The following is a 72,089-nucleotide window of genomic DNA, read 5'->3' as shown; positions in this document are numbered from 1 at the left end:
AGTGATGTGAGGATTATTGGTTGGTTGGTTTCACTTGTGTTGTTCAGTTGAGCCTGTGCATTCGTTTGAGTATATTATTATGGAACTGTTGTATTGTGGATTCATTCCTTGATATTGGATTCATTTGAAGTGTCCTTGGTTTGTGATTCATTCAGCCTATTGTTGTTGAGTCATCTGGTTTTTAAAACAAAGGACAGTTTCGTTGGCATATATTTTATATGCGTGTGTAAAATCTATTTACAAAGCTATGTTATATTACTGTATTTCTCACTAGTGTGAGTGGGGGGATTACTAAGCATTTATTTGCTAATATTTCTAACTATTTTCCAAGTATGGAGTAGATTCTGCCCGAGAGAGCGCTAGCTGTAGATCTACTCCTCCCTTTATGTTTAGCTTAGAGATTGTTGAGAATGTTTAAACATTTCAGGCCTACGTGCCTTAGACTCATGTTTTGTATTGAATTGTTTAGGTTTTGTTCCATTTGAAGATTTTTTAGACTTATGTTGGATGTTGCCTTAGCATCTAGGTCATGATTAGCCTAGATGTGGCATAGCACCCCATGTGGGATTAGTTAAATGCTTCCGCATTTATATCATTAGTGCTGAGATTTATCAGCTTTTTCCTTAAGTTCATTGCTTATCTCAGCTTGAAAGTGAGGGGTGTTACACAAGAGGTCTTTCGAGGGACCCCTCTTGCTATGCTTGTTCCGGCCGACACAAAAAAAGTAATGGAAGAAGCACACTCAGGAATTTGTGCGGCGCACCAAGGGGCTCATACCTTAGCCCGGAAGTTGGTACTACAAGGCTATTATTGGTCGACCATGGTCAGGGATTGCATTCAAAAAGTAGCCAAGTGCCCCACCTGCCAGGCCTTTGCTCGCAAGGAAACAAGGCCGACTTTCTATTGCACACCGGTCACTATCGCCATTCCCTTTGCAAGGTGGGGGTCGACTTGTTAGGACCATTGCCCATGGCATCAGGCCGACATAAGTTTTGCATCATAGCCGTCGATTACTTCACCAAATGGGTGGAAGCTGAACCATTGGTCAGCATCACCGAATATCATAGTAGAAAGTTCGTGTGGAAGAATATAATATACCGATTTAGTATTCCCGAGCATTTGATAAGTGATAATGGTCGGCAATTTGACTGTCGATCCTTCGCCGAGTTCTGCGAACGGTTCGGGATCCGGCATACTAAGGTGCCTGTTGCCTATCCTCAGGCAAATGGACAGGTAGAGAACGTCAATCGAACCATAGTAGATGGAATATGAAAAAAGTTAAGTGATCTCCAAGGAAGTTGGGTGAGCGAGTTGGAACGAGTGCTATGGGCCTATCGCACGAGTCCGAGGAAAGCAACCAGAGAAATCCCCTTCTCCTTGACATACGGCTTCGAGGCTAAGGTGACAATCGAAGTACTCGAGCCGAGTGACCGAGTCAGACGATATACGGATGAAACGAATGAAGAAAACTTGATGATAAAAAAGAACTTCTTGGAAGAGAAGAGGGAGATTGCTCGGCACCGAATGGCCAAGTATCAAAGGTCGGTCAAGAGGTACCAAGACAAGCGTGCCAAGCCGCGTTACTTCCGGGAAGGGGACCTGGTGCTTAGAAGTCGGACCGCGAGCCAACCCAATGAAGGAGGAAAGTTTGCGAAAAAGTGGGAAGGACCATACCGCATAGCCGTCGTGGTTCAACCCGGGACATATCGACTAGAAGCCATGAGTGGTCGAACCATAGAAAGGATTTGGAACTCGCACCATCTTAAGAAGTTTTACCAGTGAAGGGCTGAAAACTCTGAGCTATTGTAAGGACTTAAAAGTCCGAGCTATTGTAAAGGCTGAAAGGCGCCAAGCACCCGGGGGGGGGGGGGGGGGGGCTGAAAAGTCCACCCCTTAGGTCAAAAGACCCTTACCTAGTTAGTGGCTGAAAGGTCTATTACACTTAGCAGCTGAAAAGCTTAATGTAATAGGCGGAAAAACCTACAATTCAATTATTTTTAGAAATAAAAATATGTGTTTCGAGTTATTCCTAGGTGTTAATTGAGGTGGTCCGCCAGCATAAATTGGCGCGAATTCTGTGAGACGAAAGTCAGGTGGTCCGCCAGCCTAAAGTGGCACGAGTTCTAAAGAGATGAAAGACGAGTGGTCTGCCAGCCTAAAGTGGCGCGGGTTTTAAAAAGACAAAAGTCGGGTGGTCTGCCAGCCTAACGTGGCGCGAATTCCGTGAGACGAAAGTCGGGTGGTTCGCCAGCCTTTGAGTGGCGCGAAACCAAACCTAGGTCGGGAAGCCGACATAGTTGGAGAAAAGGTAGAAAAATGAAGTAAAGGAGACAAAATGAAGTAAAGGGGAAAAGGTCGGGAAACCGACATAGTTGAAGAAAAGGAGAAAAAATGAAGTAAAGGGGGAGAGGTCGGAAAACCGACATAGTTGAAGAGAAAGAGAAAAAATGAAGTAAAGGGGAAGAGGTTGGGAAACCGACATAATTGAAGAAGATGAGAAAAAATGAAGTAAAGGGGGAAAGGTCGGGAAGTCGACATAGTAGAAGAAGGGGAGCAAGAGTCTTTGGAAGCCCGGGACGGGAAGGGTCGGATCCGGACTCGTGTCAGTAGCCTTGCCTTTCCCTTTCTCAGCAGCGGTCGCCTTGCCCTTATGGCGAGCTGGGAGGGCAACATGACGAGATCCCATGTGGGCAATTGAAGCTTCAGAGTCCGAGGAAGAGATCTCGACCACACCTTCAAACTCTTCATCAGTATCGTCCGAAGAGTTGTCCTTGGCCTCAAGGCGAGTGATGCTGTGTATTTGGTGAGTGTGAAGGTGAAGTGGTAAAACGAAGAGTTAGACTCCCCGAGTGTCGTGTCTCTCGAGGATGGCGAATGGGAATCAAATTAGTGTTGACCTTAATGTCGTTAAAAGGTAAGAGTTACAAGTATTACAAAAGATTGGTTTGATAAGTTTGGGGGTTATAGATAGGAAATTACACTAAGGATGCAAAAGGGAAATGAAAGGGGTGTGCACCAAAGTCGAACACATTGATTGATCTTCGTAGGGGATTTGGAAAACGAGTTTCGTGATCGAGTAAGGGAGTCAAGGTATTAGTACCGAGTGGCGTCACACTCAGACTCTCAATCCTCATTCGGTTGAGGCATTTCATCGAACACTTAGTCTACCACTCCTCTCGGATCTTGTCCTTTCGGACTAAGAGCGGAGATATGGGTGAGTGGGGCTCGTGAGAGGCCGCTATCGCGCACACTCTCACTTCCCTGCAGATTACTAACTATTCTGGCCGAAATAGAAGTAAAGCTTGAACAACTTCAACCATACAAACATCAATCCTACTCCTTCTTCTTTCAAAACCATAGAATAATTCTACACAACAATCAAGAGTTCAACAAAGGCTCACACACCCAAAATACTCTACTGAATCATGGAAATCATTCAAAGCAATAAAATAGAGATTACTTTCAATCAATAAATCTAATCTAACAATTCAATGAAAAGAGTATGTTACCCAAGGAGTGTTGAGTCTGCATCTTCAATCCATCTTCAATCCTAAGATCTATATTAATCTAATGGAAATTGAGTGAGTTTTTCCTCCCCAAAGGGGAAGGAATAGTAAGAAAATTCAGATCTGAAAGTTGGGAGAGTCCTCCTCCCAAAATGAGAGAGAAGGGTTTAAATAGCTGCTCAAAAATCGAATTTCCGTTCTTGCCCTACTGGTTTGCTTCCACGCCTGTCACACGCGTGTGGCCTTGCGTGGGAGCTCTCTGGATTAACTCCACGCCTGCTCACACGCGTGTGATGGCGCGTGGCGGCCTGCTGCTTGATGAATTCATTGTTTGTTACTTCTTTCAGCCCAAAACTTGGTTGTATCCTTCGAAAATGATTCGAAGTATTTTTCTTGAGCTGAATTGGCCAAATTAGAAGTTAATTAGAGGTTTTACCCATGAAAGTGATCATAATTGGGTGCTGAGGCATTAAAATATTATCTAAACATGACTCGAATTTTGACTGTTTTTAGCACTTATCAAAGTTTCCACACTTCAGATCTTGTTTGTCCTGAAGCAAGCATACTATCAAATCCTAATCATCTAAGCGCCAAGAACAGTTAAATGAAGATAGAATAATCAAAAATTCGTGATCAGGTGTGTCGGAATGGAGCGGGTGAAATTCCCTTCACTATCTACCAAGACTATTAAGTTTAGGTCAGACAAATGCAAGGAATATACTGAGGAAGCAAATGCTTTTCAAGTGCGGGTTTCAAAAATGACAATCACACTTTTCAAGTCATGCAATTATTGGGGATTCGTCTTCTATTTTATTGGGGCCTAAAAGTCGATCCCACTAGTGGGAACGATGTGCACAACCTGGCCAAATTTTCCAACCATACGCCAAAGCCCCTGTACTGAAAATTAAGTGAGGGCAGGAACATGGACCGCTCATCACCATGGCTTGGGCGATCGCTCTATTTTCTCACCTCCTAGGATAACATCGTTGGGCTACCCAACTTCACATGGAGATCCATGCTTTTTCGAAGATAGTGCAATGGGTGCCCGAATCCTAGCGAGGCGGCTCACCTCCTCTCATTTTTCTCTTCTCCTAGGAACATTTTTAAGTGGACAACCGACTCCAGATATAGCATTCGAAGACTATGGTTGAACACTTCCTAGCGAGAAGGCTTTCCTCGGATTTTATCTCAGGGAGTGGCCTTTTTGAAAGCCTTTATTCACGTTCACCATGTCAACCCCTCATGCCTCTTTCTAGGGAGTAGGGATTATTTTCACTCAAAGCTCACTTTAAAGCTCTCCTTTTGCCCCATGTCCTGCTATATTTAGTTCATTTCCGAGCTTCGCAATTTTTATCTTTCTAAAGCCTAGGGGGTGCACACTCCCACTTCGAGCGATCCTTGACTAAGGTCCCACTAAGATAGAAGACGAAAGACATGCAATCATACAAAATTTTCAAATTTTTGAATGGTGGTGTGTGTCACAGATAGCTTCCAGAGTATATTTCAAACATTTGTTTTGGCATAAAAGTAAGAGTCTTCCTAGATAGTGCAGACAGCAACACACTCTTTTATCCTAACATCTTATCAACTCAACTAATTACTCATCTTATGCAAGACATCCTTTCCACACTTTAAAAGATGACATCGTCCTCGATGTCGCCCTGAGGAGCGGTGGAGAAGGAGTTGGGTCAAAGAATTAATTAACAAGGAGCACCTTTCCACACTTTAAAAGTGTCTACTGGGCTTGGACTAATCTTTTTAATTTTAACACCCAAAAAGATCTTTCATTAACTCAAAGAATAAGAATGTTATACCAATCATTGAACAACCATCCTTCTTTCAAATGGGAATAGAAGATATACCTTTCGTAGCAATTCTTCATTTAAGCATTGACCGCCCCTTTTCCTAGAGAAAATATTGCATAAAAGATTTGTTGATGAAAGATGGAAAGTAAGAATTGTACCTCGTTTGATCATCTAGCTCCTTGGTTCAATCTCATCCTTATTGAGTTTGGGGTACCTCCCAAGAGTGCCACGTTTAACGTCCTTGGCTGGACGAAACGTGGTAGGATCTAGACTAAAAAGCATAAAATACTAAAGCATAATAAAAACAGATAAAAACTAAAACAGTGTACTCAAACAGATTCTTAGAGTTTGATTCATTGTTACTCCATTATCCAAATTTCTCATGGAGGCAAGGTCTCTTCAGATGTTAGTTATAGCCCTGAGCTGGGTCCTCTTCTTGCCAGTTCTTCTCGCAGAAATGCAATTTGCATGCTCAAATCCTGAATAAGCTCATAGTGTCTTGCGTCCCTTTGCTCCAAGAGGTCTTCATGTTCCATGTGCAACTCATACTGAAATCTTTGCATTGTTTCCCAATTGGTGACCTTTGTGAAGCGTGCTGGAGCTGCAGGTGATGAGTGTGGCGGAATAGGAATCTGGTTTTTTGAAGGTGGGGCATCATTGGAGATTGAGATATTTAGAGATAGGGNAATATACTGAGGAAGCAAATGCTTTTCAAGTGCGGGTTTCAAAAATGACAATCACACTTTTCAAGTCATGCAATTATTGGGGATTCGTCTTCTATTTTATTGGGGCCTAAAAGTCGATCCCACTAGTGGGAACGATGTGCACAACCTGGCCAAATTTTCCAACCATACGCCAAAGCCCCTGTACTGAAAATTAAGTGAGGGCAGGAACATGGACCGCTCATCACCATGGCTTGGGCGATCGCTCTATTTTCTCACCTCCTAGGATAACATCGTTGGGCTACCCAACTTCACATGGAGATCCATGCTTTTTCGAAGATAGTGCAATGGGTGCCCGAATCCTAGCGAGGCGGCTCACCTCCTCTCATTTTTCTCTTCTCCTAGGAACATTTTTAAGTGGACAACCGACTCCAGATATAGCATTCGAAGACTATGGTTGAACACTTCCTAGCGAGAAGGCTTTCCTCGGATTTTATCTCAGGGAGTGGCCTTTTTGAAAGCCTTTATTCACGTTCACCATGTCAACCCCTCATGCCTCTTTCTAGGGAGTAGGGATTATTTTCACTCAAAGCTCACTTTAAAGCTCTCCTTTTGCCCCATGTCCTGCTATATTTAGTTCATTTCCGAGCTTCGCAATTTTTATCTTTCTAAAGCCTAGGGGGTGCACACTCCCACTTCGAGCGATCCTTGACTAAGGTCCCACTAAGATAGAAGACGAAAGACATGCAATCATACAAAATTTTCAAATTTTTGAATGGTGGTGTGTGTCACAGATAGCTTCCAGAGTATATTTCAAACATTTGTTTTGGCATAAAAGTAAGAGTCTTCCTAGATAGTGCAGACAGCAACACACTCTTTTATCCTAACATCTTATCAACTCAACTAATTACTCATCTTATGCAAGACATCCTTTCCACACTTTAAAAGATGACATCGTCCTCGATGTCGCCCTGAGGAGCGGTGGAGAAGGAGTTGGGTCAAAGAATTAATTAACAAGGAGCACCTTTCCACACTTTAAAAGTGTCTACTGGGCTTGGACTAATCTTTTTAATTTTAACACCCAAAAAGATCTTTCATTAACTCAAAGAATAAGAATGTTATACCAATCATTGAACAACCATCCTTCTTTCAAATGGGAATAGAAGATATACCTTTCGTAGCAATTCTTCATTTAAGCATTGACCGCCCCTTTTCCTAGAGAAAATATTGCATAAAAGATTTGTTGATGAAAGATGGAAAGTAAGAATTGTACCTCGTTTGATCATCTAGCTCCTTGGTTCAATCTCATCCTTATTGAGTTTGGGGTACCTCCCAAGAGTGCCACGTTTAACGTCCTTGGCTGGACGAAACGTGGTAGGATCTAGACTAAAAAGCATAAAATACTAAAGCATAATAAAAACAGATAAAAACTAAAACAGTGTACTCAAACAGATTCTTAGAGTTTGATTCATTGTTACTCCATTATCCAAATTTCTCATGGAGGCAAGGTCTCTTCAGATGTTAGTTATAGCCCTGAGCTGGGTCCTCTTCTTGCCAGTTCTTCTCGCAGAAATGCAATTTGCATGCTCAAATCCTGAATAAGCTCATAGTGTCTTGCGTCCCTTTGCTCCAAGAGGTCTTCATGTTCCATGTGCAACTCATACTGAAATCTTTGCATTGTTTCCCAATTGGTGACCTTTGTGAAGCGTGCTGGAGCTGCAGGTGATGAGTGTGGCGGAATAGGAATCTGGTTTTTTGAAGGTGGGGCATCATTGGAGATTGAGATATTTAGAGATAGGGNCGATCCCACTAGTGGGAACGATGTGCACAACCTGGCCAAATTTTCCAACCATACGCCAAAGCCCCTGTACTGAAAATTAAGTGAGGGCAGGAACATGGACCGCTCATCACCATGGCTTGGGCGATCGCTCTATTTTCTCACCTCCTAGGATAACATCGTTGGGCTACCCAACTTCACATGGAGATCCATGCTTTTTCGAAGATAGTGCAATGGGTGCCCGAATCCTAGCGAGGCGGCTCACCTCCTCTCATTTTTCTCTTCTCCTAGGAACATTTTTAAGTGGACAACCGACTCCAGATATAGCATTCGAAGACTATGGTTGAACACTTCCTAGCGAGAAGGCTTTCCTCGGATTTTATCTCAGGGAGTGGCCTTTTTGAAAGCCTTTATTCACGTTCACCATGTCAACCCCTCATGCCTCTTTCTAGGGAGTAGGGATTATTTTCACTCAAAGCTCACTTTAAAGCTCTCCTTTTGCCCCATGTCCTGCTATATTTAGTTCATTTCCGAGCTTCGCAATTTTTATCTTTCTAAAGCCTAGGGGGTGCACACTCCCACTTCGAGCGATCCTTGACTAAGGTCCCACTAAGATAGAAGACGAAAGACATGCAATCATACAAAATTTTCAAATTTTTGAATGGTGGTGTGTGTCACAGATAGCTTCCAGAGTATATTTCAAACATTTGTTTTGGCATAAAAGTAAGAGTCTTCCTAGATAGTGCAGACAGCAACACACTCTTTTATCCTAACATCTTATCAACTCAACTAATTACTCATCTTATGCAAGACATCCTTTCCACACTTTAAAAGATGACATCGTCCTCGATGTCGCCCTGAGGAGCGGTGGAGAAGGAGTTGGGTCAAAGAATTAATTAACAAGGAGCACCTTTCCACACTTTAAAAGTGTCTACTGGGCTTGGACTAATCTTTTTAATTTTAACACCCAAAAAGATCTTTCATTAACTCAAAGAATAAGAATGTTATACCAATCATTGAACAACCATCCTTCTTTCAAATGGGAATAGAAGATATACCTTTCGTAGCAATTCTTCATTTAAGCATTGACCGCCCCTTTTCCTAGAGAAAATATTGCATAAAAGATTTGTTGATGAAAGATGGAAAGTAAGAATTGTACCTCGTTTGATCATCTAGCTCCTTGGTTCAATCTCATCCTTATTGAGTTTGGGGTACCTCCCAAGAGTGCCACGTTTAACGTCCTTGGCTGGACGAAACGTGGTAGGATCTAGACTAAAAAGCATAAAATACTAAAGCATAATAAAAACAGATAAAAACTAAAACAGTGTACTCAAACAGATTCTTAGAGTTTGATTCATTGTTACTCCATTATCCAAATTTCTCATGGAGGCAAGGTCTCTTCAGATGTTAGTTATAGCCCTGAGCTGGGTCCTCTTCTTGCCAGTTCTTCTCGCAGAAATGCAATTTGCATGCTCAAATCCTGAATAAGCTCATAGTGTCTTGCGTCCCTTTGCTCCAAGAGGTCTTCATGTTCCATGTGCAACTCATACTGAAATCTTTGCATTGTTTCCCAATTGGTGACCTTTGTGAAGCGTGCTGGAGCTGCAGGTGATGAGTGTGGCGGAATAGGAATCTGGTTTTTTGAAGGTGGGGCATCATTGGAGATTGAGATATTTAGAGATAGTGAAGGTGGGGCATCATTGGAGATTGAGATATTTAGAGATAGGGTTGGCGAAGAATGATGTTGATTGTCCGAAGGGGTATGGGTTTGTTCTCTTGGTGTGTTTGGTTTGGTAGATGGGGTATGGGTTTGTTCTCTTGGTGTGTTTGGTTTGGTAGATTCTGAGAATGGAAAGGGAGGTGGTGTGTTTGGTTTGGTAGATTCTGAGAATGGAAAGGGAGGTGACGGATTTGGTTTGGTAGATTCTGAGAATGGAAAGGGAGGTGACGGATCGACTCTCTTCTTTGGTTTCTTGGGTAATCCTTTCTTAGTTGCCCTTGTTCCCGTTCTCATCCACAAATTCCGACCAATTTTTAGCTCAGATAAATCTATCATAGACAACGGAGTCATGGCTACGCTTCTCAGAACTTTATTGGTTTCTTCCATCTTTGCCTGATATCCTAAACCAAGGCACAGTTGAGTGACTAGAGGTCCTACGAACAAAGTAGCAACTTTCTTAGATTTTTGTGCCTTCAACCATCTTTTGCACACCACCCCCATGTTCACGGGTGTATTTGTGTCCATGCTCCAAAGTGCAAACAAATCAGTCCTGTAGACTTTTGCGAAGTTTCCTGTGCGTCCTTCCCAAGATTGAGCAATTATTCGTCTGATAATTCGAATGTCATCTCTTCTGAGCTGAGATTGTAGTACCCTCGATCCACTCCATTCGACTCCTAGTTTAGCGATCCTTTTTCAATAATTCCTTGGAGTCTCGGAGTCACCAAAATCAATTGGAAGTTCTTTGTACCACATGCTCTCTTGGTCCTCCTTTGTATAGAATCCAAGCAAAATTCCTAGAGTGTTGACCGAGATGTGATGAGGTTCATTGAAGAGAATGAATTTGATTGTTGGGCTTTTCATGTCGCTAGTCTTTCCTGTAACTTCCAAAGTGGCCACAAATTCAAAGACTGTAGGTATATAGGTCGAGTGGCGCCATCCAAAAATTTTACTCCAGAAGGGTTGATGGGTGAGACATGCTAGCGAGTTTCGACATTGAAAGGGATTCAATGTTGCTAAGTCAATGAATTTCCAACTGGCTATCGGAAGGTAGACCGCATATTCAAAACGTCTCTGCTGCTCCTCCGTTAAGAATATTCTATTTTCTATAGTTCTTTCATTCCTCTCTTCCTTGGGTTCTGTTAGCTCAGTTTCCACCATCGGGGCTTTTCCTTTTCTAGCCCTCATTTCTTCTTGATTAGCCGTGAATGAGTGTGAAGACATTGCCTAGATACCATCAACGAGATTTGATGAGTGTGAAGACATTGCCTAGATACCATCAACGAGATTTGAACAATATGCGGACTTATATTTTATAAGAAATAACATAGAATTCATCCATTGCATTTACTTCATTCATGCTTCTTTCAAGAAAATGAACATGTCATATATGGGTAACATCACTTCTTTCAAGAAAATGAACATGTCATATATGGGTAACATCATGTAAGATTCAAAAATGGTCAATATAAAGTCAATTTCTTCTTCTTCCCTTAGCTAAGTAGGAATTGAAAAATGAGAAAGCAATGAACATTTTGAAATTGACAAAGCAATAGGTGGGGATCATCATTCTCAAAGCCTAGAAGGCAAGAATTTTCCACATTTCATCATTCATACTCCCCATTTCATTTTGAATTCCAAAAATATACTCAAATCACCTAGGGTTTGCAATCTAAATATCAAGAAACTCTCAAATCATGCAATGTTCATCATCTAATAGCAAATATAGGTTCCAAGCAAGTCCTAGAATCTATTTCTAAACCATTTCAATCATGAGAAATCATCATGTCACAACATTCATACAAATATGCCTTCCAAAGAAAATAGATCTCAAAATTTGTAAAGGAAGATAGAGGGAAGGAATATTACCTTTTGAAGAGCTTAGGAAGGAGATTCAAGAGATTTGCACCCAAAATTACTTTGGAGAAGCTTAGTCTTACCTTGGAAGAAGTTCTTAGCTCTTGGGTGAGGTGAAATGAGAAATGGGCAAGGGTTAGAACACATTTGCACCTTATTTACGCAGGTTTTCTGGTGCCCGTCCACGCCACTCACACGCGTGTGAGTGGGCGTGGCTTGCTTCTGGAAGAATTCCACGCCGGCTCACACGCGTGTGTGATGAGCACAAATGATGAGTGTAAAAGGGTGTAATGTCGTTCCGCTGAGGATTGATGTTATGGCACGTAACTGTGTGAATTACCAGGCACTAGAGTATATGAATTTATAGAATCCAAGTAACAAAGACTGAATGATGTGGAATAAAAGTAAACAATTGATTAAGATAAAAACTATATGATAAAGGTATGGGCCAGATCATGGGGATTGTAACCTTGATGTTCTAACAAGCTCAGGATTAGGGAAAAAATAATTAACCAAGGGATATATGGGCAATGCACAAAAGAATTCTACTCAACTAGTTTCGTAATCAATAAGAGAATTAGGCTAAGATTGCCCCACTGTCGTGATGCATCAATCATAACCTTAAGCACCTAAGCATTGTAAGCCCCCAAAATTACCTCTACTTTCATAGCAGGAAAATTAGGTTGAAATTGGTAAGGCTCGAGGTCTCCATCCAACTGTCGTTGTAATGAATCCCTCTCCTAGACTAGTAATTAATTCTAGCCACAAACCAATAACTAGTGCAAAGAAATCCCCAAATCAACATAAACCCTAGGTAAAAGATTCAATCCCTTTATGCAATTAATCATAAATCGAACACCAAGATTAACAATGGACCCCTAATCCAAACCCATAAACGAATTACTCCCGCATGATGGGAGTAAACACAGCAAAGCAAGAATAAATAACCATAAACATCATAAGAAATAAAAGGGAAGAGAAACTTAACTGATAAAGAACAAATCCAACTTCAATCCAAGATTCCAAGCTTGAAATAAAATAATCTAATGTGAAACTAATCTAAACTATGTTAGGGAAAATATAAGAGAATAACTAAAACTAGCTAGGGTTCAGAACTCTGTAAGGGGAACCTCCTTCAATTGTAGAGAATAGGTCAAATATATAGGAGGTAGATGGGCCTTGGCCCATTAGGCAACTTCCAATTCTTTTCCAATTTGTATTCTTCCTTGTAATTCCCTTTTCTTCCAGAACTTGTCCAAAATGCTCCAATATTCTTCCTTTGTGTTCCTTGTAGATAATTCAACACATAGCACACACACAAGTTCAAAAACAACAATTTCACTAGGATACAGAAAATACCTTCAAAAACAACTAGAACATTTACTTCATTCATGCTTCTTTCAAGAAAATGAACATGTCATATATGGGTAACATCATGTAAGATTCAAAAATGGTCAATATAAAGTCAATTTCTTCTTCTTCCCTTAGCTAAGTAGGAATTGAAAAATGAGAAAGCAATGAACATTTTGAAATTGACAAAGCAATAGGTGGGGATCATCATTCTCAAAGCCTAGAAGGCAAGAATTTTCCACATTTCATCATTCATACTCCCCATTTCATTTTGAATTCCAAAAATATACTCAAATCACCTAGGGTTTGCAATCTAAATATCAAGAAACTCTCAAATCATGCAATGTTCATCATCTAATAGCAAATATAGGTTCCAAGCAAGTCCTAGAATCTATTTCTAAACCATTTCAATCATGAGAAATCATCATGTCACAACATTCATACAAATATGCCTTCCAAAGAAAATAGATCTCAAAATTTGTAAAGGAAGATAGAGGGAAGGAATATTACCTTTTGAAGAGCTTAGGAAGGAGATTCAAGAGATTTGCACCCAAAATTACTTTGGAGAAGCTTAGTCTTACCTTGGAAGAAGTTCTTAGCTCTTGGGTGAGGTGAAATGAGAAATGGGCAAGGGTTAGAACACATTTGCACCTTATTTACGCAGGTTTTCTGGTGCCCGTCCACGCCACTCACACGCGTGTGAGTGGGCGTGGCTTGCTTCTGGAAGAATTCCACGCCGGCTCACACGCGTGTGTGATGAGCACAAATGATGAGTGTAAAAGGGTGTAATGTCGTTCCGCTGAGGATTGATGTTATGGCACGTAACTGTGTGAATTACCAGGCACTAGAGTATATGAATTTATAGAATCCAAGTAACAAAGACTGAATGATGTGGAATAAAAGTAAACAATTGATTAAGATAAAAACTATATGATAAAGGTATGGGCCAGATCATGGGGATTGTAACCTTGATGTTCTAACAAGCTCAGGATTAGGGAAAAAATAATTAACCAAGGGATATATGGGCAATGCACAAAAGAATTCTACTCAACTAGTTTCGTAATCAATAAGAGAATTAGGCTAAGATTGCCCCACTGTCGTGATGCATCAATCATAACCTTAAGCACCTAAGCATTGTAAGCCCCCAAAATTACCTCTACTTTCATAGCAGGAAAATTAGGTTGAAATTGGTAAGGCTCGAGGTCTCCATCCAACTGTCGTTGTAATGAATCCCTCTCCTAGACTAGTAATTAATTCTAGCCACAAACCAATAACTAGTGCAAAGAAATCCCCAAATCAACATAAACCCTAGGTAAAAGATTCAATCCCTTTATGCAATTAATCATAAATCGAACACCAAGATTAACAATGGACCCCTAATCCAAACCCATAAACGAATTACTCCCGCATGATGGGAGTAAACACAGCAAAGCAAGAATAAATAACCATAAACATCATAAGAAATAAAAGGGAAGAGAAACTTAACTGATAAAGAACAAATCCAACTTCAATCCAAGATTCCAAGCTTGAAATAAAATAATTCTAATCTGAAACTAATCTAAACTATGTTAGGGAAATATAAAGAGAATAAACTAAAACTAGCTAGGGTTCAGAACTCTGTAAGGGGACCTCCTTCAATTGTAGAGAATAGGTCAAATATATAGGAGGTAGATGGGCCATGGCCCATTAGACAACTTCCAATTCTTTTCCAATTTGTATTCTTTCTTGTAATTCCCTTTTCTTCCAGAACTTGTCCAAAATGCTCCAATATTCTTCCTTTGTTGTTCCTTGTAGATAAATCAGCACTTGGACAATATAACACATAAACAATTCCCAATTTCACTAGGATACAGAAAATAACCTTCAAAAACAACTAGAATAAGGGGTGAATAACTATACAAAATAGCAGATATCAGTGTGAGCGAGCGTGGCGGCTTTCTGGAGAATTTCCACACCTACTCACACGCGTGTGAGTCACGCGTGGACCGTGTTTGCCTGCCTTCTTCAACTTTTTGCTCATCCCTTTTTGAGTCCGGTTATCATCTTTGGCGAGTAAAAACATTCGTTGAGGATCATCATGGTATCGAGAATCTGCTTAGTTAGCAAAAGAAAACTATACGAAAGACAACATTTACTAAAAGGAAAACAAACAAGAGACGGTAAAATAAAATCTAAACCCTAATGATAACGTTTGGAATGCCTCCCAAGTGCGCCTTTGTTTATAGTCTTTGGCTAGAGTTGGACTACGCTATCCAACTAAACACACAGACTTGGAGACTTTACCAAGCGTCCCATGTACTTTTGCTTCAAGAAATGTCCCAAGGTGTAGGACATTCTTGAATTCCCACGCAAATAAAGGAAGAATAAAGTTTATACTTGGAAGGTTTATGGCTTCAAACACTCCCCTTGATTTCTCAAAGGTGGCGTGATCTTCCCCTATTTTTTTATTCTCTCTTCCACCCTTGATGGTTTCATTAATTTGATCATAAGGTTGAGACCATATCCCTTCATTGGAGGTCATATCACCCCCCCCCCCCTTGATTCCCTCAAACAGATCAAACGTGAAGATTCCCTCCTTATCCATCATCTCTTTCTCGCACTCTCTATTCTCATTTCCCCACTCTAATTGCCTAAAAGAATCACCCTTTTCTTTTTCAGAATATAACGAAGTAATGTCCCCTTCACCTTTCAACTCATCTCGTCCCGAACCATAGGATTCATTTTCTAAGAATTTAAAACTATTGTATTCATCTTCAAACAGACTAGAATCCCTATGGTTCCCAACCAATAGATCACGATTTACTATAGAGTCATCCTCAAAAAAATTAAAGCAATCATAGTCCCAAGTAATAGAAATATCAATGCGTAGGGAGTCGTCTTTAAAAGGAGCATGGTATCTTTATCAAGACTTTCGCACTCATTGATAAAATTGCCAACAAAGTCTATGGAATCATCCTCCCGGAAATAAAAACATTCAGTATCACAAGAATAAAAATCATTGTTGCACTGTAAAAGGGAGTCATCCACTCGAGTGTCAAAAAGTAAATTTATTAAAAGAACATGGATCTTCGAAGGAAGTAATGCAAGAAGGTTTAGGAATGTTACCATGTGTAGGCTTTTTATCTTCCCACACTACTTCGTGTTAGGAACATATTGTAATAGGTTTTGATGATACCAAATGTAACCTATAATCCCCTAAGTCTCGAAAGATAGAAATTATATGTAAGTTCGACAAGTAAACTAAGAGCGAAAATACAACCGGGTAACTTGAGCTCAACTCGAAAAATATTTAAGCTTAAGGTAAACTTGTGTGAACATCTTAGAAAGTCTCGTGTTGTAAGCAGAGTCCGAGAGATAGGATCTCTCGATACAACAACCCAGTTCGAGACATAAGCAGAGTTCGAGAGATAGATCTCTCGATACATGGGGATCAAGACATCAAACAATCGAGACATCAATCTTGGTCTCGATAAACTGACATTTCTCCAAAAGGCTGAATGACGGTCAAGAAGCATGAATAAAGTTTGGAGAAGAAGAATATCATGGAGATAAGATATTAAGGAGGTGCCAGAAGTGGATGCCACATCAGAATTCCACAACAAACGGATAGAAGGTGCACTAATCCAAAGTCGGTCTTATTCCCTAAAACGAGGATCAATGGGAATTTTAAAAGAGTAACTTTTACCAAAAGTAGCAAGTGGAGCATGGACTCAAGAAAGTGGATTATGGAATATCCACTACCAAACAAAAGGTTCAAGTTACAAGACCACCACTCCATGAAAAATGCTGAAAAGATGCAAGTCTCATACATAGCATGGGAGACAGATTTCAAACGGAATAATTTTCCCTCCAACGGAATTATTCCTCAACTCTCATATAAAAAGGATGTGAAGACACAAGTTCACGAGAAGAAGGTTGGTTCATTCGAAAATCTTAAGAGGTGTTTGATTAAAACGTTCAAAAGTGCAAGTGCTCAACTTGGAATATCATCCTGATATTCAAAACAGCGAGAAAAACACATCTTAGTGTTTGAGAGAGTTACAAAGCTTAAACTGCTATACATCTAGAAGGTGACCGAAGCTGCTCTACATCGAAGTTGATTCAACGATAGCTTTTGGTCAGATTGGAGCTTGTTACACTCAACTGTGACAACCAAAGGTCCTTGCTTTGGATTAAGCAAGAAGAGGCGGAGTAACCTGGCAGCTGTCTAGTGAAGATCCTGAGGCTTGAGGCGGGNAGGCGGAGTAACCTGGGAGCTGTCTTGTGAAGATCCTGAGGCTTGAGGCGGGCTTGGTGATCAAAGCTCAAGTGCTCGATAGGTGGAGTAACAAGAAGCGGGGCGAAAAACCTGAGGCTTGAGGCGGGCTCCGTGATCAAAGCTCAAGCGCTCGATATTGTACTAAAAAGGGAAGTTTTAGTGCAATCCTTCCAGGGAGTTTCTGGAAGAAGAGTGGACGTAGGCGGGTTGGCCGAACCACTTAAAAATCTCTCTCGCATTTACTTTCTGCCTTTATCTCTCGCTATCTAACTCTCGAACTGCACTGCATATAACCGCACCTCTCGAACTAACTCAAACTCGTGCAAACTAAAAGGGGATAACTTTTCCGCTGCGCATAAAACTTTGTCTTCATCTTGTGAGGTATCGGACCTAAACATCCTAAGTCCAATACACACGAGAAGTCGAAAAATATTTGCAAAATCTTATACAAGTCTATTCAACCCCCCCCCTCTAGACTTGTACCCCATCCCCTTGGGACCAACAATTGGTATCAGAGCAAGTTCTCTGATCGATATAAACCTTTGCTTATATTGCCTAGAGATCCTTCTTTGAAAAATTTTTTGAAAATATTTTCAAAGCACGAGATAATTTTTAAAATGGACAGCATGTTGTCGAGACATCTCTTTTTTTATCTTAGCAGGTTCGATGACTGGAAAACACGCATGCTTGCGTATCTATCAGCCCTCCATGATGAGATACTTTGATGTTAATTGGTGAAGGTGACGAACAGGAAAGGGAGAACAAGCTCACTGTGGCTATGAAGAAGTTCGAGGACTTCAAGATGAAGCCAGGAGAGAGCATCGACAGCATGGAATCTCGGTTCATGAAGCTATCAATCGAGATCAGTGATCTCGAGAAGGAGATTCCACAAAAGGAGCTAAACCTGAAGGTCTTACGAGGTCTTACCAAGGAGTGGGAAATGAAGGTGATCACAATGCGTGATCACAGGGATTTGAAGAACACCACAACCGACCAACTGTTCAGAGATCTCAAAGCCTTCGAATTTGAGATGCTTCCGAGAGATGAGGACGTGGTGGACAGACGGAATGTGGCACTGGTTGCTGATCAACCATCCACCTCTTCAAGGTCAGATCCTAATCCCACTAATATGTTATCTGACGAACAGTTTGCTCTCTTCATGAGGAAATTCAGGAAATTCATGAGGAAGTCAACGGAGAGCAACACAAGTTCACCTTCCTCCTCAAGAAGGAACAATGAGAAACATTTATCCAGAAGGATAGAGGAGGAAAATCAGGGTCTTTGCTACAACTGCAGGNCCAGAAGGATAGAGGAGGAAAATCAGGGTCTTTGCTACAACTGCAGGAGACCAGGACACTTCAAAGCCGAGTGCCCTTACCCTATGGTAAGTAAGTATCAGGGCCAAGAAGGCAGGGACTCTAGGAGAAAGGAGGAATCCAAAGAAAAGCCAGCACAAAGTGGCTTCAAGGGAGATTCAAGGAAACATCTGCGCAGAAAGGCGCTTGTTGCTGAGGAACTCGAGAGAGCAATCGAGGAGTCCGAGACATCGAGCTCCAGTGAAGGCAGCAGCAGCTCAGAAGATGAGAGGGGACTCATCTGCTTATACACCGAGGAAGAAGAGGATCAATGTCTAATGGCCATTGACAATGAGGTAACCTCTACTTCCACATCTCGCTGCTCTACCTCTACCTCTCGTTGTTCTTCGTTCGGAAGCGATGAAGATCCCTTTGAGATGCTTGAAACACTTAAAAGGGATCTCGCTATCGCTAACAGCACTCATGCCAAAATCCGGGAAGAAAACAGCAAGCTAACTGCTGAAAGAGATATGCTTAAGAATGTCTCGAAAGAGAATTCGGAGCTAACTCTCAAAGTAAGTGAGTTAGAAGCCAAAGTAATCCTACTGGCTGAAGAGTGCAAAGCTCGAGAGACCAGAGAGCTTAATCTTAGAAAGGTCATAGCATCATACACTAATTCCTCCAAAGCTATGGAGAAAATGGTAAATGATCACAGACCTACTAGTGATAGAACCGGTCTAGGGTTCCGTCAAGACTGTCTCTCGAGAGATAAACAGACCAATGGTTTGGGAACTTCAAATAATGGAGGATCTCAACCCAAACCAAACAATGGTCATAAAAGACCAACAGAAAAGACCAGAGTAGCTATTCATAAACCGTCCCTATACACCAGCAATGGAAAGTATAGGAAAGCTACGAAGAATGGCCGGGTAAACAATATCGAGAGATCACCTTGCTATCTCTCGCAAGGCCATTCCAAGTACAAAAGAAACTACATTCCATATAATGCGCCTCAAGGCAAATATGGATGGTCTGAGATCCATAGAGTTAGGAACTCACGAATAGAGAAAAGCAGACTCTATCCATCTAGTGAGGACTGGTCATCGAATCATGATTTCTGGAAGAAATCTCACTTTCAGCAATTTCACATGACCAAACAGGCAATGAAGGGCATGGTGCGTAAGTCCGAGGTCAGGCCTCAACCAAAACTGATTTATGCACCTAAGAGGACCAGAGTCTTTGCTAGCATTCCTTATGATTATCAAACGTATANCAGCAATTTCACATGACCAAACAGCGTATGAAAGGCATGGTGCATAAGCCGATCGAAAAGTCTATACCTAAGTTGATTTATGCACCAAAGAGGCCCAAAACCTTTGCTAGCATTCCTTATGATTATCAAACGTATAATGGCTACATTGCACCTAGGCCTGGAGTAATGGGTCCAAGGTATAAATGGATGCCTAAACTTACTAACCAACCAGGACCCAAAGTTTGGGTACCTAAATCTGCTTGATCTGCTTGCAGAACACCAGGGACATATGGTTCATTGACAGTGGATGTTCGAGATATATGACGGGAAACTTAACACTGCTAGAGAACATCCATCCTATCGAAGGTCCCTCGGTGACATTTGGAGACAACGAGAAGAAAGGACGCACAAAGGCTGTTGGTGAAATTCATAAGAATGAATTGGTGATCAAGGGGGTATCCTACGTTGAGGGACTCAAATTCAACCTCCTTAGCACAAGCCAGTTCTGTGACAAGGGCTACAGAGTGATCTTCACCAAAAGCAAGTGCCAAATCATACAAGAGGAATCTCTCGAAGTCGTCCTGGAAGCAGCAAGGAAAGGAAACATGTACATAGTGGATTGGAGATCTGCCAAACCATCCCTATGTATGCTGGCAAGGAGCAAGGAAGACTTATGCTGGAATTGGCACAGTAAGCTTAGCCATCTGAACTTCAAAACTATTAACAAGCTTACTAAGAGGAACCTTNAGGAAGACTTATGCTGGGATTGGCACAGTAAGCTTAGCCATCTGAACTTCAAAACTATTAACAAGCTTACTAAGAGGAACCTTGTGGAAGGACTGCCCAAAGTTACGTTTCGAAAGGACAAGATTTGTGAGGCATGTCAACGTTGTAAACAGATCAAATCCTCTTTCAAAACCAAAGCCGAGACATCATCTACTAGACCACTAAGTCTTCTCCATATTGACTTATTTGGCCCAGTAGATCCACCCAGCATGAGAGAAAGAAAGTACACTCTTGTGGTAGTAGATGACTACACAAGATTCACCTGGACCGTGTTCTTAACCAAGAAAAGCGAGACAAAAGTTGCCTTACCAAACCTTCTGAAGCAGGTTCAAATTGAAAAGGATGTCTCGATACTAAAGATTCGGTCAGATCAAGGTGGAGAGTTCGTTAATCAAGTTATCGAGAGCTACTGCAACGAGAACGGTATTCATCATCAGTTGTCAGCTGCTCGAACGCCTCAACAGAACGGGGTTGCTGAAAGAAGGAACAGAACTCTCAAGGAAGCTGCAAGGACCATGCTCTCGCAAGCCAACATATCTCAAGGATTTTGGGCAGAAGCAATCAACACAGCGTGCTATACCCAAAATTGGTCCTTGATCGTGAAAGGAGTTGGAAAGACTCCATATGAGTTGTTGAATGGAAGGAAACCGAATGTAAGCTACTTCCACACATTCGGGTGCAAATGCTATGTCCACAACAATGGGAAGACTCAGCTAAGAACTTTTGATGAAAAGGCAGATGATGGAGTATTTCTGGGATACTCATCGACAAGTAAAGCATTCAGAGTCTTCAACAAGCGAAGATTGGTGGTTGAAGAATCCATACATGTCTCTTTTGATGATAGAGCATCAACAGATCAACCATCAAAGTCAATGGAAGCAGCTGAGGAAGCTCAGTCGGAGTCAATCGAGAGATTAGACTCACCTCTCGATGGGAAGAAACTGATAGTTCGAGACGTAGCGGAACTCCAGTCAGAATCAGATGATGAAGAGCCTACCAAAAAGAAAGCTCCTGACTCAGTTGATCCGATCCAGATCATAGATGCTCAACCCACATCTCAACCTTCAACGGAAGTATCAATTGAGGAGCCACAACCCGACCTAAGATGGCTGAGAAGTCACCCTGCTGATCAAGTGATTGGAGATGTACGTGACAGAGTTCGGACCAGATCAGCATACAGAGAAAACATGTTTGCTTGCTTTCTATCTCAAATAGAGCCTAAGGTGATCGATGAGGCTCTATGTGATCCAGATTGGGTGCAAGCCATGCAAGAGGAACTTCATCAGTTTGAACGGAACGATGTTTGGGAACTAGTTCCGAGACCTCATCATCAGAATGTCATTGGTACAAAGTGGGTTTTCAGAAACCAGATGAATGAGGATGGAGTCATTGTTAGGAACAAGGCCAGACTTGTTGCCAAAGGATATTGTCAGGAGGAAGGGATAGATTTTGATGAAACCTTCGCTCCAGTGGCACGTCTCGAAGCCATACGCATCTTTCTCGCATATGCCGCCTTCAAAGACCTCAAAGTGTATCAAATGGATGTCAAGAGCGCTTTTCTGAACAGACTTCTCGAAGAAGAGGTGTACGTTGAACAACCTCCGGGTTTCTTGAAGGACGTGGGAGCTGACAAAGTATACAAGTTGAAGAAGGCACTTTACGGCTTAAAACAAGCTCCGAGAGCTTGGTATGATACCTTATCCTCTTTTCTACTTCAGTGTGGGTTTACCAAAGGCCTAGTGGACAAAACATTGTTTAGAATTAAGGATGAGGATCACATCTTATTGGTGCAAATCTATGTGGACGATATCATTTTTGGAAGCACCAATCCAGACTTGTGCGAGAAGTTCTCCAGGTTGATGAAAGGGAAGTTCGAGATGAGCATGATGGGAGAACTCAACTACTTTCTTGGATTACAAGTGAGACAGCTTAAGGAAGGTATCTTCATCAATCAGGANATTGGCACAGTAAGCTTAGCCATCTGAACTTCAAAACTATTAACAAGCTTACTAAGAGGAACCTTGTGGAAGGACTGCCCAAAGTTACGTTTCGAAAGGACAAGATTTGTGAGGCATGTCAACGTTGTAAACAGATCAAATCCTCTTTCAAAACCAAAGCCGAGACATCATCTACTAGACCACTAAGTCTTCTCCATATTGACTTATTTGGCCCAGTAGATCCACCCAGCATGAGAGAAAGAAAGTACACTCTTGTGGTAGTAGATGACTACACAAGATTCACCTGGACCGTGTTCTTAACCAAGAAAAGCGAGACAAAAGTTGCCTTACCAAACCTTCTGAAGCAGGTTCAAATTGAAAAGGATGTCTCGATACTAAAGATTCGGTCAGATCAAGGTGGAGAGTTCGTTAATCAAGTTATCGAGAGCTACTGCAACGAGAACGGTATTCATCATCAGTTGTCAGCTGCTCGAACGCCTCAACAGAACGGGGTTGCTGAAAGAAGGAACAGAACTCTCAAGGAAGCTGCAAGGACCATGCTCTCGCAAGCCAACATATCTCAAGGATTTTGGGCAGAAGCAATCAACACAGCGTGCTATACCCAAAATTGGTCCTTGATCGTGAAAGGAGTTGGAAAGACTCCATATGAGTTGTTGAATGGAAGGAAACCGAATGTAAGCTACTTCCACACATTCGGGTGCAAATGCTATGTCCACAACAATGGGAAGACTCAGCTAAGAACTTTTGATGAAAAGGCAGATGATGGAGTATTTCTGGGATACTCATCGACAAGTAAAGCATTCAGAGTCTTCAACAAGCGAAGATTGGTGGTTGAAGAATCCATACATGTCTCTTTTGATGATAGAGCATCAACAGATCAACCATCAAAGTCAATGGAAGCAGCTGAGGAAGCTCAGTCGGAGTCAATCGAGAGATTAGACTCACCTCTCGATGGGAAGAAACTGATAGTTCGAGACGTAGCGGAACTCCAGTCAGAATCAGATGATGAAGAGCCTACCAAAAAGAAAGCTCCTGACTCAGTTGATCCGATCCAGATCATAGATGCTCAACCCACATCTCAACCTTCAACGGAAGTATCAATTGAGGAGCCACAACCCGACCTAAGATGGCTGAGAAGTCACCCTGCTGATCAAGTGATTGGAGATGTACGTGACAGAGTTCGGACCAGATCAGCATACAGAGAAAACATGTTTGCTTGCTTTCTATCTCAAATAGAGCCTAAGGTGATCGATGAGGCTCTATGTGATCCAGATTGGGTGCAAGCCATGCAAGAGGAACTTCATCAGTTTGAACGGAACGATGTTTGGGAACTAGTTCCGAGACCTCATCATCAGAATGTCATTGGTACAAAGTGGGTTTTCAGAAACCAGATGAATGAGGATGGAGTCATTGTTAGGAACAAGGCCAGACTTGTTGCCAAAGGATATTGTCAGGAGGAAGGGATAGATTTTGATGAAACCTTCGCTCCAGTGGCACGTCTCGAAGCCATACGCATCTTTCTCGCATATGCCGCCTTCAAAGACCTCAAAGTGTATCAAATGGATGTCAAGAGCGCTTTTCTGAACAGACTTCTCGAAGAAGAGGTGTACGTTGAACAACCTCCGGGTTTCTTGAAGGACGTGGGAGCTGACAAAGTATACAAGTTGAAGAAGGCACTTTACGGCTTAAAACAAGCTCCGAGAGCTTGGTATGATACCTTATCCTCTTTTCTACTTCAGTGTGGGTTTACCAAAGGCCTAGTGGACAAAACATTGTTTAGAATTAAGGATGAGGATCACATCTTATTGGTGCAAATCTATGTGGACGATATCATTTTTGGAAGCACCAATCCAGACTTGTGCGAGAAGTTCTCCAGGTTGATGAAAGGGAAGTTCGAGATGAGCATGATGGGAGAACTCAACTACTTTCTTGGATTACAAGTGAGACAGCTTAAGGAAGGTATCTTCATCAATCAGGAGAAATACACCAAGGATCTGCTCAGAAAATACAACATAGAAGGGAAATCCTCAGTCAAAGTACCCATGGGAACCTCTCTACGTATCGATGTCGACAGTGAAGGTCGAGAGGTCGATCAAACTACGTATCGAGGTATCATCGGATCTCTTCTTTATTTAACTGCTAGTAGACCAGATATATCCTTTGCAGTAGGTGTATGTGCTAGATTTCAGGCAAGTCCTAAGGAAAGTCACTTAAATGCATCTAAAAAGATCCTTAGATATCTCAAAGATACGCAAAGTGTTGGACTTTGGCATTCGAGAGGTGGATCTTTCGAACTTATGGGTTATTCAGATGCGGACTTTGCCGGTTGCAAAATAGATCGAAAGAGCACAGCAGGGACATGTCAGTTTCTAGGTGGAAGACTCGTCTCATGGTTTAGCAAGAAACAGCATTCGATAGCTACAAGCACCGCTGAGGCAGAATATGTAGCAGCTGGAAGTTGCTGTGCTCAGGTTTTATGGATGAAGCAACAATTACTGGATTATGGTGTTGAATGTAAAGAGGTTAAGATCATGTGTGACAACACAAGTGCTATAGCTATTACTCAGAATCCAGTGTTACATTCAAGGACAAAACACATTGATATCAAATATCATTTCATCCGAGACCATGTTGAGAAAAAGGATATAACTTTGGAATACGTTGCAACGGAGGAGCAACTAGCAGATATTTTCACAAAAGCATTGTGTGAAAATAGATTTTCTCAACTAAGGTTAGAATTGGGAATGATAGAATTGGGATGAATGGTCAAATCTTATCTTCTTGTATTTAGTGCCATGAACTGTTTCGCATGTGAGGAGCGGTTTCATCAACTTTATGGCAGCTTTGAATTTACACAAGCATTGAATGGTCATTCATATCGCATCCCGTGACTCAACAGTAGTAACCTTTTTGGGCTATAAATAGAAGGGTTTTCTCATCAGTTTATGTCATCGACTTCTTCATGGAGAAGAAGAAAGGAAAAGACGATGTACCGTTCTGGTATAGAGGGAGAAAATCAGCAACGAAGTCCAAAGACTTTCAAGGAGAGAACTATCCAGAATCAACGAAGGGTGAACAGATTGCGGAGCTTCCTGATAATCCAAGCCAGCATCCTATTCCTATCCAAGGTGAATGGATCCCCAAATACGAGGAGATCCACAACGATGGGATACTGGAGTCAGGAGAAGAGTCCCGTATAAGTGGGACTCCTATAGCTGCACATTCTGGAAAAGGAACTCCCTCAACCAAATGGAGAACCAAGGGAATGGGAGATGAAGCCTGTGAGGAAGGTAGCAGCAGAGAAAAGGACAAGAAGGAGTAGCCACCTCTAGTTCTGTTATTAGGATAAATAGGACTTTAGATGGCTAGTTCTTGTTCTAACGTCAGATTCCTATTAGGCTGCCCAAGGCCAAACAAAAGTTTCTATGGAATCTAATAGCATATTGATTCATATGTAATGTTTTCGAAAATCACTAAATGAACTTAAGGAAATGTTCCAAGTGATATCTTTTTTTAATGAATCAATCTTGTCTCCGTATCGCAATCTGTGTTCGAAAGGTAGTTCGAGAGGTACATGTTCAGTTTGCCTATTTGTGTTATGTCTCGAAGAAGGGTAGTTCGAGAGATCACTTCGAAAGATATCAAACTGACTATCTACGTATCTCTAAATGGAGGAATAAGGAGGGTTAGGGATCGATCACTCAGGGGGAAGATCCTTAACCACGGGAATGCTTAGATGGAGGAATAAGGAGGTTTAGGGATCAATCACTCAGGGGGAAGATCCTTAAACTAGCAAAGTCGAGAGTTTACCTTCGAGAGGTAAAACTAATGAGCTCAACGGATATATGTGGAATGGCTAACTTTGGGCATTAATGTTAGCCACGTGGTCTTCGGTTACTGACGGTTTTCCGTTCTTAAAGGCATTATCTTGATGAGTGGGAGCATGCTTATATAAATATCATCTCTTTATATCCCACTATCCAAAACCGTATTATATATTACCAAAATACCCTTACCATACCTTACATACATAACCGTTATAAAAGGGTATTTCTGACCTTTCAATTCTTTTAAATTAACCGGGATCCCTTTTTCGGGTCAAGCTCTTAACCCTACCCATATATCCAACCCGAATCCACATGATATAAAAGCCAATTTCTTCTTCCTCACCCGGATTCAAGCTCAAACCGAATACCCAAAACCCCCAAATCCTAAACACTGTACACAATCCCTCCAACACCTCAAACAATGGCGTCTGAATCATCATCATCATCATCTTCCGATGCATACCAGAGGGAGCTGGAACACATACGCTCTCAGATAAAACAAGTCAAGGTGGGGAATATCCTTGACAGAGATGGTTTCGTTGCTCACTCGACGAACCCAACGATGGCGGAGAAAGTCCTGAAGAAGTTCGAAAAAGCAGGACTTATGAAATACATGACACACGACTACCAAACCATTCATGAACTCGACTTCACTGAATGGTTCGCGAATGCCAAGGTCACGAAGGGCAAAATAGAGAGTCGGTTCAATGAGATCCATATCACGACCTCTGTTGGTGACCTCAGAGCGGCATTCGACTTCGCGACGTCGGAGGAAGCAGTCCAGCACCTCTCGGATTACGACTTGGACAAGCAAGCTTTTTGGGATAAAATCCGTCTGGAGACTGCACCGCCCATAGCATCCTCTGCCCTCCGCAAGTTCCACCTAAAGGAGAGGTTTGCTCTTGCTGCCGACCTTATCATGAAATTCGTGCTCGGCAAGGTGTCTGGAACTGATGAGATTAATCTGGACATCCTCAAAATCCTCCACGCCATCTGGAACAACAACAAAATGAACTGGGCACATATCATCTTCAATTTCCTTCAACAGCAAGTGCAGAGCTCAGTCTCCAACACCAACCTGACGATCAGTAAAAAGGTTGGTTTCGGTTTTGTTGTTCAATACCTTTTAAGTCTGAAGGGCTTAGAACTGAGGGAAGGGCGAGAGGTTCATCGGAATACCTATATGGGTAGGACGAAATCTCAAGCTCCAAAGGCTAAAGGTGTTAAGGTTACACCTTCTCCCTCAAAGCCTAAAGGAAGGGGCAAAAGGAAAGCCCCAGCCAAGGAGAAGGAATTTGATGGTGAGCCTCTGAATACCCTGATCAAGAGGGTTGCCTTGCCAAAGAGGGCTAAAAAAGCCAAAACTATCACTCAAATTCGAGAGGTAACACCTTCAGCAATCTAAGTACCATTCGAAGACAGGGTACAAGCCCAGGGGGAACCTCAGGCTACACTGGCCACTGAGGTTGAGAGAATGCCCCATACCAGGTCCCTGTCAGGAGCTTTCTATGTTGATCTACATGCTGATGATGGTGCTGAGGGTGCTGATGAGTCTGTAGTTGAGCCTCGAGAGGAGGTTCGAGAGATTGAAGGTACTGGGATCAGTGATCCAGTACAGGCAGATGTTGTGGAACCACGACAGGTGGTTCGAGAGATAACTGGCAGCTGAAGTTCAAGACTATTTCGAATCTGCTGATGCTGAACAGGGCACTATGGTCAGGGACCCAGTGCAATGGGCTCATAATGTTGAGTTAACGCCCACTGAATCTGCTCAAATTGATAGATCAGTTGCTCAAGCAATAGCAGATGTCAGATTGGAAAATGATCTCTCGGATAACGATCGAGAGATCACTGAACCGACTGTTGAAGCCATTTCTACTACAGAGATTTTGTCTGACGGGCAGAATGATGGAGATGAAGAGGTCACTACTCAGTTGGGAGTTGCAGCTGCACCTATGATCGATGGTTTCTCCAGGGTACTCAGATGGATTAACTGGAGAACAGGTCCATTTCACCAACTAATAGCACAGGCAGCAGAAATTGAGACAGAAGAACAGTTTGCTCTCCAGTGGTTGGGAATATCTGAAATCCCAGCTCATGAACTTTTTGACCTTGCCCATGAAATGAATGCAACCAAGAGAAATCTTGGGAGAACTGATAAAGGGAAGGGCATAGCTGCTGATGAGACAGAGGTTGAGCCTGAGGAAGATCCAGAACTTGATGCCCAATTTCGAGAAGATATCAGGCTCGCCACTGCTATATCCTTGGGACAGACTGTAGACCACACGAGAGGTCCAGGAGAGACCTCTGGGGTTGCTCGAGATGATACTGAAACTCTAATTCCAACGGCAGCAATCCCCCTGTCCCAAGTAAATGACTCCGCTCTGGACGATCAGGTAGCTTCTTCGAGAGGTGAATCCGAGACCTCTGAAGCACTTGAGGTGGCCCCTAACACTGTTCTTCTCTTGCCACCACCTGAGTCCACACCCTCGAATGACACCGATGAAGCACAGACAGTTCGAGAGGGTGACATACCGTTGCTCCAACTCCCAGGCTTTCCCATCGATATGGAACTGCCTTCACCATTCCTACTACCACATGACACAGCATCAACCTTTGTAGCTAGGATGGTTGAAAGAGAAAGGTGGAGTGCACCAGCTGCTCCTGAAACAATAGTGACTCCTGACTCGCCTGAGCAAGCTGAGGTGCGATCTGATGAGCAACGAGAGCAGAATGTCCCAAGTCCTGCTGGTTCGAGAGGTACTGAGGAGGACGATGCGACCATCGAAGGTGGAAACAGGGAAGCACCTGTCGACACTTCGTCTCCAACCCCACCAGCAGATGACCAAGTTCCCAGCACTGGTTCAAGAGGTGACGCTGAGGGGGAACTTCTATTGGATGGAAACCGGGAAGCGTCCAATACAGAAGATCCCTCCTTGGCTAATCCAGTCCCAACAGTTGCTGAAGCTGAGGCTCCAGGTTCGAGAGGTGAAGAGCAAGAAGTGATCCATCCCTCAGGTGGAAACCAGGAAGCGCCTGACATGGAGCTACCTTCGCGTTCTGAACCCAGTGTCCCTGCTGGTCCTCAGGAACTAAATCGAGAGGTGGACTCGCAAATGCAATTCATGGGTGGAAATCTGGAAGCACCCAAGTCCCCTCTGATAAAAGGTATTTCTACTTCTCCTTCTACTTCTGACTATGATCAACAGGCCAAGCAAGCTTTCATTGGCGAGGTGCGTCAATTCATGGCTGATCAATCTCAGAAGATGGCTCAACTTGAGCGCGTACTGACCATTGTTCGAAACGCTGCAATACATGCGGCTGGCACAAGTGAATCTCAAGCCAGTCATGAAGAACTTCTCGAACAGGCAGTATGGGCTGAGGATGCAGCACGGAGAGCTGCAAATGAGGCTGCTGTAGCTCGAGCAGAGGCTGAAGGTGCGAGAGCTGAATTAGCTGAGTTACGAGCAGAGCTTAGAGCCTACCAAAACTCTAGTGAACTTCGACAGGACATAATCAAAGTCTTACTTGATGATCTGTCGAACCAAGTGCCTGCCCAGCTTCAAGCACTCTTCGAAGGTATGCCACCAAGGGGGAAAATACTCAGGGAAGGACATCAACTAGCAAGAAAAGGGCAGCACGTGAACCAGTTGGACCTCCTCCAAAAGTTCGAAAGACAATGAGCAAGGCAATGGAGGAAGCCAAAAGGAAGGAGGATCTAAGGGTTCAGCGCACAAAAGANGGGAAGGGCATAGCTGCTGATGAGACAGAGGTTGAGCCTGAGGAAGATCCAGAACTTGATGCCCAATTTCGAGAAGATATCAGGCTCGCCACTGCTATATCCTTGGGACAGACTGTAGACCACACGAGAGGTCCAGGAGAGACCTCTGGGGTTGCTCGAGATGATACTGAAACTCTAATTCCAACGGCAGCAATCCCCCTGTCCCAAGTAAATGACTCCGCTCTGGACGATCAGGTAGCTTCTTCGAGAGGTGAATCCGAGACCTCTGAAGCACTTGAGGTGGCCCCTAACACTGTTCTTCTCTTGCCACCACCTGAGTCCACACCCTCGAATGACACCGATGAAGCACAGACAGTTCGAGAGGGTGACATACCGTTGCTCCAACTCCCAGGCTTTCCCATCGATATGGAACTGCCTTCACCATTCCTACTACCACATGACACAGCATCAACCTTTGTAGCTAGGATGGTTGAAAGAGAAAGGTGGAGTGCACCAGCTGCTCCTGAAACAATAGTGACTCCTGACTCGCCTGAGCAAGCTGAGGTGCGATCTGATGAGCAACGAGAGCAGAATGTCCCAAGTCCTGCTGGTTCGAGAGGTACTGAGGAGGACGATGCGACCATCGAAGGTGGAAACAGGGAAGCACCTGTCGACACTTCGTCTCCAACCCCACCAGCAGATGACCAAGTTCCCAGCACTGGTTCAAGAGGTGACGCTGAGGGGGAACTTCTATTGGATGGAAACCGGGAAGCGTCCAATACAGAAGATCCCTCCTTGGCTAATCCAGTCCCAACAGTTGCTGAAGCTGAGGCTCCAGGTTCGAGAGGTGAAGAGCAAGAAGTGATCCATCCCTCAGGTGGAAACCAGGAAGCGCCTGACATGGAGCTACCTTCGCGTTCTGAACCCAGTGTCCCTGCTGGTCCTCAGGAACTAAATCGAGAGGTGGACTCGCAAATGCAATTCATGGGTGGAAATCTGGAAGCACCCAAGTCCCCTCTGATAAAAGGTATTTCTACTTCTCCTTCTACTTCTGACTATGATCAACAGGCCAAGCAAGCTTTCATTGGCGAGGTGCGTCAATTCATGGCTGATCAATCTCAGAAGATGGCTCAACTTGAGCGCGTACTGACCATTGTTCGAAACGCTGCAATACATGCGGCTGGCACAAGTGAATCTCAAGCCAGTCATGAAGAACTTCTCGAACAGGCAGTATGGGCTGAGGATGCAGCACGGAGAGCTGCAAATGAGGCTGCTGTAGCTCGAGCAGAGGCTGAAGGTGCGAGAGCTGAATTAGCTGAGTTACGAGCAGAGCTTAGAGCCTACCAAAACTCTAGTGAACTTCGACAGGACATAATCAAAGTCTTACTTGATGATCTGTCGAACCAAGTGCCTGCCCAGCTTCAAGCACTCTTCGAAGGTATGCCACCAAGGGGGAAAATACTCAGGGAAGGACATCAACTAGCAAGAAAAGGGCAGCACGTGAACCAGTTGGACCTCCTCCAAAAGTTCGAAAGACAATGAGCAAGGCAATGGAGGAAGCCAAAAGGAAGGAGGATCTAAGGGTTCAGCGCATGGAGGAAGCCAAAAGGAAGGAGGATCTAAGGGTTCAGCGCACAAAAGAGTTAAAAAGGAAGGAGGATCTAAGGGTTCAGCGCACAAAAGAGTTAGAGAAGAGAAGAGAAGAAGACAGAGAAAGGAAAAGGAAAAGGCAGAAGAGAAGAGAAGAAGACAGAGAAAGGAAAAGGAAAAGGCAAGAACAACAAACAGAGAAAGAAAGAAGAGATGAACAAAAGTTGATCACCTTCAGATTCGGGAATAGAGAAGACACCGAGCAAAATCTCGTTCATCAGATCTTCAATCTTCTGAAGTACGTTGGAATGTCTCTTCACAGCAACATGTCTCCAGAAGAATGTATCTACTGGTGGAAGAATGAAGTAATTGAAGGTGAGTTTGTTAGGGAGGCTTTCAGGAACTACCTATTCTTCTATGTCACAGATGACTATCTGAGTTTGGTAGACACAAAAGACCCCATCAAGACACGAGAAGCAATCAACAAGAAGATTCTAGCAAACAAGAAGTAAGCTCACGTAGTCCATAACACATTCTTGATCATCTCTGTTGTTCTTGGTCTTTTTTGTCCTCTTCAATTTTAACTTTTCTGCTATTGTATGTAAAACATTCCCTTTATGTTAATATATATATCTTTTGCTGGGGGTGTTGCGTGTACTTGTTATTCATGTCTTAGCAGATTAGTTTTCATGTCAAACTTACCATATGCGCTGAAAATAAAATCAAGCTTATTTTCTTACAAATTAGCCATATAAGTAAGTATAGTGTTGGCATCATCAAAAAGGGGGGAATTGTTAGGAACATATTGTAATAGGTTTTGATGATACCAAATGTAACCTATAATCCCCTAAGTCTCGAAAGATAGAAATTATATGTAAGTTCGACAAGTAAACTAAGAGCGAAAATACAACCGGGTAACTTGTGTAAACTTGAGATCAACTCGGAAAATATTTAAGCTTAAGGTAAACTTGTGTGAACATCTTAGAAAGTCTCGTGTTGTAATCTTATAGATAGATCAGAAGAAGGCACGGGACAACACTGGAGGAATAAGGGTCTGCGAGACATCAACTAAGTCTCGAGACATAAGCAGAGTCCGAGAGANGAAGAGAAGAGAAGAAGACAGAGAAAGGAAAAGGAAAAGGCAAGAACAACAAACAGAGAAAGAAAGAAGAGATGAACAAAAGTTGATCACCTTCAGATTCGGGAATAGAGAAGACACCGAGCAAAATCTCGTTCATCAGATCTTCAATCTTCTGAAGTACGTTGGAATGTCTCTTCACAGCAACATGTCTCCAGAAGAATGTATCTACTGGTGGAAGAATGAAGTAATTGAAGGTGAGTTTGTTAGGGAGGCTTTCAGGAACTACCTATTCTTCTATGTCACAGATGACTATCTGAGTTTGGTAGACACAAAAGACCCCATCAAGACACGAGAAGCAATCAACAAGAAGATTCTAGCAAACAAGAAGTAAGCTCACGTAGTCCATAACACATTCTTGATCATCTCTGTTGTTCTTGGTCTTTTTTGTCCTCTTCAATTTTAACTTTTCTGCTATTGTATGTAAAACATTCCCTTTATGTTAATATATATATCTTTTGCTGGGGGTGTTGCGTGTACTTGTTATTCATGTCTTAGCAGATTAGTTTTCATGTCAAACTTACCATATGCGCTGAAAATAAAATCAAGCTTATTTTCTTACAAATTAGCCATATAAGTAAGTATAGTGTTGGCATCATCAAAAAGGGGGGAATTGTTAGGAACATATTGTAATAGGTTTTGATGATACCAAATGTAACCTATAATCCCCTAAGTCTCGAAAGATAGAAATTATATGTAAGTTCGACAAGTAAACTAAGAGCGAAAATACAACCGGGTAACTTGTGTAAACTTGAGATCAACTCGGAAAATATTTAAGCTTAAGGTAAACTTGTGTGAACATCTTAGAAAGTCTCGTGTTGTAATCTTATAGATAGATCAGAAGAAGGCACGGGACAACACTGGAGGAATAAGGGTCTGCGAGACATCAACTAAGTCTCGAGACATAAGCAGAGTCCGAGAGATAGGATCTCTCGATACAACAACCCAGTTCGAGACATAAGCAGAGTTCGAGAGATAGATCTCTCGATACATGGGGATCAAGACATCAAACAATCGAGACATCAATCTTGGTCTCGATAAACTGACATTTCTCCAAAAGGCTGAATGACGGTCAAGAAGCATGAATAAAGTTTGGAGAAAAAGAATATCATGGAGATAAGATATTAAGGAGGTGCCAGAAGTGGATGCCACATCAGAATTCCACAACAAACGGATAGAAGGTGCACTAATCCAAAGTCGGTCTTATTCCCTAAAACGAGGATCAATGGGAATTTTAAAAGAGTAACTTTTACCAAAAGTAGCAAGTGGAGCATGGACTCAAGAAAGTGGATTATGGAATATCCACTACCAAACAAAAGGTTCAAGTTACAAGATCACCACTCCATGAAAAATGCTGAAAAGATGCAAGTCCCATACATAGCATGGGAGACAGATTTCAAACGGAATAATTTTCCCTCCAACGGAATTATTCCTCAACTCTCATATAAAAAGGATGTGAAGACACAAGTTCACGAGAAGAAGGTTGGTTCATTCGAAAATCTTAAGAGGTGTCTGATTAAAACGTTCAAAAGTGCAAGTGCTCAACTTGGAATATCATCCTGATATTCAAAACAGCGAGAAAAACACATCTTAGTGTTTGAGAGAGTTACAAAGCTTAAACTGCTATACATCTAAAAGGTGACCGAAGCTGCTCTACATCGAAGTTGATTCAACGATAGCTTTTGGTCAGATTGGAGCTTGTTACACTCAACTGTGACAACCAAAGGTCCTTGCTTTGGATTAAGCAAGAAGAGGCGGAGTAACCTGGCAGCTGTCTAGTGAAGATCCTGAGGCTTGAGGCGGGCTTGGTGATCAAAGCTCAAGTGCTCGAGAGGTGGAGTAACTGGAAGCGGGGAGAAAAACCTGAGGAGAGGCGGAGTAACCTGGGAGCTGTCTTGTGAAGATCCTGAGGCTTGAGGCGGGCTTGGTGATCAAAGCTCAAGTGCTCGATAGGTGGAGTAACAAGAAGCGGGGCGAAAAACCTGAGGCTTGAGGCGGGCTTCGTGATCAAAGCTCAAGCGCTCGATATTGTACTAAAAAGGGAAGTTTTAGTGCAATCCTTCCAGGGAGTTTCTGGAAGAAGAGTGGACGTAGGCGAGTTGGCCGAACCACTTAAAAATCTCTCTCGCATTTACTTTCTGCCTTTATCTCTCGCTATCTAACTCTCGAACTGCACTGCATATAACCGCACCTCTCGAACTAACTCAAACTCGTGCAAACTAAAAGGGGATAACTTTTCCGCTGCGCATAAAACTTTGTCTTCATCTTGTGAGGTATCGGACCTAAACATCCTAAGTCCAATACACACGAGAAGTCGAAAAATATTTGCAAAATCTTATACAAGTCTATTCACCCCCCCCCCTCTAGACTTGTACCCCATCCCCTTGGGACCAACACTTCAATGTTCTAATCATCGCTCTCCATCTCGACCTCCTTTGGATTTTCCAATTCGAAAATTGGAACCTCTTCTAGCACCGGAGCATAACAATCTGCCATCCTTAGATTGGCTTCCGAAATTGGGAGATTCTCTACAAGTGGGTAGTCTATCCGTGATGAACTTGTCCTCATGAACTCCTCCATCATGGCTAGCATTTTCGTTTCGATCTCCTCCAATGGAAGTCCTTCTTTCCGGAGAGTAGCGAGATAATCCTTTAATTCGCTCCGGATTTCGGCTTTCAAGTTAGCCGTATCCTCCTTAGTCATTCTTGTGAACACTTCTATTTTGTCTTTAAGAATTTCGATTTCGTTCTTGGCCGGTGGGATATAATCACGAGGATTGGGTATGGTAAAATACGAATTGGAAGGTGGCGTTTCAAGGAAATGGGTAGGATTGTTTACTTTAATATTTTGCGATGGAGATGGGTAATGGTTGTTTGGGTGGAAATTATGGAACGAAAATGGCTCGGGAGTATAGCTTGGGTCGATTGTTCTCATCATTAGTGCAAGCTTATTCTCTATGTTTTGGAATATTTCTTTAGAGCTTTCCGAGTCATTTTGATAAGTGGAGTATTGTGGGGGAAAATTGTTTTGATTCGGTGGGATAGTGTGTGTGTATGGTGGTGGGTGATGGTTATGTATATAAGATGGATAAGAAGTTGGGTGCGGTAAGTAGTGATATGGAAATGGATAAGGGTTTTGAGGAGGATAGTGGTATGTTGGTGGAATGTAAGTATGGGTGGAATGGGGATAATTTGGATATGGTTGGGGTGGAATATAGTTCAAAGGATTTCCCTCATGGTGTGGGCAACCATGGGGATACATTGGAGCATACATTGGCAAGCTTACAAATGATTTTTAACAAAAATTTCATGCACAAGGCTTAGCCAACAACTCATATATGCAACTAGAAATAGTTGCAAGTGAGCACAAGATATTCAAGATAGTAAAGCTAACTTTTCAAAGCAGATATCAAAAATAGGAAAATAAAACAAACAAAAAGAAAGCAATTCAAGAACTCTTAAAAATTAACTCCAAAAACGTCAACGCAATTCACAACCGTTTGCCATCCCCGGCAACGGCGCCAATTTGATGCTGTGTATTTGGTGAGTGTGAAGGTGAAGTGGTAAAACGAAGAGTTAGACTCCCCGAGTGTCGTGTCTCTCGAGGATGGCGAATGGGAATCAAATTAGTGTTGACCTTAATGTCGTTAAAAGGTAAGAGTTACAAGTATTACAAAAGATTGGTTTGATAAGTAAGTTTGGGGGTTGTAGATAGGAAATTACACTAAGGATGCAAAAGGGAAATGAAAGGGGTGTGCACCAAAGTCGAACACATTGATTGATCTTCGTAGGGGATTTGGAAAACGAGTTTCGTGATCGAGTAAGGGAGTCAAGGTATTAGTACCGAGTGGCGTCACACTCAGACTCTCAATCCTCATTCGGTTGAGTCATTTCATCGAACACTTAGTCTACCACTCCTCTCGGATCTTGTCCTTTCGGACTAAGAGCAGAGATATGGGTGAGTGGGGCTCGTGAGAGGCCGCTATCGCGCACACTCTCACTTCCCTGCAGATTACTAACTATTCCGGCCGAAATAGAAGTAAAGCTTGAACAACTTCAACCATACAAACATCAATCCTACTCCTTCTTCTTTCAAAACCATAGAATAATTCTACACAACAATCAAGAGTTCAACAAAGGCTCACACACCCAAAATACTCTACTGAATCATGGAAATCATTCAAAGCAATAAAATAGAGATTACTTTCAATCAATAAATCTAATCTAACAATTCAATGAAAAGAGTATGTTACCCAAGGAGTGTTGAGTCTGCATCTTCAATCCATCTTCAATCCTAAGATCTATATTAATCTAATGGAAATTGAGTGAGTTTTTCCTCCCCAAAGGGGAAGGAATAGTAAGAAAATTCATATCTGAAAGTTGGGAGAGTCCTCCTCCCAAAATGAGAGAGAAGGGTTTAAATAGCTGCTCAAAAATCGAATTTCCGCTGTTGCCCTACTGGTCTGCTTCCACGCCTGTCACACGCGTGTGGCCTTGCGTGGGAGCTCTCTGGATTAACTCCACGCCTGCTCACACACGTGTGATGGCGCGTGGCGACCTGCTGCTTGATGAATTCATTGTTTGTTACTTCTTTTGGCCCCTGCTGCTTGATGAATTCATTGTTTGTTACTTCTTTTGGCCCAAGCTGCTTGATGAATTCATTGTTTGTTACTTCTTTTGGCCCAAAACTTGTGATGAATTCATTGTTTGTTACTTCTTTTGGCCCAAAACTTGGTTGTATCCTTCGGAAATGATTCGAAGTATTTTTCTTGAGCTGAATTTGCCAAATTAGAAGTTAATTAGAGGTTTTACCCATGAAAGTGATCATAATTGGGTGCTGAGGCATTAAAATATTATCTAAATATGACCCGAATTTTGACTGTTTTTTGCACTTATCAGCGAGCGAGATTCTTCCGGCAGATGAGTGTACTTCCCACGACATCGTCGGCTGAGAGAAAATCCGAAGGTTAGAAAGTCCTACGAGATGGGAAGAAAAACAGGCAGAAACAAGTAATGAGAAAGGGACCTGCGCGGGCTGCACCTTCCGGAAGTAGGTTAGCTCGACCTAAAGCCCATAGGTCGGACCACGTGTCAACTGGGACGCGTTGGCCCTTCATCGCCGCTACGTCAAGTCCTAAAGTCGTGACAGGTGGACCTATAGAGACTACCCAAGTCGAGGTGAAGAATCGAGCATCTAAGGCTGAGCTCCGAGTATCCCTTGAGAAGGGGAAGGTCGGGCGAAGCATAACTTAGTCCTCAGACTAGCGGTCTGAGGGACTAGGAAGGAGTTCACGCGACGAGTCGAACCTGATACGATCAGAGGTCGGACCATATTAAATTTGAGGGACTAGAAGCGTAAAGGGGAAAGAGTGAACCGAGGTGTGACACCGGGATATTGGCGAAAGGTCTTAGGAAGGAATGGGCATGGCTTTGTCCGACTTAGGACCGACCTGTTCGACGTTGAAAAACATCGGAGAGGCCTCCAAAGACCCCTAGGGTCGAAGAAGTGGGTTTACGATGTTGTCTTATTCGTTTGATGACTTGTTTGATAAGTACATGCAAGAGATAGCAAAAAGATGACGTTTTCCGTTCATCTGAGGCCCGGAGGCCGAGTAATTACATTCAAAATAAAACGAAGGGGCCAATAATGCACCCCTTCGACAAAATACAACAAAAGAAGGGCTATTACAGGTTAAGCCCCAAACTTACTGGGTCGACAGAGCGACCTCAGAAGAAACAGTTCGAGTGGCTGGCACAGGGACGGAGGTGCAGCTACAGAACACTTCCCAAAAGGCAACGACTCCGGCGGAGCGCCGTCAGGGGTGCCACGATCCAGCATAGCGTCGTTTTCGTCGAAAACTCCACGTAGTCAGGGTCTGAAATCAATTCCTCCAGAAAGTCGAGATCATGGAGCAGCAGTCCAAGAGGTATTGTGACCTCATCACCTTCTTCTTTCGACTCTGGCGGAATGTCGATGGGCAACGAAGGATCATCGTGGGGGAGAAGCTCGTGGGACCTTAGACGCTCCTTTCGAGCGGACATCCTGGTTTTGGTCGAGCGCGCAGCCAGCCGGAGAGAAAAGCGACAAGGGGCCGGGGCCGAAACCTTACGTTTGGAACTCATGGACTTTGGAAGGAAAGTTGCAAACGAAAAGTGGAAGAGAGTAGAAAGGCTAGGCGCTATTTATAGGGGAAGATTTTGCCTTGGAAAGGACAACAAGGGGTCGCACTCGGGTAGCCACATTTAATTGGATGGTGACAGTGTCAAAAGCTCACTGAACGATGAAGATTAGGATCAAAGAGCATTAAATGTGAAGGATTTGACTGATGAGACCGTAGGGAGATAAGGTCAAAGTTAGAAGCTCGAATTGGTACGAGCAACGACCCTTACACGAAGGACCCGGTCACAGCTACTTTTTCGAGTCGTGCTTTGTGTAACTCGGGAAAGTGAAGGACGAGGGGGGGAGTAAAAAACTTTCCCTAAAATAAGAGCAAACCCAGGAAGATAAATGTATGAAGAAGATAGGCAGGAAGCGGAAGAAAAACTTGCAACTACTTTTCCAAGTCGTACTTCGTGTAACTTGAGAAAGTAAGGAACTGGGGAGGAAAAACTTTACTAAGCAAGGAGGAACAGTGCATTTCCCCAACCCGTGCTTCGTGTAAATCGGGAAAATGAGGGACTAGATGATGGGGGATAAGTTAAAGGCTCAGTACTCGAAGCTCGACGTAGGTGCAAAGGACGACCAATGAAGGTAGAGGAAGCGGGACATCATAGCAATGTTAACCCCCTCGTGGAGGAGCAAAATGGAGAACGCTTTCATGTGGATCGAAGGATGGAGGCCTTCTATGGCATTCCATCTTCTCTACTGCAAGTCCGGCCTACAACTTGAGCCAAGGCTCTCAGAGCTACTCAGTGGTCTCAAGACAGGAGACTTAGGAGACCTTTCTCCCGATCAACTCACGCGCATAGACGAGTTGCAAAGGAAGATGATAATGGAAGAAAAAGAACTTGACGAGAAAAATGGCCAGGTGCAAGAGTCGGTGGCTGATGCTTCCATGGTCGAGATGTCACACATGGTGACCAAGTTAACAAGGGCTGGTGACGAAACAATGGAGGAACATGGACTCCAAGATGAACGAGTTGCTTCGGCTCTGGCACCCAATGAGAAAGCAATGGTAGATATCCTTCAGAATGCGGATGATCTTCAACTTAGTACGCTCAAGTGGTCAACATTCTAAACTTAATCCAGGCTAGCACATTTCTTGGCTGCTGCCGAGCTACACTTGAGATTTAACGAATGGGGAATGAAGAGGAGCACCGCAGCCGCCGCTGTGCACCACCACGCTTGACCAGGTGATCGAGGTGGCCCCTTGTTGGAGCAAGATTCATCACACAATGCTCCACAACTTAAGACAATACCAATGCTCATCATACTCAATAAAACTTACCACCCATTTTGATTCTACTAAATACAATTACCACCCATCAAAATACAAGTGTATTTGTGCAATATAAAAAGTGTTTTAACTATGTTTACTATATAGTGAGGTGCAACGATATTAATGGTAGAGAAAGGCACCCAATATCTGTAGAGAAAGGCACCCAATATCTGTCTAAGAAGGGATCAGAGTATATTGATTCTAGATTAAAAGAGCCTTACACGTTCACAGTTAACAGCTAAGAGCTAACTAAAACACCCTCAGATTGAAAACTAAATAACATCTTATTCATAGGAATAGGAAAGTAAAAGCCATAACAGAAAAAAGGCTGAATTGCCTGGTGACAAAACTTGAACTCGCCATGCTATTCGACTCCCTAACCTACATGAGGGATGAAAACAGAAAAATATTAAGTGAAGCTAAGGCTGAATGTTCGTTGAAATAGCTGATAGTTTCACTTGCTTAGACATCATTATTACTACCTTACAGAAGAGGAAGGGTTTCAAGATATGTTAAAATATTCCACTACAAAACTCCTCAAAATTTAGAATCAAGCACAATTCAAACATTAACAGCAATGGGATACAGCCGCCATAGAGGCTTCTGGGTCTTGTCACTTATTAATGAATCAAAGCACATACATTCACTGATTCTTAAATCTTAATAGAAAGGTCCATCTATATTGGGATAGTTTCAGGAAAAAAAATAAAAATACCAAGACATTCCTAGCATCAAAACTCTTTGAATTCAAAGTTGGAAATTTTGGTTGCATCCATCAGACCATTTTACACTAAAAAGAGTTGCTATGGAATATTAAATGAACCATTTTACACTAAAAAGAGTTGCTATGGAATATTAAATGAAAATGGAAATTGAACCTCACCTCCTTACAGCTCATCCTTGGCGGATTCTTCTTTCACTGAATCTGATTTAATGGAGTCTGACTGAAGAGGTTTATCCCTGTTCTTCTGGATAAAGTCAATAATGTCATCTTTTGTTCTGTCACCTTCATATGGTGTTATGTTACCCGTTGCAGATATGAAGTACACAGTTGGGTATCCTTGAACATCAAATTTTTTGCCAGGGATATCATTTGCAGTTCCATCCTAAAAATGTGGGTAGAGATTAGGACAAAGCTTCAGATACAATAACAAACACTGGATGTAGTACAATTTCCACTAGTGGATTTATTTTTTCACTTTTGTTCAAGGAACTATGAGTCAGAAAGAATTCGTTAAGGATTTATGGACTTTGATCTCACAAAAGGAACATTCCTCGACTTCTTTTTATTATGGATCAAAGTTCTTACCAGTTTCGCTATCATGACATCAGGATCATTCTCAAACGACACTGCTACTTCATCCAAGATTGGAGCTAGCTTCTTGCAGTGGCCACACCAAGGTGCATAGATTTCCAGCAGGACTGTAAGAAAGAGGTTAAAATATATACTAGGTGTATTTGGTTCAAACATTGGAATCAGAATGGTACTGGTACTGGTAATGGTAATGGGTTTAAGTCAAAAGAGCCTCTTTGTTTGGTAGCAAATAGGAATTTGAATCAAAATAGTGAAAATTATATAATTAATTAAGTACAATAAAAATAAATAAATAAATATATATATATATACACACACACACATATATATAAACATACATTTATGTGTATATATATTAAAATTTCATATTTAATGCATAGACAATGACCTTTTTATTTTATTTTATTTTATTTTTTCTCTTCCTATTTTTTTTCCCATTGTTCAAAAGTAGAAGAGAAAAAGGGTAATGGGTTTTATAATTACTTAAGGATTTGAATCCAATAGTAGGATAGCAAAAGTAGGCAAACAAACATGATAATCCAATAGTAGGATAGCAAAAGTAGGCAAACAAACATGATAATCCAATAGTAGGATAGCAAAAGTAGGCAAACAAACATGATAATGGGTATCCAATAGTAGGATAGCAAAAGTAGGCAAACAAACATGATAATGGGTATCAAATCCCATAGTAGGGTACATGTAATTATACTTTTGCTAAGTGAAGCAAAAAATAAATCCAAAAAAAACTGTCAAGAATGAGAAAAGGAAAACAATAAAGCTAATGGGCTAATAAAGTAAGCCTCACTTCATATGATTTCCCATGACACAAAATAGCAAGTCAAGTATTTCAAGGACAAAATCAGGCAAATTATACTGTGCACCACGTACCTAAACGACGTCGTTTTGAGCATTGTAAACTAATCGTCCGTTTTTTTTTGGAAATCACGTTTCCCGTTTCGCCCGTTCTATGTATTTATGTTAATATTCTGTGTATTCCAGGCAATCATTCTGTGTATTATAGGCAACCGTTCTGTGTATTATAGGCAACCGTTATGTGTATTCATGTTAGTAACACATGTTGTGATTTCATGTTAGTAACACATGTTGTGATGTGTTTGTGCATTCGAATGTTTAGGAGGATGAGTTCTGTGTATTTTGTGTAAATATTATGTGTATTCATGTTATTAACACAAGTTGTGATGTGTTTGTGCATTCGAATGTTAGGAGGATGAGTTCTGTGTATTTTGCGTCAATATTCTGTGTATTATGGGCAAACATTTTGTGTATTCTAGGCAAACGTTCTGTGTATTATATATAATGATTATGTGTATTATAGATAATGAATTCCCTGGAGTCATTCGCGTCCACTAACATCTGTGTATTTTGTGTCAATATTCTGTGTATTCTGGGCAAACATTCTGTGTATTCTAGGCAAACGTTCTGTGTATAATAGATAATGATTATGTGTATTATAGATAATGAATTCCCTGAGTCATTCGCGTCCGCGTCTGCTAACACCGAAACGACGTCGTTTTACGTACGTGATGCACATTGCTATGTGCACCGTGGTGCAGGATATAACGATTGACAAAATCATCTCCCTCTCCAAGAAAGAAATATAACTTCCCATGAGCCAAATTCTAACTGAACTAATAAAATTTCTTTAATTTGTCAATGAATCAATTCTGAACTTGCAACTGAACTAAATATGAAATTAGCATCTGCATAAGCAACAAAAATTCAATTGATTAAAGGTTTATAAAAAAGTAGGATTTAGATACATACCATTCTTCCCTGACTTGAAAACCATGTTCTCAAGGCTATCAGAAACAACAACCTTCACTGGTTCATTATTAACTTCTGGGATAGGCTCCGATCTAATAAATGGCTCCACCTTCCCCTCCTGCATCCATGTAGCAACAATATAGATATCTACTACTTCTAACACTAGAAGAGCAAGCTCATCAATTATATGAACATATATTCAGTGAAAAATTGTGACAGTCCAAATCATAATATGCAAGACAATATTAATTGCAACCTAAAGTCAAGCTAAGTGCACTGCTTATAACTTCCAGCAACAAGAAAACCAAGCACATTACCTTGTAGTCCTTAACCCAAGTTGCAAGTTGATCTGGTTCCACATTTGGTTTAATGAATTTTTGTTGATCCTTGTCCTGTATTACGATTACAGGTGCCTGATCTTCCTTCAGTCCAAAGTACTACAATCCAAATCAAAAACAACATTTTAACACATCAGCAGGGTAACATCCTGTCTAGAAATACTCGGTAGGGAAAAATGGAAATGAACCTGAAGTGCACCACCGCTGGTCTCGAGATCTCCCAATAGAAAGCTAAGTCCCTTTCCCTTATAAAGCACAGCTACATCATTGTATTTGGATTTGAAAGCACTGAGCTCACTACTGAAGTTCACAAAAAGCATTGCCTAGAGAGAAAAAAATCCCAATTAAAAAGCAACTTTCTTCACAATGATATTTCAAGTTAAACAAAAGAATTTCCCAAAGTGAAAGCAGCCAGAAGGACAAATGTAAGTGTTCCCAAGACCAAATTCATGATTAGAATCATCATAGAGCACCACAAAGTAGACCATTCTTTAATGTATTCCAAGTTCCTTGTGGAATTGTCATGGCCAGTTATCCTTGTCTAACACAAGGCAAGATGATGTATGCATTTTCAAACACAAATTCATAAAAGAAATACTTTCACGGCAACAAATTCTGACAAGTTTGAATACCTTATCATTGGGACTATCAAAAAACTTGTTAACATATGGATGATTCTCTGGGTTTTGGTCAAAAATAGTGATAATAGGAGTACTAGCTTCACCAATGAACTTCTCCATTGCATCAACTTGGAAGTCCTGCAAAAAATGAGAGTTGCTCTTTCAAAAGGAAAAGGAGATATGCCAACAAGAAAAACTCAACCAAAGAGCAGGCAGTAATACCTGGAAATCAGAAAAACTCAACCAAAGAGCAGGCAGTAATACCTGGAAATCAGCAAAAAGCTCATCAAATGGTTTAAGAAGACGTAGAGTGGGCTTATCAACTGGCTCACCACTAGGGAGGAGTTTGGCATCAAGTGTGTGGCCAAAATCATAGTCAGAGCGTAACTTTTCAGCCAAACTTATGAAGTTTGCAAACTTCTCTCCAGAAAATTCTTGAAAAACACCAACCTAAAAAGCATAACACGTGGATTCAACCAGTAAGCAGTTGAGTAACTAAGAAAGAAGTTCATTCACTAAAATTATGTAAGAAAGGAACACCAAAACTTACAACAAAAACTTTTTTCTCATCAATTATATTAGCAACATCTTCCTTCGACTTGATTTCAGATGATGCGAGACCCACTTGCTTTTTCAAATAAGTAACTATACCATCAGCTTCACGAGGACCTTTATAATCTTGAACTGTCTTTCCTCCATCACGTAAGATCTTAATGGTTGGGAAACCCTGGACCTCATATTGGCTTGCTAGATCTCTGTTTGAGTCCTCATTTGCATCAACTTTTGCTAGAGTGACGGGAGGATCATGACTACTCAACACAGAGGCAGCTTTCTCATACTACAAAGTAAATGAAATTTGTTTTAAAATAAAGTTTTTACAAATGAAAGATGAGCATGCTATTATTATTATTATGCTAATAAAAAGCAATGACCGAGTCCCTCTTAAAAAACTTGAGATGACATAATGATTACCTCTGGAGCAAGTTTCTTGCAGTGCCCACACCTGTTACGACAGTAGTCTAAATTAGATCTTTCAAAAAGTGGGAGATGAAAAAGAGATTGGCCATTATTTTCTCATGAAAATGCATCCTGAAATGCAAGCCAACAAATTCCAACAACCAGGGTACAGCATATGTACACAGCCCTAAAGTTGAGGTGCATCTTATAAAAGAAATATGTACAAATCCCATATCATATGAAATGAAATGAGCATGTATGTGCTCCGAGTTAGAAAAATATATTACTGATAACTCCCTGTTCTGAATCTAGTGGACACATTCATGTTAACCATGGATTTATAAATAATTTATTAGAAAATATGTAATTTCAAGAATCCATATTCTAGCACCAATCCATTCCTGCAATGGCGTTGTTGCTTTGTCTCATAAAGCATTAATCCTCAAACACTACATCATATTGAAAAGCCAGGGATCTGTTTTGAAAGGAATGAATTTGAAACAAGTTTACTTTTAAAAAGGAAACCCGGATGCGTTGACCAAATCAGGATTCAGGGATCCCTCAGTCAGATACAAATGTCAAGGCAAGAGCAAAAATCTAAATCATTTAATATTTGCAGAAAACAGCAATTTCATTTCCCAAATTAATTACATAATTATCACACGCCAAATCAAACGGCCTGAAATTGCAGAGAAATCACCCAAATCAGCAATTAAACTGATCGAGATCAGAGAAAGTCAACTTCAGTAAAATATATCAGCAGCAAAATCTTCGAATAATACTGTAAAAGAACTTCAAATTTTGCATATTTTACCGATAAACAAAATCTAATTTTTCAAACAACCAACAGATATCAAAATGAACTATAACTAATAAAAATAAAATCTATAGAAAAAATGCACAGCTTGGGAAATAGATATATGTAAGGCGTAGCTCTATATACCAAGGCGCATAGAACTCGACGACGATGAAATTGTGTTTGGACACAGTCTCGGAGAAGTTGGTGTGATCCAAAGTCAACACGTACTCCTTCTCCTCTCCCGCCGCTGACGCAACGGACACGGCGAGGAGAACCGAAAGAATCGCCAAAATGCCACTGAAAACCTTCTTCCTCGCCATGGTGGAGCGGCCCGGATTTTTTTTTCTATAGTGAAGACAGAGAGATAAGAGTGGGTGAAGAACGCAATGCACGTTACTTATACGGCGTGTTAAGAAGGTTATAATCTCATTTTGCCAGCTTTAATTTCGAATTAATTTTATTTTTTATAATTAAAATTTTTTATTATTCCTTATTTATATTTTTGTGTAACGAGAAAAACAAGTCGCCATGGTTTAGAATATGCACTCAGGTAACAATAAAAATTAACTCACACAAAAGTTATTTAATTTGAGTAACAAATTTTTAGTAATATTGACTATATTACAATGTATTATTTGTCTCTACATACTTTTTCAATTTATTGAAATATAAATATTAAATGTCTCAACAAAGTTTTGAATTTATGACCTCTCATTTGTAAACAAATTTAAAAATTAAACGTTCTATTTAATTATAATATTAATGTAATTTCATTTAATTACCCGTAACAATAAATAAGTAAAATAAAAAGTAAATATTTTGTGATACCAAAAAATAAAAAATAAAAAACAAAAAAAAACAAAAATTACCCGACAAAGTAAAACTGAATTATAATTACGAAGTCGATGTGACCAAAATGATGTTAACCAAAAGGCTGATGGCCACATGGAGATTTGGTTACATGTCGTGACTTAATTGGTGGTGGTTGTGTCACGAGAAGAAATGAGAGAATCCGTACACGTGTCTGAAATTATTTTTTTTTTCTTTTGAGAGATTGACAAAAGTAACAATATTGTCAATATCTTATGTCATTTTGTTAATTTTATTGTATAGGGAAAAGAGTGAAATAGATCCTTAAACTTTACTCGAAAGTGTAATTAGATTCTTGGGTTTTAAAAAGGTACAATAAACATTCGAATTAGTCAAAATGAGTTAAATAAGTTCGATTTATCGGTAACCAAATAGGTTAGTTACCAGTAAAATTATTACTGTTGATCATCGTTAACCACCGCTAACCACTGCTCACCAACATTAAAAACAAAAAAAAAAAACAAAAAAACAAAAAAAAAAAAAAACTTCTGTTGAAATCCTAATGACCGGTTATTCCAGGTGGATATATAACTTGGCTATTGAGTTTACCAAAATGTCAAGTTCAAGTGTTTAATGGCCGTTGGTCCATGCTAACAACTGGCAACCTCGTGACACTGGTAGAGCTCTCAGATTTCCTCTCTGCCCAGGAGTTCATCTGTGGTGATGACGGCAACTTACCAGTGCACATTGCCTTGGTTGCTCGACGAGGACGTGGTCAATTCCAACATGGCGGCCGCGGTGGTGCTCGTGACCGGCGAGGGCGAGGGTGAGGTGGTCGTAGTCGTTTTAGTGGAGTGCGTTGTCAAATCTGCAACGCCCAAGGCCATTCAGGGATCTCATGTTTTAAGCGGTATGCGACTGCTCTGAGACCCCAGGCTCATGTTGCGTATTCTTATGGTGGCCGTGATGATGCTATGTCCGTTGCCTCTCATCATTGGTTCCCGGATACGGGTGCCGCGAACCATGCTACTCCGGATCCTTCATTGATGTCTTCAACCTCTAGCTATAATAGTTCTGATGTTCTGCACGTTGGAGATGGTACATGTATGCCTATTATTAGTGTTGGTTCATCTTCGATAGCCACTAAGTCTAGGTCCTTAAATTTATCTGATATTCTGCTTGTTCTTGGCCTTTCTGTTTCGCTATTGTCCATGCAACGTTTTGCTAGAGATAATTGTGTCTATTTTGAGTTTCACCCAGATTCTTTCTTTGTGAAGGATCTTACAACCAATGAGGTCGTGCATAAAGGGGAGTCTCAGGTGGTCTTTATTCTTGGTTGGTTCTAAGTCCTAGTTTTACTGCGTTGGTTGCTACTCGTGTTTCTCCTGCGGTGTGGCACAACAGACTAGGCCACCCTCATTCTCGTGTTTTGCGTCATGTTTTAGATTCGTTATCTATTAATTCTTCTAATCTTAGTTCGACATTATGTACTGCTTTTCAGGTGGAGAAGCCCTCTCGGCTTGCTTTACCGTGAGTTGAACATTCAAGTAGTCATGTTTTAGAATTGATATACACAGACATATGGGGCCCTGCTCCTTTACCTTCTGTAAATGGATACCGTTATGTTGTTCTATTTGTTGATGACTACTCTAGGTTTGTTTGTTTTTTTCCAATGCGTGCGAAAACTGATTTATATTATATTTTTTATCGTTTTTGTTTGCAAGTTGAGCATTTTTTTTCTCTCACATAATAATTTCAATTAAATCTGATATAGGGGAGAGTATAAAAAGTTACATGCTATGTTCTCGTCTCTTGATATTACTCATAGGCAGTCTTGTGCATATACCCATAAGCAAAACGGTTGGGTAGAACATAGGCATCGCCATATTGTTGAAACTGGTTTGGCCCTACTGGCTCAAGCGTTTGTTCCTATGCATTTTTGGGACTATGCATTTGAAGCTGCAGTCTACTTAATTAATAAAATGCCTACTCGCGTTCTTAACAATGAGAGTTCGCATTTCCATGTTCACAAATTGCCTCCCTCATACTCCTTCTTGCGCGCCTTTGGTCGTTTGTGTTTTCCCCTATTGCGCCCATATAACAAGCATAAGTTGCAGTTTCATTCGTCTCCTTGTGTTTTCTTAAGATATCCCAAGTCCTATCGTGGCTATCGTTGTATGGATTTAACAACTAATAAGGTATTCATCTGTCGCTATGTGCGCTTCGATGAATCTATTTTTCCCTTTTCTAGTGGTGTATATATGCAGGCTATAGCTCCATCTATGGATCCTTGGGGTGTTGTTACTGTTGCACCTTATCCTTCCGGACTTAATCTTATGCGCCCCATTTCCTCTGCTGCTGCTTCACACCCCCGTGTTGAGGTGTCATTAGATGCTCCTGTTTTGGATAGTTCTCAGACCATTACTACTATTCCAGCCCGAGTTGCTCGTCCTGAGGCTCGTCAGTCACGTTGAGGCCACCCTCAGTCTCATCTGATGCAGTTACGGAGTATGTCTCACGGTCCAATTGGTCTGGTTGCTCAGGTTGGTGTGCCTCAACCCACTTGTTTTACACAGGCTCTATAATATATACCTTGCATAATAGTACTTGGAAGTTGGTCCCGTACGCGCCTGGTATGAATGTCATTAGGTGCAAGTGGGTTTTTTAGACAAAACGGAAAGCCGATAGTTCTATTAAGCGGCAAAAGGCTCGTCTGGTTGCGAAGGGTTTTAACCAGGTTGAGTGGCAAGATTTCTTTGAAACCTTCAGTCCGGTTGTAAAACCTACTACTGTGCATTTGCTCTTGTCTCTTGCTGTTTTGAGGTGTTGGTCTGCTCGACAATTGGATATTCACAATGCATTTCTTAATGGCAATCTCCCTGAGACAGTTTATATGTGATAGCCTGTAGGTTATGAGGACAGGTCTTATCCTAATCATGTGTACCTTTTGCAGCGTTCTTTGTATAGCCTGAAACATGCACCCCAGGCCTAGTTCACTCGGTTGCATGGTTTTCTGGTGTCTGTTGGATTTTGTCCTTCTAAAACATACATTTCTTTGTTTATTTATTCTACTAGTGTGGTGTAGCTTTACTTGCTTGTGTATGTTGATTGTATCTTACTGATGGGCTCTAACTCTGCTCGTGTGGATGATCTAGTGGCTCGTATGTGTTGTGAATTTAAGGTACGTGATATGGGTCGTCCTTCATTCTTTCTCGGTATTGAAACGGTTCAGCGTGGAGATGGTCTGTTGTTGTCCCAGCAGCGCTACATAAAAGATATTCTCAAGCGTGCAGGTATGGTAGACTGTAAGCCATTGGTTACTCCTGTGTCTTTGATTCAGGCGACTGAAGAGTCCGCTACACCTTATGCGAATCCGATTTTTCATGCTAAGACGAAGCACGTAGAGGTTAACTATCACTTTGTTCGTGATAAGGTTTTCAAGAAAGAAGTACAAGTTAATTTTATTTCGACTAAGGATCATCTAGCTGATATCTTTACGAAAGCTCTCTCTAGTGTTCGATTCTCTTATCTTCGTGGCAAGCTCAATGTTGCTCCCACTCTTGAGCTTGAGGGGAGCGTTAGGATTATATTAGTGTTAGTATTCTAGTTGGTCTCTATTGTTATCTTTATATATTTATTGTATTCCCATTGTACAGTTGCTCAGATAATACAATCCTCATCAGCATATGAGAAATGTACCAAACCTCTAATTGGGTGGACAAAGGTCAATGTTGACGTGTCAGTGGACATCAATATAATGGCAGGAAAATGGGATTTGCTCGTGTCATCAAGGACTCAAATAAATGTGTTTTATAGCAGCTAAGGGACGAAAATCTAGCCTAGACCTAGGTCTGACCCTGTATGTAGGCTTTTTGTTAGGCTCAAGCCTGAGCCTACAATTGGTCTGCCCTGGCCTGAAGCCTTTTTAAGAGCCTGTTTAATATTTAGGCCATTAAAAATGCTTCAAAGTAAGTCCTACTTTGAGACTATTTAAAGCTTACATGTTTAAGACTTTTTAAAAACTTTAATAAGTATATCTAAATAATTTAAGAAATATACCTAATACATAATTATATAAGTATATCACCACAATGCAAACATAATATCATTAAAATATAAAATAAAATAAAATAAAACAAGTCACGACTTCGGCATGCTCATTAACTTGTTTAGAAATAAATTCAATTGTATTATTTGTTATCCTATATAATATCATAAATACGCTGTAATAAACAATCAACTCACATAATTAAGTTGCGAAATTTCATTAAATATTATGACAGTAAAAACAGTTAATAAAAAAATTAAACAATAAGCTAGAATACTTATAGCATGATTAGCAACAATGTTTATAGTTGAATCATAATTTAGAATGAGATTTTGGAGGTGGAGGGTTAGAGTTTGGTAATTATATATACTTAGGGTTATATTGTAAATATAAAAATATATATTAGATATAAACTAGAATGTGTGTGTGTGTGTGTGTGTGTGTGTGTGTGTATATATATATATATATATATATAGGCACACTCAGGTCCAGACTGTCACTCAAGGAAATGAGAACGCTTCGCAGTCGTCCACGTGTCCAGATCAACGAATCAGATGTAATTTTTAAAAAGCGACGCGATGACATTTTCGTAAATAACTTGAACTTTGGTGCAAGTAATTGTGTTATAAGTGCACCTAGTTTCACTTACAAGTGCACCTAATTTCCGTTACCAGTGCACCTATTTTCGCATCTATTTTCACTTACAAGTGAAAGTAATTTACCTTGTTAACATTCATGCACCTGGGTGCAACTCAGGTGCATCTAATTATAAGATTAGGTGCACCTAGTTATAACATTAGGTGCATTTAGTATTGATGCTCAGTGTACAATTTACTTGCACCTGTAATACATTGTACTTGCACTTGTGCACCTATTTTCACTTACAAATGCAAGTAATTTACCTTGTTAACATTAATGCACCTGGGTGCACATATGTGCACCTAGTTATAACATTAGGTGCACCTAATTATAACGTTAGGTGCAACTACATCTGGATATGTGGCGCGTTGCGAAGCATTCTCAATTCTCTCCTGAGCGAGTGGTTCTCACCTGAACGCGATCCTACAATGAAAAAGGTATAATTTCGTCATTTAGAAACAAATTATTTTCGTCTGGATACAAAATTTGAGTCACGAGTCTTCTAACCAAAAAATTTGGCATCCCATAGTATTAAGACCAATATGAAGTTAATTAATTGTTGAAAGGACTTAATTGACTCAAGAACCCTTTAACATAAGAATGATGTCAAATTGTCAAGCCGCCTATGATCTAATGCAATCCCTATCGCACCAATTACTCTTTAAAAGCCGCTAAATACTACACCGCATTAATTATCTTACCTAATCGGTTCCAAGACCTTGTGGTCTAGTGATACCGAATTGCACTCCAATATAGGAGGTTGTGATTTCGAGATTCAATGGATGCGGTATTGACTCTTTGTGCTTCAATATGTTGAGCTGTCTTACAGATCTTTAGGGAAAGTATGATATTTTTGAGAAAAAATGTACTACCTTTGTCCCATTTTGATTGTCTGATTCGTTTAACGAGCCTTGACTGGAGTTATTTTTAATCTAATTTTTCATAATATTCTATTTAGCATTAATATATAAAATTTATATATTTAAAAACTACATTAAAAGTATTATTAAACACAAAAAATTAAATTTAAAAATAAAAAAAAATTACTAAAGAAAATAATCAATAAGAAAGAGTTGATTTGACCAATGATAGTAAATATGACAGGTAAAATGGGACAGGAGGAGTAATACTTTAAAATCAAAATATAATATTTAGGTGTTGAAACGTTACTTATGAGAAAAATTATAATAAAAACTAGAGTCCTTAAAACGGGTTTAACCCGTCGAGTTATGCTCGTTTAACTTGGGTTTGAGACGGGCCAAGTTGGAGATTTCACCATCCCAACCCGTTTAGCCAGTGGTGGTACCCGGGTTATACGGGTTGGCTCGTGTTATCCCGCAAGCCAACCCATCACCCCACACCCACTCCAAGTTTATTTAAATATATATATTTTTAGTGTAAATATGATTTGTATTAGAATTATAAAGTATTGTTCATAGCAAGAATTAAACTCTTTGATAATTGTTAACTCAAAGGTCAAAGGTTTGAGTCTTAAATTATATAAAGAAAAATTAATATTTTAAAATATAAATATTAATTAAGTTTATTAATAATAAGTGGGCTAGTAAGCTAGCCCATTTAGCCCGCGCCGCTGCTCGGGTTGGGTTGAAAATGTCAACCCTGTTTCAAAATGGGTTGGTTGAGCCTGCATTGTTTCTTACCCAACTCGTGACGGGTCAACCTGTATAAGTCAGGTTGACTCATTTTGATAACTCAAAATACTATAACAAGAAATCATAACAGATTTAAAAAAAAAAAAAAAAACAAACAAACAAGAAATCATAACAGAGTGGAGAAGTAGTATCGCAAATTATACCGTGGGCCATGGTCCACGATGACTGATACTGTAGTTGTGTTGAACTGATAGTGCAGTTGTGTTAAAAGGGAACTGCAGTTGCGCGGAACAGAGACCGTTTCATCCGTCAACACAACTGCAGTATCAGTTCAACACAACTGTTGTTCCAGACGGATGAAACGGCCTCTGTTTCGCGCAACTGCAATTCCCTTTCAACACAACTGCAGTATCAGTCATGGCTATAATCCATAATTCATTGTGGACCATGGTACACGGTATAATGACTAGAAGTAGTATATACATGTATAGACTTTTCTATAGATACGTATGAGTGCATTAAAGCTAGCCAAATGTTACTCCGTAATTTAAAATTGGACTAACTTTGAACTAACCCAGTTCAAAAAGTATTTGTACATAAGATTTCTCAAATTCAGCCTTGACTAGGACTGCATATACTTTGCAACGGCGTAATTTTTTTTTTTTTTTTAACAAAAAATAATTTCTTGAATATCAATTCACAAAAATAATATAAAATTTGTAGTACTTAGCTATTTTAATATCAATTCGCTTCTTTATGATGTTACTAAAAATGTTGAAGTGTCAATTTTTAGGATACAATAGATCATAGTATATAAATTGAGCACTCAAAAATCAAAATATATACTTAGTGATCTAAACAAATAATTTTCTAGAAATTTTAGAAATTAAAAGAGAGCAAGCGCTGTTTATGCAAGAAATTAGAAGAAAAAAAAAACATATGCTTTTCATTGCTCAACTATGTTTCCTTTTTTTTTTTTTTTGAATACTACTAACTCTATTACAATGCAGTATCTGTTCATAACTATGTTTCCTATATATAGATGAGTGAAGGAATTGAAGGCAATAAATTATGACATTATTTTGAAAATTAAAATCAAATTATTTTTAGAAAACCTTATTTATGGCCATTATTATGGTATTGATAAAATGATTTGTAATAGCTTGGTACTTATTGCATGATTTGTAACAACTACCATTTTGTAAACTACAGAGTATATATATCATTGTAAAAGGAAGTAATATGATGATGATTCTATTTCTTCTTATCTCTCTTGTCTTTATTGCCAAAGGCCTTGTGGTCAAGCGGCATGAAGTGATTCTTTCAAGTGGGAGGTCATGGGTTTGAGCCTACTACATGTAACAGGGTCAACAGTATTAAAGAAAAAACAAAATCTCTCTTGTCTTTACTTTCAATCACTAGCAACACAACGGTTAGGAGCTTTTTTAATGCTTAAAATAGCATATATGTTTTATGCATCTGTGAATTTTGACATATGATTATCTTTTTAAGTAAAGATTTTCTTGCTTTTGGTTCATACTCTAAAATCACTAGCAACACAACGGTTAGGAGCTAACGGCTAACAGGCATCAAACTTTCGAACACGTTATCAGCACGCTCGATACACCCTAGTGAACAGTAATTTTATACGTTTTTAATGCTTAAAATAGCATATATGTTTTATGCATCTGTGAATTTTACTGGTAATATGCATATCTGCATTAGTAGCACATATATTATTCGCTATTATCTATATGAATTGACAATATGTATATATACATATTTTTTTTTAATAATCACATAGTTTTTAATGAGTATATTCATACTATGTGTGTGTGTGTGTGTGTATATATACATATTTTTTCATATGAATACTTTTTTCGATTTTATTTACATACTGTGTATTTTTTCCTCTAAAAAATGGTAAATAAATAAAAAAAATCAAAATTGAAACCTGGCGATCTACTTTGTCGATAGTGCGATCTGCGTTACGGCGGCGATGGTGACGGTGGTTTATGCTTTTGACGGCGATGACGATGACGGTCTGCGCGTCAGATTGCGATGGTGTCCAGTGGAAACATTTTTTGTAATCGATCTGAGTTCTGTCATGATCTACTCGACGATGACGGCGGTGGTGGCAAGTTGTTGGTTGTATCGCTAATGGTCCTCTTTTCTTTGTTGATCGTGTATTAATATTGTATCTGGTATGGGAAATGCCTGAGGGGGGTGAATCACGTTGGCAGGATCGGCCAGCGGCGGGTTAATGGTATTGTTCGGGTCGCCTCGGGAGCTAAGGCGAGAACGCAGGTCAGAAGGTGCCTCCTGCTCCGGGTCAGCAGCGGCAAAGTAGTCCATGTAAGGGTACATGGTTGGAGATCGAAGTCGGGCAGAACAGAAATCGACTTGGTACTTCGGTCCCCACAGACGGCGCCAAAATGATATAGCAAAATACGGAAAGAGTACTGTATTAATATTGTATCGGGTACAAGGTACAATACGATAGGGGAGACCGAGCTACGTGACAGTGGGTCAGAGGTTCCCGGTCTCTTTAGCTATTGTATTGAGAGGAATCGCCAAAAAAAGTCCCCTTTACCGCAATAAATGCGCCTTTTATAGTGGCTTCAGTAGGCTTTCCGGTCTGGCGGCATGTAGGACGCGTGGCAGACACGCACCGGTCACGCTGTCGGTCTAACGCGCCCGCGGATGGGTACGCGGGCGCGGGGTCCCTGGTTCGAACCTCCACGAAGGCCCTTACTACAGCCCGTAGCGCAGGGATGCCCGGCCTGGTCAGATCAGGAGGAGGATTCGGAGGGTCTAGTTAACCCCTAACTGGACACACAGCTCGGAAGGTCGGGATATGTAGACCGAGATTTTATCCCTATCATCTAGCCCCCCAGCCCGGTCTTTTATGACCACCGGGGGAAGAAGTCCGGGCTGTATGAACGGTCCCGGGTTGTGCCATTCCTGGTCAACCACGGAGCGGGAATGGGAAGCGACGTCAGCGAGAGTCGTCAGCCCTAATGCCCACGCGTCGCGTTCCCGTGGACCTCGGAACTTGGGCCTAGGCTAGGCCTACGTCGTGGGGAACCGAACCGGCGGCCCCTCATTCTCCTCTCTATAAAGATGTGGTTCGCACGGCTTTTCCGGCTTTCACGAAAAAGTCAGATTCAGAGCCTCCCGAGCTATTTAGAGTTTTCCGAGCCTTCTTCTGCCGACTATATCAAGCATTCAAGCCTTCTTTGAACAGGTAACTTCCTCGTTCCCTTTTATTTCTTTCGGTTTATGATTTCGGGTCCCGGGCTGCCCTTAGTAAGACACTTCCTTGTTCTTGCTAGGTACAGCCATGAGCGGATCGGATAGCCAGAACCTATCCATTCACAATTATGGTGGCTCGGTCGAGGTCGGATCCTTCACGGTCTCGACCTACGACTCCGTGATCAACGCCATAGACACCTATTCTGGAGAGAACGAGGGCTTAACTCAGCCCCAGACTTGACCGGAATCCGGGAATGACGAAGCGGACTCCCGACCCGCCGTTGAGCCCCTTGCCACTGAAGCGGGATCCTCGGGTCGAGGGAAACCCGTCCCTACAGCTCATGGTAGGGACTAGTTTGCTGGTCTGCCGGTCGACTCTACACCTCCCGCGGATGCTAGCCGGATCCGCCTGGAAAGCAGCGGTCTACGGCGGCATACTAGCCTCCTCACCCGCGGAGAGATCGAAGAGATCTCGGGCTTACTGACCGGGGTCGTTAAATTTGAGACCAAACGGTCGTTGGGGAGCATTGTCGACCGGACGAACGAGGACTGGCTCGGGATGCACTTGGACTCCATTAAGGCCCCGTTAACCTTCCCGTTCCATCCCTTCCTACTGGGTTTTATGAAGTATTACGGGGTTCTGCCCGGGCAGATCGCCCCGAACGCCCACCGCACCTTGGCGTGCTTTCCGCAAATATGCGATCGTCACGGTCTCCCCGCGACTTTAGAGCTTTTCCGGTATCTTTTTTCGGTCCGGCCTTTATCGGTAAAATATGGGGGCGGCGTCTTGTGCATACAATCTCGGGAGCATTTCTGCAAGATTCTACATCTGCCCGAGAACAACAAAGGCTGGAAGGATCGGATCCTGTCGGTCAAATATGCATGGCCTTTTCCGATGGACAGAGAGTGGGCGGTCTTCGTGACGGAACACAAGCGACCCAGGCAAAGCCGGGCTCTGAACGACGCGACCGTAAAAATCTCGGCCGAGGAATACGAGTACGAGATCTTCCGGTCGCCCGAGGAGTACCCGGAGGCGAACCTCGAGCCCCCCAAATATGATCTAGCGGAGAAGTACACGCCCAAGAGGGCGCGCGGTGACGGTAGCCGTCGGGCCTCCCTTTCCGGAGGCCGGTTCACAAGGTTCGTAAGGGTCGCAGACCTGAGGTCGGTTGTTTGGAGGTCGGGATTTTAACCTCTTTTTTTTTTTTTTTTTTTTTTTTTTTTTTTTTTTTTTATATTCTTCAGGCACCATGAGGAGCTTTCCGATTTCTGCCCGCCCGCCTGCGCCGGCGATAAAGATCAGCCTCGGGTCCAAGAAGGCCGAGCCCTCGAAACCAGCGGATCCCAACACCGAAGCGTCGGTCCCTACCGGCCTGCCCTTGGCCACTACGCGCCCTGCCGGTTTGAGCGGCGAGCAAGACGCGGCCCGGGCTGCCAAGCGCGGGAAGGAAAAAGAGATCGTCGAGGTCGAGGAGGTCGCGACGATGAAACGCCCTCGCCGTGACGGGTCCGGGGAACGTATTGCATGTGACCTGATTCAGGTAACGCGAACTTACTTTGGTATGCTTAATTGCTGGTTACAACCTCTCTTACCGGGGGTTTTGCAGATGGCTCACTCGGTCACTGACCTATTTGCCCGAGCGAAAGACGGGGACGAGATCCACCGTCGGGAGGTGGCGCCGCTTAAGAAGTCCCTCGCAAAGCAGGAGCAGCGGATCAAAGAGCTCGAGGGCAAGCTGAGGACGCCCGAGGAGATCGGGAGACGGATCCTGGAACGTGTGGACCTCGGGGAAAAGATCCTAACCGACCCCGTCTTGCTGGCCCGGCACATCTGCCGGGGGCAAGAGACCGGAGAAGCCGTTCTCGCCGCCATCTCGCGGACCCTGATCGGGGAGGACCTGATGTACGAGTTCGGGTCCTGGGCTTTCAACAATAGCCGAAGGGCTATGCAGAACGACGTTAGGACCGCGCTGGAGGTTGCGATGGACGACGACGACCTTCCGAAGGTCCTGGCCGTTCTCCCGGAAGAGGTGCCCGATCCCAGCCCGACGCCATTCTCTAAGGTTCCGGACGGGCGTACCCTACCGGTCCCTGTTGTTGGGGTTTCCGCTGGACCATCGGCGGGGGTCGCGGCGACCGCTAGACCAACGGCGGAGTCCGCGGCGGCCCAAAGTGCCGAACCATCGGCGGAGGGCGACGCTGAGCCTAGGGTCGAGCCGTCAGCTGAGGCAAAGTAGGCTAAGTGACGCGACCCGAGAGCCCGGCCTCGTTGTGCCGGGCGCTACTTTATTTTGACGGCCTTTGAGCCGATTAATAAAAACTTTCTGTTTCACCGCGCGCATTTATTTTTATTTTGCATTATTTAGCTTTACGCGTATTAGTTAAGGTCCGAAGACCGGTAACCGGGAACCTTACTCCCGGGGTGAGAACCTTGCTCTCACCATTAAGGTCCGAAGACCGGTAACCGGGCACCTTACTCCCGGGGTGAGAACCTTGCTCTCACCATTAAGGTCCGAAGACCGGTAACCGGGCACCTTACTCCCGGGGTGAGCACCTTGCTCTCACCATTAAGGTCCGAAGACCGGTAACCGGGCACCTTACTCCCGGGGTGAGCACCTTGCTCTCACCATTAAGGTCCGAAGACCGGTAACCGGGCACCTTACTCCCGGGGTGAGCACCTTGCTCTCACCATTAAGGTCCGAAGACCGGTAACCGGGCACCTTACTCTCGGGGTGAGCACCTTGCTCTCACCATTAAGGTCCGAAGACCGGTAACCGGGCACCTTACTCCCGGGGTGAGCACCTTGCTCTCACCATTAAGGTCCGAAGACCGGTAACCGGGCACCTTACTCTCGGGGTGAGCACCTTGCTCTCACCATTAAGGTCCGAAGACCGGTAACCGGACACCTTACTCTCGGGGTGAGCACCTTGCTCTCACCATTAAGGTCCGAAGACCGGTAACCGGGCACCTTACTCCAGGGGTGAGCACCTTGCTCTCACCATTAATCCATTTTGTAAAGGAAACGCCGACTTAACCAGTCGGTCGTACATTGTAAACGAAACGACCATGCAGGGCCAAAGAAAATTGGGGCATGCAAGCCCCGGTCCTATTACAACCTACTGATAGAAATGGACTAAGTGCTGGAGTTCCAAATACTGTCAACCGGCCTGCTGGCGGTAGTCTCGAGTTGGTATGTACCCGGTCTCACGACGGCTGAAATAACATACGGCCCCTCCCAGCTTTGGGCTAGCTTCCCGCCCTCGGGCGGCTTACTAGCCTTCCTTTCTCGCAGCACGTAATGGGGGCGTGCCTTAGGATTGCGGTGCGCTTTCAGCTTCTTCTGGTATTCCTCGACCCTCCGAGCCGCGGCGTCCCTTCTCTCTTCCAAAGAATCCAGCTCGGTAACCATTAGAGAGTCGTTGTCGTTTTCATCGTACACTCGTTCTCTTGAAGTCGGTATCCACGCCTCTACCAGTAAACGGGCTTCCGCGCCGTAGACTAAAGCAAAAGGGGTTTCCTTCGTGGCTTCCCGGGGTGTAGTTCGGTACGACCACAGGATGTATGGTAGCTCATCAACCCAACTTCGTCCGGCCGAATGCAGCTTCTTCTTGAGCCCCTCTAAAATGGGCCGGTTTGCGTTCTCGACCTGGCCGTTCCCTTGAGGGTACGCTACGGAAGACCTGACCGATCTGGTGCCGACAGTCGCTAGGAAGTTCTAGAAATATTCGCTCACGAATTGTCTTCCGTTGTCGGTCACTAACTGGACTGGAACCCCAAAGCGGGAGATCACGTTTTGCCATACGAACCGGGCGCACTGCTGAGAAGTGATCATCGCCAACGGTTCGGCCTCGATCCACTTTGAGAAGTAATCAACGGCGACGATGATGAAGCGGCGTCGACCGGTAACCTGCGGGAAGGGTCCCAAGATGTCTACCCCCCATTTGGCGAACGGGATTGCCGAACTGACCGGATGGTAAAAGGTGGCCGGTCTGCCCGGGACGCGGGCGTATAGCTGGCACGATTCGCACGACTTTGCCAATGCCTCGCAGTCCAACTGGATCGACGGCCAATAGTAGCCGATCAGCATTATTCTTCTTGCCAAGGCCCGGCCCCCCTGATGAGCAAAGCAAAGTCCGGAATGCAGCTCGGTCATCACGAGTTCGCCCTCAAACCGGGTCAAACATCTCATCAGCGGCCCCCCATAAGACCGTCGGTAAAGGCGGTTGTCGACTATCTGGAACCGGGGGACACGCAGCTTTACTTTCCTGGCCCTCTGCTCATTCTCCGGTAAGGTCCCGGTTTCTAAATATAACCGGAGGTCGGCGATCCATTCATCCGCCCCTGCATCAACCAGGGCCACGGGCAACGCATCAATGCAAGCAGTCGACAGTTCCTCCACCCGGGCGACCTTAGATATATACTCTAGGGCTTCGTGCGATAACTGGGATAACATGTCCGCATCCGCATTCTCAGCCCGCGGGATATGCTCGGCTACGCACGCATCGAACGATCCCATAACGGATAAGGCGTGGTCGCGGTACCGGGCTAACCGTTCTCCCTTCGCCTCGAAGGCGCCGGTGACCTGTCCAACAACCAGGGCTGAGTCAGTCCAGATCCTCACATGTCGAGCCCCCAGAGAGCGGGCATGGCACAAGCCAGCTATGAAGGCCTTATACTCCGCTTCGTTGTTGGTCGGCGAGAAGGCAAGCGACAGGGCGTAGTAAACTTTGAAGCCCTCCGGGCTGGTGAGAACCACACCAGCGCCGGCACCCTGCTTGCAACTCGACCCGTCCGTCGCAATTTCCCACTCCGCCGGGGCGGGGTTAGCGGTCAATGGGGTGCTGCCATCCCGTGCCGAACATTCTACAACGAAATCTGCTAGGGCTTGTCCTTTGATGGCCGGTCTCGGCGTGTATTCGATTGCGAACTGGGTTAGCATCATCGCCCACTTAATTAACCGACCAGAGGATGTAGTCGTCCGGAGTATGGCCCCCATCGGTTGGTCTGTCAGCACTCGGATCACCCGACCTTGGAAATATGGTGTCAATTTCTTCGCGGTCGTGTATAACGCAAACACGACCTTCTCCAGCCGGGTATATCGCAGTTCGGGGCCCTGAAGAGCGTGGCTGATGTAGTAGACCGGGCGTTGGATCCCTTCAGGGTCGGTTCGGCAGAGCACTGCGCTGACAGCGCGGTCGGACGCGGAGAGATAAATCTGTAATTCTTCACCAGGTTCCGGCCTGGACAACACTATCGGCGAGGCCAAATATTCTTTCAAGCTCTCAAAAGCTCGTTGACACTCATCGGTCCACATGAAGGCGGATGTCTTCTTCAATGTCTAAAAGAACGGGTGCGCCCGCTCGACAAGTTTCGAGAGGAAGCGGCTCAGGGCGGCCAATCGACCGGTTAGCTGTTGAACTTCTCTAACTGTGGCCGGCGGTCTCATGTCGATTATCGCTTTCACCTTCACGGGGTTCGGCTCGATTCCTCTCCTTGTCATCATAAATCCGAGGAACTTCCTGGTCTGGACGGTAAAAGTACATTTGGCCGGATTGAGTCTCAGCCGGTTACGTCTCAAGATCTCAAAGCTCCGTCTCAAATTGGACGCGTGATCGTGCTTGTCCTTACTCTTTACCAACATGTCATCAATGTAGGCCTCCATCGTCTTGCCGATCAGCTCTCCAAATAGGGCGTTCACCATTCTTTGGTAGGTTGCTCCAACATTGCGGAGGCCGAACGGCATAACTCGGTAGCAGTACAGACCGTCTGGAGTAATGAATGCCGTCTTGGCCTCGTCTTCTTCGGCCATCATCACCTGGTGGTAGCCCTTGAAAGCGTCCATGAAACTTAAGAGCTCGACCACCGCTGTCTCGTCGACCATCTGATGGATGCTCGGGACGGGGAACGGGTCTAGAGGGCACGCCTTGTTGAGGTCGGTATAGTCTACGCACATCCTCCAGGCCGGAGGCTTGGGGACTAGGACCACATTCGCCAACCATTCGGAGTACTGGACCTCCCTGATGTGTCCGGCCGCTACCAAGGATCTAGTCTCCTCCTTGACGAACTCTCGCCGGTCGAAGGAGAGATGTCGTTGCTTTTGCTTTACCGGCCGTGAGCCTGGCCGGACCGCCAACCGGTGACAAATGGTTTGGCGATCTATTCCCGGCATGTCCTCTGGTCCCCATGCAAAGATATCTGAGTATTCCCTGAGGACACCAATAATCGACGTCTTTAACTCTGCAGGCAAGGCCGCGCCAATCTTTACCGCCCGGTCAGGCCGGTCCTCAGCCAAGACGACCAGCTCCACGTCGTCCGAGGGCTCAGGTTGTTCGGACCGGGCGTCTTCCTTCTTCTTGCTGATGGTGTTAATTTGAGACGTGCTGGCGTCCTGTTTCTGCACTGCCCGGACATAGCATCGTCGGGCCGATTGGGGATCTCCTCGGACTGTGCCCACACCCTCGGGAGTTTGGAACTTCATGCAGAGGTGTGGCATTGATATGATCGCTCCGAGCTGAGAAATTCCCGGCCTGCCCAGGATGGCATTGTGGACACATGCTAGGTTAACAACCACGAATTCCATCATTACACGGAGCACTCTCGGGACCGTTCCCACCTCCACAGGTAAACGAACGACACCCTCCGGATGGATCATGGTGCCCGTAAAATCGGAGAGCGGGGTCCGTATCGGTGTTAGCTCAGATCGATCCAACCGGAGCTTTCGGAAGACCTCCAAATACATGACGTTCACACTGGATCCGGTGTCAACCATTACTCTCTGGACATCCACGCCGTTGATGTCGATAGTTACTACCAACGCTTCGGTCGAGCAGTCGGGGCTGCGCGGCAAATCGCGGTCGGTGAACACGATGGGCTCTATTCTCGTCTTCTTTTCAGGAGCAGCATCCTCGACTAGGCCGACGTGCAGGTCTCTAGCCCAATTACGGCGCTCTCCCACAGTGTCCCCGCCACCCGGGCCTCCGAAGATAACTTGGATCACCTGCTTCTGAGTGGCTGTCGGAGGTTCCCTATCCAGGTCGGGGTCTTTGTCCTTCTTATCCTTGTCCTTTTTAAAATATTTCCTCCACCCTCGCCGGTTCTTCTTCTTTTTCTCGGCGAAATAGGCCAATTCTCCGGTCTGTAGCAAGTCCTCGATCAGGCCCTTAAGCACATGACACTCCTCGGTATCGTGCCCCCGGTTGCAGTGGTAAGCACAGTACTTATCCTTGTCAAGGCTGTCTCTCGCCGGGGCGGGCAACTGGATCAGGTGACAATTCTGGGCGAACTGTAGGACTTCCACGACCGGTCTAGTCAAAGGGGTATAGATCGGGTTTCCATCACGATCTTTTTGTCGCGGGGTGTTCGGGCGGCGGTCTCTCTGGTTCTGATCCCTCCGCGGGCCCCCAGTTTCCATCAACCTCTTGGCCGAGTTCGCCTCCGTGGCAGTAGCGTAGGCCACTACTCTGCGCACAGCATCTTCATAGCAGGTCGGTGGCCGGAGTATAAGATCCTAGTACAGGTTTCCCGCCCTTAAGGAGTTCAACAGCAAGTTGGTGGCGGTTACGTCGTCAACGGGCTCAATTTCCGTCATTTCCTTGTTCCATCGCTCGATAAAGACAGAGAGCGGTTCGCTATCCAACTGTTTAGCGTTCTCCAGGTGAGAGAAGTGCTTCTTCACAGTCTTGGACATAGCGAAGCGGTCGACGAATCTTTGGGCCAGGTCTCGGAAATTCGATATAGAACCAGGTTCCAAGGTGCGGAACCACTCTGCAGCTCTCCAGGTCAGTGTTGAGTAGAACGCCCGACACATGACGGCCTTGGACACCCTCATCATGAGCATGTTTCCATAGTAGAGGTTGACATGCTGTTCGGGATCCGGCCTGCCTGCGTAGTCTTTGTCCCCGGGAACGCGCAGGTCTATCGGATAAGGCTCACTCATGAGCTCCTGTGTAAAGGGCGTACGGAGCAGATTGCTCGCCCGGTCGGTGGGTCGATCAGCTCCTTGCGCTTCCATCTGTTAAACTCTGCTTAGACCTGATCGAGTATTCCCCGTGAGAGACCAGATGAACGGTGTCTACGGTGATGGGAGTCCGAAGAACTGGCCTCACTCGAATCGGCTTCGCTCGCGGTCGGCATGTGTAATGATCTGCGCCCTCTCTCCATCGGCGGGTCTATTGTGTCCAGAACGCTGACTCGCGGCACCTCTTCGCGGGCTGCAGGTCGCCTGGAACCCGAGGCGCTCAAACGAAACAGCGCAGGGCGGCGCGCCGGGGTCGGTTCTTGCAACCTGGAAGACACCGGTCGCCTCTGAGACTGTGCCCTCCTCAATGCGGGCGAGGGGGTGGCTGCAGCCTCGATCGTTGCGGTGTTTGGATGTGGGACTGGAGGCTGAACCTGTGGCTGAGTGGGTGGCACTGGTTGAAACGGGAAAGAAGGGGCATATGGCTGCGGGTAAAACCGAGGGGAGTTGGTCCACCATTGAGCGGTCGGGTCGAGCGGGTACGCTGAGTACTGATACGGTACCGGTCTAACCGGTATGGGAAATGCCTGAGGGGGGTGAATCACGTTGACAGGATCGGCCAGCGGCGGGTTAATGGTATTGTTCGGGTCGCCTCGGGAGCTAAGGCGAGAACGCAAGTCAGAAGGTCCCTCCTGCTCCGGGTCAGCAGCGGCAAAGTAGTCCATGTAAGGGTACATGGTTGGAGATCGAAGTCGGGCAGAACAGAAATCGACTTGGTACTTTGGTCCCCACAGACGGCGCCAAAATGATACAGCAAAATACGGAAAGAATACTGTATTAATATTGTATCGGGTACAAGGTACAATACCCTAGGGGAGACCGAGCTACGTGACAGTGGGTTAGAGGTTCCCGGTCTCTTTAGCTACTGTATTGAGAGGAATCGCCAAAAAAAGTCCCCTTTACCGCAGTAAATGCGCCTTTTATAGTGGCTTCAGTAGGCTTTCCGGTCTGGCGGCATGTAGGACGCGTGGCAGACATGCACCGGTCACGCTGTCGGTCCAACGCGCCCGCGAATGGGTACGCGGGCGCGGGGTCCCTGGTTCGAACCTCTGCGAAGGCCCTTACTGCAGCCTGGAGCGCAGGGATGCCCGGCCTGGTCTGATCGGGAGGAGGATTCGGAGGGTCTGGTTAACCCCTAACTGGAAACACAGCTCGGAAGGTCGGGATACGTAGACCGAGATTTTATCCCTATCAATTTTCTCTAGCTGTTTCTCTTTCCTTTCTCTAGGCTGCCTCTTGTATTTTGTTTCTCCCCAGCTGAGAGAGAGATGATTAGGGAATTGAGCACTAAAGATGAATTAAGCTAAAACAAAATTTATTGGGCCACATTTATTTTATCAGATGGATATGCGCATACATACTTATTGGGCCAAGTTTTGGCATCAGCTATAAATATATTTTCGGCCTATATTTTTTCTATATGAGATACTATTTGGACCATTTTTTTGTGTGATATATTTTCTTTTGTCCTCATATAATGTTTCCTTTGAGCCTGCTTTTAAGTTTGTTCTAAGTTTTTTTTTTTTTTTACAACCCGCAAACAAATAGAGCATATTGTTTCTCAAAATATTAAATTATATAAAGGTCGATTGTGGAATAATAAAATATTTCTAATAAATTTGTAGATTATGGCTGCCCTTACAAAGCGTGAATTTATCGAACTAGCTCTAAACGGGAGCAACTATCTGATTTGGGCTCTTAACGTTGAGATTTATCTCACATCAACTGCGCTACAAGATACTATTGCTGCTGATTCCACAAGTGATGCAGCCCAGAAGGCCAAAGCTGTCATTTTCCTCCGCCACCATCTTAATCATGACCTTAAAAAATGAATACCTTATTGAAAAAGAGCCCCACATTTTATGGAAATCCCTCAAGGACCGCTTTGATTAACAGACATCGCTTGTCCTTCCCTAGGCATAATATGACTAGCTGAATTTGAGATTCCAAGACTATAAGTGCGTAATTGAATATAATTCACCATTACACAAAATTATACCAAACATACTGAGCTAATCTCCGCCCTCCTAGTAGCTGAGAAGCATAACTAGTTGTTGATGCAAAACCATAATGCACGCAATGTTGGCTCTGCACCAGTGCCTGAAGCACACCATGTTGTCCAGTCGAGTAACACAAGGAGGAGCTAAGGTAGAAGACAAGGAAGAGGTCGTGGAGGAAGAAATGGTGGCAACAACAATCATAACTTCCGAAACCAGCAAAGGCAATCAAATAATCAATCTCGTCAAGGACGACCAAGTTCATCCAACAATCATTAGGGCCAGCAACAAGTTTGTTATAAATGTGGGTGCAAAGGCCACTGGTCCCGTATGTGTCACACCCCGAAGCACTTGGTCGAGGCATATCAGCGGATGATGAAGAGGGACAAAGAGCAACCCAAAGATGAGTCCCACCATGTTGTGTTGCCAAAGCAAACACACTTGTTAATGCTGATGAAGATGACCTCATGAAGTACGAGCTTGAAGATTTTAGAGACCAAAAATGATCTATTTTTTTTTATCTTCTATTGATATAATGATGTCAATTACTCTAGACAATTTCTTTATAATGCCTACGTGCATTTTGGATAAATCTTCTATATGCTTTTGAATTCTTATGAATAAAATATCAATTCCTCATTTACATTTAGCTACTTAGTCGTTCATATTTAGAAATGTGGGGGATGTTTCTGCTCTATGCTTGGTCGATAGCGCAACCACGCACACTGTTTTGACAGACCGAAGATTTTTCCAAACATTCAAAGAACAAAAAGACAACCTCTGATCTCAACCATAGCAAACGATAACATACTTATTGTGGGCTCCGGTAGAGCTTCAATTATTCTTCCAAACGAAATGAAGTTAACAATCGAAACAGCCCTCATATGTCCTCAATAAAAAAGAACTTTGCTTACTTTCAAGGATATTCGGTCCAACAGTTTCTACACAAAAACTAAAACTTAAAACAACACTGAATTCCTTGTCTTAACCAAAACGGTCAATAACCAGAAAAAGGAAATCAAAGCACTTCCTTCATTTTTCTTCAGGCTTGTATTATTCCTAGATCAGGCCCCAAATCTCCTGCATTGTACTCGTAGTGAAATTTAAAGATACACATTCACAATGGGCAAACCATGATATGCTGGATACTTTCAAATTTGACTGGACATAACCTTCTTAGGACAAACATTCTTTCTACAAAAGATTACACTTGTCTTCCCTGGGCAAAGGGAAAACTTATTGTTCGGTCATCACGTCCTAAGATTGGTTTTGAGTCACCTGTTTTCCTACAAAGATTACAAGGCAATATTTATGGACCAATTCATCCTTCCTCCAGACAATTTCGATATTTCATAGTCCTCATTGATGCCTCCACCCAATGGACACATGAGTGCCTCTTGTCTACTCGAAATATGTCACTCGCAAAATTCATAAGCCAAATCATTAGGTTGAATGCCCAATTCACCGATTATCCTATTAAGAATGTCAAAATGGATAATGCTGGTGAATTCACCTTGTAAACTTTTGACGATTATTGTACGACCATGGGGATTAAGGTGGAACATCATGTACCATATGTCTACACTCAAAATGGTTTAGCTGAATCCCTTATCAAAAGAATTAAGCTAATAGCTAGACCATTACTGCAACGGTCTAGTTTACTAGTCACTCGTTGGGGACACGCAATATTGCATGCCGCAAATCTAATATAACTCCGGCCAACTGCATATCACGATTATTCCCCTCTAGAACTTGTACGTGGTAATGAGCCAGACATTTCTCATTTGCATGTCTTTGGTTATGCAGTTTACGTACCTATACCACCTCCGCATCATACTTCGATGGGCCCGCGGCGTGGGTTAGGTATTTATGTTGCGCATGAATCCACTTCTATCATTAAATACCTCGAGCCCAAGACAGCAAATCAGTTTACTACACAGTTTGCTGACTTCATTTTTTATGAAGATCATTTCCCAGCATTAGGGGGAGAGAAAAACTCAACTTTGAAAAATGCCAGGAAATTTCATGGGATGAAAAAGATCGTCAATATCTTGACCCACGTACTAATCAAACTGAACTTGAAGTTCAATATAATAGTAAATTTGCAAAAACTAACACATAATATGCTAGATGCGTTTACTGACTATAAAGGAGTAACTAGGTCCTATATTCTTGCAGAAAATGTTCCATCAAGAATAATTGTCCCCAAAAGACCAAATACTAACATTGACATTACCCTACGCCAAAAGCATGAAAGACCAGTTGGTGCAAAAGATTTAAATTTGCGGAAAACTAAATACAATAAACAATCACAGTTACTCCAAAATCGTAATGAAGACGAAAAATCCAATGTAAATGCACATGCTACAAATAAATCTAACACTTGGAATACGGAACACCTTCACCAATATATAATAACAAATGAGAAAGACTTCGTTGATGTAAATATAGAAACTGCCATAAACTTTATAGAAACAGGAGAAAATTACGATAGAAAGCTAACAACCATGGACGATCAAATCACATCTACAATTGCTCTTCACATTTCTTTCAATAATATGGATCCAGAATAAAAAACTATAGCAAAGTGTCGGAAGCACTTTGATTAGTTGAAATGGAAAGAAGCAATTGAGGCTAAGCTCAACTTTCTAAATAAAAGAAACGTGTTTAGTATTCATGTAAATACCCCTAAAGGTGTGACCCCAGTAGGATCCAAAGGGGTATTTGTATGAAAGAGGAATGAATAGAATGAGGTGGTTAGATATAAAGTGAGATTTGTTGCTCAAGGGCTTATAGAGACCCGGAATAAATTTTGAACAAACTTACTTTCTTATCTTAGATGACACATCATTCGGTTATCTAATATTGTTGGCAGTAAAGATGAACCTAGAAATGTAGTTAATGGATGTTGTGATTGATTTTCCATTCTGACCCTTAGTTGTTTGAACCTTTCGAACAACTTTCCAATGTCTTGGTTGATGTTCCCTTCATTGAAGGAGACAAAGAAAGGATTGACAGTGGTGGAGATGAAGATCCAGCCGGTGATGCCAGCGTCGTGTTAGTAGACTCTCTAGCCATCCTTCTAGTCTCTCTAACCCTTGATATGGCTGTAAGATTCAACCCCGCTATGTCCTCTAGCGACATAGGGATTATTTGTGCTCCCTGGACTCGATAATCAAACCAATGTATCTTCATTTGATAACCCATAGCAACACACAATCTCGTCACTAAAGATCCTACGAATACTGATTTCACATTTTCCTACTGTTGAGCTTGCAACCATCCTTTGCAGATACTCCCATGTTTACCGATTTCCCAGTGTCCATACTCCACAACATGAATAAATCTGACTTGGAGATTCTATCATAATTCTCTGGCCTACCACCCCAAAAGTGTGAAAAGATATTCCACATGATCTTTAGATCTTCTCGAACGATTTGAGAGATGTTTACTCTTGATCCATTCTAGTCTATCCCTGGTCTAGCTATTATGGCCCAATATTTTCTTGGAGTATCTCAGCTCCCGAAGTCCCATTGATGTCTGCGATACCAGTGACGGGTTTGGTCTTCTTCGTTGTAGAATCCTAGTAGAACACCCAAAGTGTTAACTGAAATATGATGATCCTCATTGAAAAGACATAATTTGATTGTTGGGCTTCGCAAATCTCCAGCTGCTCTAGTCACTTCCAGGGTCTCCACAAACTCATGAACTAATGGAGCAAACGTGTCTTGTCGCCAACTTAAAATAATATTCCAGTACGGCTCGTGAATGAGACACTCCACTCCATAGTTGCAGTCAAAGTGGTTTAGAACGGGTAAATCTACATACTTCCAACGAGTGATCGGTAGTCAGAGGAAGTGTCGGTATCGATCTCACATACTAGGCGTCATCAACAAAACTTGGTTTACTCCTTGAACTTGCACATATCTCGTTTCCGGGTTAAGGTTGCTAGATTCTCCCATCTTAGCTATATTATATTTCTCTTCGTAGATACCTATATATATTTGTTGCTAAGATAGTAGCAGAAAGATGAATTGGCTTGGTGGTTTGGGACTTGAATATTGTGCTTTGGTCGTGAGTTTGATTTTCCTTAGTTGCAGAATGGTTGAATTATTTTGATTTGATTTTCAGCAGAAGGAAAAGAATCTTAGTGGGGGACAGGATTGGAGCATGGGGAAGAGTGATTAATTAAGGAAAATAGATGGCAAGGGGAAGAGTGATTAATTAAGGAAAATAGATGGCAAGGGGAAGAGTGATTAATTAAGGAAAATAGATGGTAGGGATGGCAATGTGCCCCATCCCCGCCGGGGATCCCCGTCTTCGTTTGGGAATTTTTTCAACTCCCCGTCGGGGGGTTTTAATTCCCCGTCGGGGACGGGGACGGGGATACCCCTCCCCGCCCTATCCCCGAATAATTATTATCATTAAAAATTATATAAATATATAAATATATATATATATATATATATATATATATATATATATAAACAGTAATCACACTGCCAGTACTTAATTTTTTATATAAACATTATATATATATATATATATATATATATTAAAAATTAAAATCGTAGTTTTTAAAATTAAAATCATAGTTTTTAAAATTAAAATTGACTAATTTAAGATGTTGAATAAGAATTGATCGGGGACGGAGAATCCCCGTCCCCGCCTAATTCCCCGCGGGGACGGGGATGGGGACTATTTTCCATTTCCCGTCGGGGACNATTAAAATCGTAGTTTTTAAAATTAAAATCATAGTTTTTAAAATTAAAATTGACTAATTTAAGATGTTGAATAAGAATTGATCGGGGACGGAGAATCCCCGTCCCCGCCTAATTCCCCGCGGGGACGGGGATGGGGACTATTTTCCATTTCCCGTCGGGGACGAGGACGGGGACGGGGTAGGGGTTTCGGGGACGGGTCCCGTCCCCGCCCCGCCCCGTTGCCATCCCTAATAGATGGCAAACAACCCCCTTATTAATCTGCGTAAATCCCTCTTAAGACAAATTATATTTTTTTACCTTTCCTTATTTTCAGCCGAATATATAATATTCTTAGCATTCTTGAACCTTGTTTTCAGCAATCAACAAAAAGTAACCACCCTACATTTTGTCATTTCCCCCATAGAGTCAATCACATTAATTTTTTTAAAGATGAATTAGGGGCAAATCGTCGGAAGTCCACTGCATTGTGAACACTAAGAAATCTGTCTTCTTCTTTCTTTCTTGGCTATAAATATGAAAGTCTTATGCAACTCCCTCGTCCTCTTGAAATTGATATTTTTAGTTTTATAAACGCCAGCCCATCCTTTTCTCTTTCTATCGTCTTTAAGTACATATATATCTCCAGAATGGTCCCTGAACAAAAAAAAACCATCGTAGATCACCCTTTTGCCACTACCGGCCTCCCCATCTAGTTGATGATGAAACTGGTTTTTGCGGGTAAAAAATGGCGAAGCTTGAGTGATGTAGATGGCGTACATGAAGTTGGTAAGGTGATAAATTATTCTTGAAATGATGTTTTTTTAGAATGGTGTTAGAGTATTTAAAATGGTGTAGAGATAATATTACTGGAAAGTTTTGGATGGCAATGATGGAGGATGATGAATATAATAATGAAGACATGATATGATGGGTTAATATTATGGGCAGAGGTGAAGTGATGATGTCGACTTTAAGATATTATAAGGTCTTCCTCAATAGTGGTGGGTTTTTTAGGGGATTTTGCAGGTGTGACCAGGAAAGAGAAAATGTGGGTGGAGGAAAAAAAGAAAAGGAAAAGAAAAACAAATTACAAAACTAAAAAAAAATAAATAAAATAAAAGTTTACGCGCGTGCACCACACGCGCCCGCCTGGGCGCAAGACCTGCGCCTCACGCAGGTGAGGCGCAGGTTTCTTCCCACAACTGGGCCCCACTCCTACTGCAAAAACACCCCATTTGCAAGGGAAAAACATCTTA

At 42.8% G+C, this 72,089-nt stretch overlaps 2 protein-coding genes across 3 annotated transcripts; one reads left to right on the top strand and one right to left on the bottom strand.

Moving 5' to 3' along the window:
* The first annotated feature begins 39,301 nt into the window (after positions 1–39,301).
* LOC116013241 lies at positions 39,302–39,736 on the top strand. Its single transcript, XM_031252887.1, has one exon. It carries the CDS (start codon positions 39,302–39,304, stop codon positions 39,734–39,736), a length of 435 nt encoding a protein of 144 aa, XP_031108747.1.
* Positions 39,737–40,108: 372 nt separating this feature from the next.
* Positions 40,109–46,124, bottom strand: LOC116014105 (protein disulfide-isomerase-like). Of its 2 annotated transcripts, none has more exons than XM_031254101.1 (11): positions 45,896–46,124; positions 44,968–44,998; positions 44,546–44,833; positions 44,260–44,445; positions 44,008–44,133; positions 43,564–43,698; positions 43,355–43,474; positions 43,038–43,155; positions 41,247–41,359; positions 40,821–41,043; positions 40,109–40,318 (listed from the first exon to the last, which is right to left on the bottom strand). In XM_031254101.1, the coding sequence occupies exons 1-10, from the start codon at positions 46,069–46,071 to the stop codon at positions 40,825–40,827; spliced, it is 1,512 nt and encodes a 503-aa protein (XP_031109961.1). In that variant the 5' UTR covers positions 46,072–46,124; the 3' UTR covers positions 40,109–40,318; positions 40,821–40,824. The 2 variants fall into 2 exon arrangements, 1 of the variants encoding a protein (XP_031109961.1); XR_004097341.1 differs by lacking the exon at positions 40,109–40,318 and adding an exon at positions 40,698–40,718 and having other exon boundaries at positions 40,761–41,043.
* Between the last annotated feature and the right edge of the window lie 25,965 nt (positions 46,125–72,089).

Source organism: Ipomoea triloba, chromosome 3 (genome assembly GCF_003576645.1).
Source record: "Ipomoea triloba cultivar NCNSP0323 chromosome 3, ASM357664v1".
Classification (NCBI taxonomy): domain Eukaryota; kingdom Viridiplantae; phylum Streptophyta; class Magnoliopsida; order Solanales; family Convolvulaceae; genus Ipomoea; species Ipomoea triloba.
This window is presented reverse-complemented; position numbering and strand designations above follow the sequence as displayed.

Excerpts from the sequence above, each read along its gene's own strand:
- LOC116013241 (XM_031252887.1), top strand. The coding sequence starts at position 39,302 with ATGGAGAACGCTTTCATGTGGATCGAAGGATGGAGGCCTTCTATGGCA.
- LOC116014105 (XM_031254101.1), bottom strand. The coding sequence starts at position 46,071 with ATGGCGAGGAAGAAGGTTTTCAGTGGCATTTTGGCGATTCTTTCGGTT. Across the intron at positions 44,834-44,967 it reads GCAAGAAACTTGCTCCAGAG|TATGAGAAAGCTGCCTCTGT; the intron begins GTAATCATTATG and ends TTTACTTTGTAG. Across the intron at positions 41,044-41,246 it reads ATGTCATGATAGCGAAACTG|GATGGAACTGCAAATGATAT; the intron begins GTAAGAACTTTG and ends CCACATTTTTAG.